This window comes from Heteronotia binoei, chromosome 15 (genome assembly GCF_032191835.1).
Source record: "Heteronotia binoei isolate CCM8104 ecotype False Entrance Well chromosome 15, APGP_CSIRO_Hbin_v1, whole genome shotgun sequence".
NCBI lineage: Eukaryota > Metazoa > Chordata > Lepidosauria > Squamata > Gekkonidae > Heteronotia > Heteronotia binoei.
This window is the reverse complement of record NC_083237.1, coordinates 59,398,272-59,467,980: the sequence shown is the minus strand read 5'-3', so window position 1 is coordinate 59,467,980 and position 69,709 is coordinate 59,398,272. Positions and strand designations below refer to the sequence as shown.

General features: G+C 49.7%; 4 protein-coding genes across 6 annotated transcripts in view; 2 read left to right on the top strand and 2 right to left on the bottom strand.

Annotated features, from left to right (window-relative positions):
* The window catches only part of TCAP (titin-cap), a 4,635-nt gene extending 4,097 nt beyond the window's left edge, over positions 1 to 538 (bottom strand). The window contains exon 1 of the mRNA XM_060255772.1: positions 351 to 538. Coding sequence (XP_060111755.1) covers positions 351 to 499 — 149 coding nt within the window. The 5' untranslated portion in view covers positions 500 to 538. The remainder of the gene's footprint in view (positions 1 to 350) is intronic.
* Positions 539 to 11,283: 10,745 nt separating this feature from the next.
* On the top strand, positions 11,284 to 21,385 carry PNMT (phenylethanolamine N-methyltransferase). The gene is made up of 3 exons (XM_060255257.1): positions 11,284 to 11,490; positions 18,182 to 18,392; positions 20,953 to 21,385. Exons 1-3 carry the CDS (start codon positions 11,331 to 11,333, stop codon positions 21,383 to 21,385), a joined length of 804 nt encoding a protein of 267 aa, XP_060111240.1. The 5' UTR covers positions 11,284 to 11,330.
* Positions 21,386 to 31,922: 10,537 nt separating this feature from the next.
* On the bottom strand, positions 31,923 to 50,695 carry PGAP3 (post-GPI attachment to proteins phospholipase 3). 3 transcript variants are annotated; one of them, XM_060255504.1, is made up of 8 exons: positions 50,474 to 50,695; positions 49,258 to 49,355; positions 48,693 to 48,845; positions 45,531 to 45,593; positions 42,759 to 42,820; positions 42,056 to 42,192; positions 38,225 to 38,429; positions 31,923 to 32,111 (listed from the first exon to the last, which is right to left on the bottom strand). In XM_060255504.1, exons 1-8 carry the CDS (start codon positions 50,661 to 50,663, stop codon positions 32,048 to 32,050), a joined length of 972 nt encoding a protein of 323 aa, XP_060111487.1. In that variant the 5' UTR covers positions 50,664 to 50,695; the 3' UTR covers positions 31,923 to 32,047. The 3 variants fall into 3 exon arrangements, with proteins under 3 accessions (XP_060111487.1, XP_060111489.1, XP_060111490.1); XM_060255506.1 differs by having other exon boundaries at positions 48,693 to 48,815; XM_060255507.1 differs by lacking the exons at positions 31,923 to 32,111; positions 42,759 to 42,820 and having other exon boundaries at positions 38,261 to 38,429.
* A 16,160-nt stretch (positions 50,696 to 66,855) lies between these two features.
* The window catches only part of ERBB2 (erb-b2 receptor tyrosine kinase 2), a 148,845-nt gene continuing 145,991 nt past the window's right edge, over positions 66,856 to 69,709 (top strand). Inside the window, exon 1 of the mRNA XM_060256668.1 lies at positions 66,856 to 66,985. Coding sequence (XP_060112651.1) covers positions 66,904 to 66,985 — 82 coding nt within the window. The 5' untranslated portion in view covers positions 66,856 to 66,903. The remainder of the gene's footprint in view (positions 66,986 to 69,709) is intronic.

Here is a 69,709-nt window from a genome sequence, read left to right as displayed (position 1 = left end):
CAGGAGATCTCCAGGTCCCACATGGAGATCGGCATCCCCAGCAGACCCATAACGGTTTTAATCATTGCATATCTATTTTATTATTGAATGTGTAATGTTAATACTCATTAATTTCATTGTTTGTGGGATTTTATGTTGTGAGCCGCCCTGAGCCCGCTTCGGCGGGGAGGGCGGGATATAAATCAAATCAAATAAACATGCCTTAACTACGACGGCCTGGCTTAACTCGCAGAGTCCCAGCCGTAGCATTGGACCCGTCGCCTCCCAGAAAGCCTGGCCCAGCAGATCAAAGCATGACATCTTTGACCAAGCCTGTGCCAATCCTAGCTTGACCCAAGCCTCAAACTTACCCTTCCTCAGGCCTGGTGCTGAGTGACAGGTCTTTCCATTCCGCCGAAAAGGATTCCTTCCGCGCCGTATCCCTCTCGGATACCTGGCAACCCAATTCGGCCGCGGTCAGGTTTCCAGAGCTGCGGAGAACCACGCTCTTGCTGTGCATCGCGACGATGGGTTCTGCTGGAGCTGGGAAGGCTGCCTCTAGTCTCAGTTCCACCTGGTCTCCTGTCTCTTCTGCGGGCGATTTATATAGTTTTCCAAGCGCCGTCTTTGAAAGGCTTGGTGTCTGCCAGCTATATCAGTCTTGCCGAGTCACTGGTGGAGTATTCTGATATCGGACACCTCTCCTGCATGCATCCCCCTCCCCCCGGCTATGTTTGTTACTGGAAACTAAATCTGTGACGTGACCATATTTTTATCCCCTCTGAGCTTCATCCTTCTTGGAAAGAGCCGGAGGCCGTCCACAGGTAATTTAATGACATCCGTACTGAAGATCAGAAGGATGGTTATCACCCCAAAGGTGTAATCTTTCTTCATAACTAGATGTTAGAACAGCAAAACCTATCTCATGGGACCAGGACTTTTTTTTGTAGCCAATCCACCAAGAGCTTACAAGGCTTTTAGTACAGGGCCTACTGTAAGCTCTTGGAGAATTGGCAACATCAAGGGGTGTGGCCTAATATGCAAAGGAGTCCTTGCTACAAAAAAAAGTTCTGCATAGGACTGAGTTATCGATGCTGGGTTGTTATTGCCAACTCTGGGTGGGGCAATACCTGGAGATTTTTTTTGGGGGGGGAGCCTTAGGAGGACAGGGTTTGGGGGGGACTTAAGTGGGGGATAATGTCATAGAGTCCACTTTCCTAAGTGGTTGTTTTCTCCGTGTAAACTGATCTCTGTCGCCTGGAGATCAGTTGTAATCCAGGAGATCTCCAACTGCCTCCCGTTAGAGCCATTTTGAGCACATTGCCTTTTTGGAAATCCTTGTGGAGACTTCATATGTCCCATTTGAAATGCTGTACAAGAATTTCAACAAGCAGTTTGTACGAATATCATCCCTTGCCTGAAGAAAGGCAGCTTTGAAACAGGTGCGCCTAAGCCAACTACGAATGAGAATTAAGAACTGTAACTTTTTGTGGAAGTTAGAATCAGCCCAAGCCTCATCACAGCATCCCTCTGATCGCACGGTGGGGGCTGGAGCGGGCGATGAGGCTTGGTTCTACCACTTCAGCAGGACCCGGGCTGATTCTAAGTTATTTCAATAGCATGCTGAAGGAGGCTTACCCCCCTCTCACTTCCAGAAGTGAGGGAGGGGGTGAAACTCCTCCTCCTCCAGCCTGCTCTTCAAACGCAGTAGAATCAGCCCGGTTCCTGCCGAAGCAGGTAGGGATGACTCCTCCAAGCCTCCTTGCGAGGGTGGGGGAGGGGGGCGAAACAACAACAACAACAACAACAACAACAATAATAATAATAATAATATAATTTTTTATTTATACCCCGCCCTCCCCGCCAAGGCAGGCTCAGGGCGGCTTACAAGGCACGATATAGACCATGTTATAACAATAAAACAAGATAGTACAATTAATAAAACTGGATTTTTTAAAATTTTTATTTATTTTATTTGCTTTATATCCCGCCCTACCCCACCGAAGCGGGCTCAGGGCGGCTCACAGCATAAAAGTTCTAACAATAAAATTCAGAATTAAAATACAATAGCATTAAAATACAGAAATACAACAGCAATTTACATAATTAAAACATTCATGACAATACATCAATCCAACGGTTTGCTATCTATAGACTTCCTTCAGTATTTCGGTGCCGGTCAGTTATAAGCCAACCGGAAGGGTCTTGCAGGCCCTGCGGAACTGTCCAATATCCCGCAGAGCCCTGACCTCTTCCGGTAACTGGTTCCACCAGCAAGGGGCTGTGATTCAATTAAATACAATACATAGATTAAACATTGAATAAATAATCTAAAAACAGTATAGCTTAATGGTGCTACAGTCCCAGTTTGTACAAGATGGCTTGGTGTTACTACTAGGTTTCATCTTAAAAGGCTAATTGGAAGAGGGCGGTTTTGCAAGCCCTACGGAACTGATTGAGATCCCGTAGGGCCCGCACCTCCTCCGGCAGCTGATTCCACCATTGGCGTGGCGCTGGGGAAGGGAGGGGAGGGGGCGGGCTAGAGTTGCCAATCCCCAGGTGAGGGCAGGATATCCCCTGGATTGGAGGACCTCCCTCGCTTCAGGGCCATCAGAAAGCGGGGAGGAGGGGAGGGAAATGTCTGCTGAGAACTCTATTATTCCCTATGGGGACTTATTCTCATGGGGTAGGGAACATTGGCTCTCCTACAACTCCCATCAGCCCCAGCCATTGGCCATGCTGGCTGGGGCTGATGGGAGTTGTAGGCAAAAAACATCTGGAGAGCCAACGTTCCCTATGAGAATAATGGAGAATTGATCTGCGAGTATCAGGGGCTCTGGAGGGCTGTATTTTGAGTTAGAGACACCAAAATTGAAGCATAGCATCCAGTGCCTCTCTCCAAAATACCTCCCAAGTTTCAAAAAGATTGGATCAGGGGGTCCAATTCTATGAGTCCCAAAAGAAGGTGCCAATATCCTGCATTATTTCCTATGGAAGGAAGGCGTTTAAAAGTGTGTGGTCCCTTTAAAAGCGATGGCCAGAACTCCCTTTGGAGTTCAATTATGCTTGTCACACCCTTGCTCCTGGCTCCACCCCCAAAGTCCCCAGATATTTCTCGAATTGGACTTGTCAAACCTAGGGCGGGCTGTGGTGGCAGCAGGGGCGGCAAAACCGGTCCCTGGTGCCAAAAAAGTTGGGGACCACTGAGCTACACTTTCCCCCAGCAAGCATGGAAGGCTGAGTCAACCTTGAGCCGGCTACCTGAACCAGCTTCCGCCGGGATCAAACTCAGGTTGTGAGCAAAGCTTGGGCCTGAAGCACCGCAGCTGCCACTCCGCAGTACTGTAGTCTGAGCCTTCTGCTCACGAACTATATATATATAGGTGAACAGTAAATTAGTAATTGCTACTGTTAACTTCCATTTCTATGTATCTGAAGAAATGTGTTTGCACACAAAACCTTGTGCCTTTTAATAAACGTTTGTTGGTCTTCAAGGTGCCACTAGGCTCCAGATTTGTTCTACTGCTTCAGACCACCTGGATCAGTCGATCTAAAACGAAACATTTTTTGAATGGTCTATCCAGAAACAGTGCAGGCTTACATCAGGAGATACTTTCTGGGACCCCCCTGAATTTTTTAGCTTAGATGTTACTGGCCAGGGAGCAGGTGTTCTGGATTTTAAGGGGAAAGAATGATTAAAGCCGTACAGTGGAAAACCACCAAGGGAAGGGCAAAGGGCTCCGATGATTTCATGAGTGGGGAAGGGGCTGTACTGAGGGAGGCGGAGGGGGCAGCTGTGCGAAGTGTCTGAGAGGTGAAGTCATTTGGAAGGAGATCCTTCCACCCACTCGTCCCTCCCCCTCACGCATACATAACCCCGCTAGAAGTTTTTCCTCTCAGGGTCAGAGACAGCCTGTCCAAACTTTGGCCTCATGGGGAGAAAATGTCCTGCCTGGACCTGAATCATCTTTGGAGGGGAAGTGGGGACAGGGGGAACCTGAGAGGTCTGTTGGGCGAAAAGCCACAAGGGGAGGGAAGGGAAGGGATGGAACTGTAGGTGCAGAGGGAAGAACCCAGGGTTGCCAATCTCCTGGTAGGAGATGGAGGCCTAGAATTACAATTGACCTCCAGGTGACAGAGATCGGTTCTTCTGGAGAAGATGGCTGCTTTGGAGGGTGGAATGCATGGCATTATACCCTACTAAAGTCCCGTCCCTCCTCAACCCCCCCCCTCGGCTTAGGGTTGCCAAGTCCCTCCACTGCTTCTGGGGGGGTGGGGGAGACTTGTTCACGCATAGTGCTATGAGATCACCCGGAAGTGATGTCATCGTGCTGGGGACATTGCGCTAGGGACACTCTAGGACTCACGATAAAACTCTATGGTACCATAGAAATTTTTAGCGCAAGTCCTAGAGCGTCCCTAGTGTGACGTCTCCAGAGCGATGATGTCACTGCCAGGTAGGCTTCCCAAATCCCCCGCCTGGGCGGGGGACCCCCAATTTGGAGCCTTCTCCCCCCGCTTGCCAAACATCTGGAAAGCGGGGGGGGGGAATGGTGGCCCTTCCCACCTGCCGGAGACCAGAGGAGCCGAGTGCGAGTGGGCCTCTGGCTGAGTTGGCTGCACGCCTGCGGGGTGAGCTGGAGCTGGGCGCTCCTTTTCGGAGCCCTTTTCTTTGGCCGCGCAGCTTCCCCTCCCGCGAGTCCCGCCTCAGCCCAGCTGGCTGGGGGCTCTTCCGCGCCCTGTTGGTGGAGCGCCGGCTGTCCCCGAAGGGAGGGAGGGAAGTGCACATGTCCTGCCCCTTCATTAAAACTACAAGTCCCATGCCGCTTTGTGCTCTCTCTCTGCAGCCGGCGGGAACCCTTCAGCACAAAGCCTGGGGGGTGGGACCTGAAACAGTCACCGCACAGTGATGATCTCGCTCAATTCATTCAAGCGACATAGAAGGAAGAACGTTCCTCCAATCGCTTCCGCTTTAGTCATGCGCACTGACTGCCTGTGCAAAGGTGAACTCCCCCCCTCCTCTTTAGAAGTCTTCCTTAGAACACTGTCATTCCCCCCTGAGTAGTGCCTCCATCGCTGATGATCCTCAAGCCTTCCTATCCCCCATATGACAAATACATCGGACTTGGAGCGAGTCTTGGGGGCGTCGTGTTGGCTTTTGGCGCAAGAGGCACGGGACTTGTAAGAGGTGGCGAGCGTTGGGTCGCTGTGACACCCGAGCGCCCCCCGTCTTCGCCTCTTCCCTTTCGTGCACCCCTCAGGTGCCTCTTATCCGACAGTTCTCCATCTGAAGGTGATGAGGCAGGGGCGGGTGGGCATCGGCAATGGCTGAGACTGTGGCGGACACCAGGCGCCTTATTACTAGGCCGCAGAACCTGAACGAAATGACATTTTAAAAGGTATGCTGTCCCTTTAAATGTGATGACCAGAACTCCCTTGGAGTTCAATTATGCTTGTCACACGCTTGTTCCTGGCTCCGCCCCCAATGTCTCCTGGCTCCACCCCCAAAGTCTCCTGGCTCCACCCCCAAAGCCCCCAGATATTTCTTGAATTGGATTTGGCAACCCTACTTCCAGGTGACATCATTGTGCTGGGGCCAGTGCATGCTGACGGGGCACTTCGGGAGCGGGTATGGAAGCCCTCTTGGGCAGGCCTACCCAGGCTATACCTCCAAATTTCCAGGAGGCTGAAGCTGGTTCCCAGTTTCTTATTTGTGACTTATTCATGAATTCAGCCAAAGAACACTGAGGAGAGTTTAAGAGCTCTGAATGCCAAAATAAGCTTTGGAATACCATAAATCATACATCCCCACATTCAGCTAGGGTTGCCAAGTCCAATTTAAGAAATATCTGGGGACTTTGGGGGTGGAGCCAGGAGACTTTGGGGGTGGGGCCAGGAGACATTAGGGGTGGAGCCAAGATCAAGGCTGTGACAAGCATAATTGAACTCCAAAGGGAGTTCTGGCCATCACATTTAAAGGGACGGAACACCTTTTCAATTCCTTCCTTCCAGAGGAAATAATGAAGGATAGGGGCACCTTCTTTTGGGGCTCATAGAATTGGACCCCCTGGTCCAATCTTTTTGAAACTTTGGGGGTATTTTGGGGAGAGGCACTAGATGGTATACTGAAAATTTGGTGCCTCTATGCCAAAAAACAGCCCCCCCCCGAGCCCCAGATACCCGCTGATTAATTCTCCATGATTTTCTATGGGAATAAATCTCCATAGGGAATAATAGAGTTCCCAGCAGACATTTCCCTCCCCTCCCCCCGCTTTCTGTTGACCCTGAAGCGGGGGGAGGGTCTCCAAACCGGGGGATCCCTTCCCCCCACCTGGGGTTCAGCAGACTCTCTCCTTCGAGAAGTCATATGGTGTTTCCTGGTCCAAAGAGCAGTTCGCGTGCTGGCTGATCTAAAGTGAGGTGCCCCCTGGACAATCACACAGGTGGACACAGGTTGCACCCCATAATTTTTGGACCACCCCAAATGCCACATCCCTAACGCCGAGAGACTGTTCCTGACAAAATGTCCCCTTCTCCCCACCCCAACAACATTTGTATCCGGAGAAGAGAAGATATTGCTTTTTATGGGCACTTGTACATATGCTGTTGAGGTGGGGATAAAGGGTAGTTGCCCACTGCAACTCTGCTTAACTTCTTCCATAATTTCCCCTGCTCACTCCTTGTTTTTATATCTTTTGTAACAGCAGCAGCAACAGAACTGGACTCGTGTTCTCTCTTTGTCGCTTACACATTTCATGGATTTCTTTTTTAAATTCCAGGACTTATTTAATGGGCACAATTACTTGACAGCATCTGAAATATCGTCTGAATGTCTGTAGATTATGGGGCTAGCTGCAACCCAGGCCTTTTTTTGAGCAGGAGCACAGTTCCTGCTGGCTTGGTTTCAGGGGTGTGGCCTAATATGCAAATAAGTTCCTGCTGGGCTTTTTCTACCAAAAACACTGTGTGAAACAATGGTGACATTGGGGTGTGTGGCCTAATACGCAAATGAATTCCTGCTGGGCTTTTCCTACAGAAACACCCTGCGTGAAACAACGGTGAGGTCAGGGGTGTGTGGCCTAATATGCAAATGAATTCCTGCTGGGCTTTTCCTACAGAAACACTCTGCGTGAAACAACGGTGAGGTCAGGGGTGTGTGGCCTAATATGCAAATGAATTCCTGCTGGGCTTTTCCTACAGAAACACCCTGTGTGAAACAATGGTGAGTTCAGGGGGTGTGGCCTAATATGCAAATGAATTCCTGCTGGGCTTTTCCTACAGAAACACCCTGCATGAAACAACGGTGAGGTCAGGGGGTGTGGCCTAATATGCAAATGAGTCCCTGCTGGGCTTTTTTTGTAGAAAAAGCCCTGTGTGAAACAATGACGATATCAGGGGGCGTAGCCTAAAAGGCAAATGAGTCCCTGCTGGGCTTTTTCTGCAAAAAAAAGGCCCCGCTGCAACCAGTTGCCGAATCTGAACAGACCATATTTCCATGAACAAAATGCCTTCCTTTCCGCAATGCTGGAATTGTTCCTGAGAATCCGACTGGTACTCCGTGAGCTGATAACAGTCCAATACCTTCCAGGCCTGCTCTTATCTGAGCACCAGAATGACATTTCCCAGGCCCTGCTGTTGACAGGTTGATGGTGGCTCTGGAACGGCCTCTTGCATATGCGCTTCTTCGTGCTGGGAGTATAACACCATCAGTCCGCCCTCCAAAGGCACTCTCTTTCTCCAGGGGAATTGGTCTCAGTTGCCTGGAGATCAGTTGTAATTCAGTCTCCAGTGCCCACATTCAGGTTGGCAGCTCTAGTAGCATTACCAGGTCGTGCCTAGCAACTAGTGGAAACTTGTGGGGTGGGGGCATGAGATAGGCTTCCCAAATCCCCCGCCTGGGCAGGGGACCCCCGATTTGGAGCCTCCTCCCCCCGCTTGCCAAAAATCTGGAAAGCGGGGGGGAATGGCGGCCCTTCCCACCTGCCGGAGACAAGAGGAGCCGAGTGCTGCCGACCGAGGTCTCGCGCCGCGCCAGTGGGGTGAGCTGGAGCTGGGAGCTCCTTCTCGGAGCCCTTTTCTCACTGGTGGTGGTCGCGCAGCTTCCCCTCCCGCGAGTCCTGCCTCAGCCCGGCTGGCTGGGGGCTCTTCCGCGCCCTGTTGGTGGAGCGCCGGCTGTCCCCAAAGGGAGGGAGGGAAGCACGCATGTCCTGCCCCTTCACTAAAAGTGTTCTTCGTCGGCTGGATGTCACAGAAGACTACAAGTCCCGTGCCGCTTTGTGCGCTAACGAAAAGTTGCGCTCTCTGCGGCCGGCGGTGGCCAGGTTGGAGCGAGTCTTGGGGGCGTCATGTTGGCTTTTGGCGCAAGAGGCACGGGACTTGTAAGAGGTGGCAAGCTTTGGGTCGCTGTGACACCCGAGCACCCCCCGTCTTCGCCTCTCCCTTTCGTGCACCCCTCAGGTGCCTCTTTTCTGACAGTTCTCCAGCCGAAGGTGATGAGGCAGGGGCAGGCAGGCGGGCATTGGCAATGGCTGAGACTTATCACCAAGCCACAGAACCTGAACAAAATGATGTTTAAAAAGGTATGCTGTCCCTTTAAATGTGATGTCACACCCTTGTTCCTGGCTCCGCCCCAATGTCTCCTGGCTCCACCCCCAAAGTCCCCAGATATTTCTTGAATTGGATTTGGCAACCCTAGCATGAGATCAGTTCCCCTGGAGAAAATGGCTGCTTTGAAGGGTGGACTTTATGGCATTGTACCCCACTGCTGTCCCTGTTCTCCACAGGCTCCATCCCCAGCTCTCCAGGAGTTTCCCAACCTGGAGCTGGCAACGCTGTTCAGGGGTCTCTGGTAAAAAGTCTTTCATTGTCTACTCAGACAGGCAGCAATTCTTCAAGGTCTCTGACAGAGGTCTTTCGTTGTCTACTCAGACTAGTAGAGCTCTTTCACCTGGTCCTCTTACCTGGAGATGCCAGGGGCTGAACTTGAGAGCCAGTTTGTTGTAGGGGTTAAACTCTAATCTGGAGAACCATGTCCGATTCCCCACTCCTCCACATGCAGCTTCTGGGTGACCTTGGGTCAGTCACAGTTCTCTGAGAGCTCTCTCAGACCTATCTACCTCATAGGGTGTTTGTAGTGGGGAGAGGAAGGGAAGAAGACTGTAAGCTGCTCTGAGACTCTTTAGGGTAGTGAAGGGCGGGGTATAAAACCAAACCTCCTCCTCTTCTTCTTCTCCTCCTCCTCCTCTTCCTCTCCTCCTTCCTCTTCTTTATGCCACTCCCACTGAGCCTAGGGATGCCAAGTCCCTCTGCTGCTCTGGCGGAGTACTCTTTATACCACAAATCCTAGAGTGTCCATGGAGTGACACTCTAGGATTTGTGGTAAAAACTCTATGGTACCATAGAGTTTTACCACGAATCCTAGAGCATCTGTGGTGCAACGTGTCTGGCACGATGATGTCATTTCTGGGTGACATCATCATGCAGGGCACATCGCACGGCATTGGGGCTGTTTGGGGGCAGGGATCCTCCAGGCTGCCTGCTCTGTGCTGGTGGGTTGGGCTCCCCCAAATTGGGGGATCCCCCCACCCCTGGTGGGAACTTGGCAGTCTTAACTGAGCCACAGCTCCTCCCAAAGCATGAAGCTGCTTTCTCTGAGTCAGGCCACTGACTCAATTCGCTGTTGTCTTCTTCCAACTAACAGCACCATTTTCCAAAGCAGAAAAGCTGTTGGTTCGGCCTAACCTGTTCTGGTTTCATCAGTCAGTGGGCAGTCTCTTTGTATTAGGGTTTCCAAGTCTGATTCAAGAAATATCTGGGGACTTTGGGTGTGGAGCCAGGAGACTTTGGGGGTGGAGCCGGGAGACATTAGGGATGGAGCCAAGATCAAGGCTGTGACAAGCATCATTGAACTCCTAAAGGAGTTCTGGCCATCACATTTAAAGGGACGGCGCACCTTTTCAATTCCTTCCTTCCATAGGAAATAATGGAGGATAAGGGCACCTTCATTTGGGGCTGATAGAATTGGACCCCCTTGTCCAATCCTTTTGAAACTTGGGGGGTATTTTGGGGAGAGGCACTAGATGCTACACTGAAAATTTGGTGCCTCTACTCCAAAAAACAGCCCCCCCCCAGGGCCCCAGATACCCGCAGATCAATTCTCCATGATTTTCTATGGGAATAAATCTCCATAGGGAATAACAGAGTTCCCAACAGACATTTCCCTCCCCTCCCCCCGCTTTCTGATGACCCTGAAGCGAGGGGGAGGGTCTCCAAACCGGAGGATCTCCTGCCCCCACCTGGGGATTGGCAACCCTACTTTGTATGCTTGCAGTCTGTTTGCAGGATTCCAGGGCTGGATTAACAATTAGGCCAAGTAGGCCCTTGTCTATGGGCCCCCATGCCTTTAGGGACCCTGGGCCAGCTACCCCCTCGGTTTCCGCCCTGCTTGCAGCCCTCCCAGTCTGCTTGCCCAGCCAGCAACTGAGCCGCTCTTTGCCCGACTGGCCTGGTTTAGCTGCTGGAGTCATCACCAAGCTTGCCTCTCTCTGCCTCTCCCCCACAGCTTTGTCAAAGGGGCTTTGGAGAAGGTGGCTCCACGCTGCAGCAGGGGGCCATGGGCAGCGGGGTGGGCATTATGACTTTGAGACAATTTGCAAGGGGGCCCCCAAGACTTCGACTGCCTCGGGGCCTCCTCAAGGTTTAATCCGGCCCTCCAGGATTCTACTTTTCAGCCAACTTTAAAGTACATTTTCATGAAAACCATACCAGCCGTTGCGGTGATTCTTGTTCCAGGACTTAATTAATGACCGGTACTGAAATCTGACCTTCTCCATTATCCGTAGGTCATTCACCATTTGCAAACACTGTCTCTCCAATTCTCTGTTCTGGTGCATGTATAAAATTCATGGGCCATCCAGGATTTGCTATCCGGCCTTTTCTCCGAGCCACCGCGCTGTCTGCCGTCCCCTGTCCCCTTTCTCCTTGACACTAATCTTGTTAGGCTGGATGAACAGCCTCAATAAAGTGTCCTTTCAATACAGTTATTAAAACAACTACCCGGTGGGAGATAACTCGATCGGCTCCCACCCCCTGCCCAGCGCTGCCGGAGCGTCCATCCAGCCGCCCAAAAGGTCTTCTCAATTACTCCACGACGGAAGGCAGGAGAGAAATGGCCTCAATTTATATGTCCCCTGCAGGAAAGTCCCCGATGATATCAGCCCAAAGTACTTGGCGCTAATCGCATTGGGTCCATTAGTAGGTTCGGATGTCTTTGCCGAGCGGGGCTATAAAATCCGCTCGGCCGGGTCCTGCGGAGCGAGTTCGCTGGATGCGGGCAAAGCGTTTTCCCAACCATGAGCGCCCCTGGCTTGTCGGCTGTGGCGGAAAGCTACCAGACGTTCAACCCCAGAGCCTACCTGCAGAACAACTACATGCCGCCGCGGGCCAACTTTGCCAGCGAGGACTTTGTGGTGCCCTGGAAGCTCGGTTGCCTGGCGGAGGCCTTTGCCACAGGTAGGGAGAGACCTGGCTTCTTTGGTCAATGCAGGCCAGGAGACCCTGGCTTTTCAGATGTCCTTGGGGAAAAACATATTTGTATTTTCTTGAGGATGCTAGTAGGGATTAGGCTTCCCAATCCCCAGGTCCCAGCGGGGGATCCCCTGGTTTTACAGGCTTCCCCCCTCCCCCAGCCAGCTGGCCGGCGGGGGAAGCTCCACCCCCACAGCCATTATGCACCTCCAGGAACGATTCCCATAGGAAATGATGGGGAATTGATCCGCGGGTGTCAGGGGCTCTGGGGAGGCTGTTTTTTTGAGGTAGAGGTGCCAAATTTTCGGTATAGCATCTACTGCCTCTCCCCAAAATACCTCCCAAGTTTCAAAAGGATTGGACCAGGGGGTCCAATTCTATGAGCCCTAAAAGAAGGTGCCCCTATCCTTCATTATTTTCTATGGAAGGAAGGCATTCTAAAAGGTGTGCTGTCCCTTTAAATGTGATGGCCAGAACTCCCTTTGGAGTTCAATTATGCTTGTCACACCCTTGCTCCTGGCTCCGCCCCCAATGTCTCCTGGCTCCACCCCCAAAGTCCCCAGATATTTCTTGAATTGGACTTGGCAACCCTAGTAGGGATGCCAGTCTCCAGGTGGGACCTGGGGATCCCCTGGAATTCATCTCATCTCCAGTCTACAGAGGTCAGCCCCCCTGGAGTGAGTCGATCCTTTAGAGGGAGGACTTTATGGTGTTGTACTCCACTGTACCCGCGGCACAGTGATAAAGCTGCAGTACTGCAGTTCAAGCTCTCCGCTCACAACCTGCGTTCGATCCTGGCAGAAGCTGGGTTCGGGTAGCCGATTCAGTGTTGACTCAGCCTTCTGTCCTGAGGTCAGTATCTGGGGACTTTGGGGGTGGAGCCAGGAGACTTTGGGGGTGGAGCCAGGAGACATTAGGGGTGGAGCAAAGATCAAGGCTGTGACAAGCACAATTGAACTCCAAAGGGAGTTCTGGCCATCACATTTAAAGGGACGGCACACCTTTCAATGCCTTCCTTCCATAAGAACTCATGAAGGATAGGGGCACCTTCTTTTGAGGCTCATAGAATTGGACCCCCTGGTCCAATCTTTTTGAAACTTGGAGGGTATTTTGGGGAGAGGCACTAGATGCTATACTGAAAATGTGGTGCCTCTACCCCCAAAAACAGCCCCCTCAGAGCCCCAGGTACCCGTGGATCAATTCTCCATGATTTTCTATGGGAATAAATCTCCATAGGGAATAACAGAGTTCCCAGCAGACATTTCCCTCCCCTCCCCCACCTGCTTTCTGATGACCCTGAAGCGGGGGGAGGGCCTCCAAACCAGGGGATCCCCTGCCCCCACCTGGGGATTGGCAACCCTAAGTGAGTGGATCCTTTGGAGGGAGGACTTTATGGTGTTGTACCCCACTGTACCCGCGGCACAGTGATAAAGCTGCAGTACTGCAGTTCAAGCTCTCCGCTCACAACCTGAGTTCGATCCTGGCAGAAGCTGGGTTCGGGTAGCCGATTCAGTGTTGACTCAGCCTTCCGTCCTGAGGTCAGTCAAATGAGTCCCCAGCTAGCTAGGGGGGAAGTGTAGATGACTGGGGAAGGCAATGGCAAACCGCCCCGTGAAAAGCTTGCCATGAAAATGTCATGACGCGACGTCACCCCAGAGTCGGAAACGACTGGTTCTTGCACAGGGGACTACCTTGACCTTTTTTACCCCACTGAGACCTCTGTTGTCCCCAGGCTCCACCCCCAAACTTCCAAGAGTTTCCCAAGCTGGAGCTGGTAAGCTGACCTCCCCATCCTCGATGGGTGGTTGGGGGCAGACAGGACTAGCAATCTTATGTTATAATCAGTCTGAAGTAAACTTCCCAGCAGTTAAGCATGCCGACGAGAAGCACGTTGCAAGAGAGCTCATCTCCTTGGAACGCTGAAAAGCTTCACCGAGTTCAGCTGCTAGACAAAAACTGAGCGTGCAATAGGGTTGCCAGGTCTGACTCAGGAAATATTTGGATACTTGGGGGTGGAGTCAGGAGACTTTTTGGGTGGAGCCAGAAGCAAGAGTGTGACAAGCACAATTGAACTCTGAAGGGAGTTCTGGCCATCACATTTAAAGGGGCCATGCTCCAATTTGGTATAGTGGTTAAATGTGCGGGGTCTTATCTGGGAGACCTGGGTTTGATTCCCCACTCCGCACGCAACTGCTGGAGTGATCTTGAGTCAGTCACAAGTTCTTACGGTGCTGCTCTTCTCAAGAGCAGTTTCTGTCAAAGCTCTCTCAGCCCTGCCTACCTCACAGGGTGTCTGTTGTGGGGAGTGGAGGGGAAGGGAAAGGAGATTGGGAAGACTCCTTTGGGAAGTGATGGGCAGGGTAGAAATCCAATCTCTTCTTCTTCCTCCTCTTCTTCTTCTTCCTCCTCCTCCTCCCTTTAAATGCCTTCCCTCCACTGGAAATAATGAAGGATAGGGGCACCTCCTTTGGGGCCTCATAGAATTGGACCCCCTGGTCCAATCATTTTGAAACTTGGAAGGTATTTTGGGGAGAGAAACTGGATGCTGTGCTGCAGATTTGGTGCCTCTATCTCAAAAAACAGCCCCCTCCTGAGTCTCAGATACCCATTGATCAGTTCTCCATTATACCCTATGCAGGGGATTGGCAACCCTAGCGTGCAAGATTTCTGCTCCTTTTGTGCATTGCTGGCACTTCTGAAGCTGCTGGAGGTGGCAGAGCATGTGAAACCTTCCATAAGAGGCTATGAAAGCTATTTCAGAGCTGTTCACTTTGCAAAAACAAACCAACAGAAACACAACTGCTTTGCAAGAGACCTTCGTTCATTTGCCAGTAAAATAACATTTCTGCCTCTAAGCCCGTGACAATGTCGATCAAAGGCCAAGCCACATAACAGCTCCCCTAAGGTGGAATTGCATTTCTTAATTAACTTCTGATGGGCTCATGTGCTAGTAAGTAACAAGATAAAAGAAGAATCTACAAACATGTTGTGTAATACTTATTATTATTAGGACGGAGCTGGGCTTTTTTTTATGAAAAAGCCCAGCAGGAACTCGTTTGCATATTAGGCCACACCCCTGGCTCCAAGCCAGTCGAAACTGCGTTCCTGTGCGTTCCTGCTAAAGGCGGGGGGGGGGAGACCCAAGCAAACAATCCAAAACTGAGCACAATCTTAAGAACATTTTCCTCGTAGAAAACCCCAGTGAGTGGGCTTGCAGAAATTTCTTTAGGACTGTATTATAAAAAAAATCAGAAACAGAGTGTTTGGGGGAAGGGAGGGGGAAAAGATATTTCAGGCCCCCATCTTAGTCCGCTTGTCTGCATTCTGTACTGAACATACGTAATACTCATTTAACTTTGTGCATCCCCTAAATCTCCAGAATTTATTAATATAAGGAATCTTACCTTGTCCGCTCCACTGCTGGCTTTTGATGGGATCTGTGTGTTCTGTTGGCTGGCCTCCATGCTTCGCTTCTCCTTTGAGAGCCAGTTTGGTGTAGTGGTTAAGTGTGCCGACTCTTATCTGGGAGAACCGGGTTTGATTCCCCACTCCTCCACTTGCACCTGCTAGCATTAGGGTTGCCAAGTGCAATTCAAGAAATATCTGGGGACGTTGGGGGTGGAGCCAGGAGGCTTTGGGGGTGGGGCCAGGAGACATTAGGGGCGGAGCCAGGAGCAAGGCTGTGACAAGCATAATTGAACTCCAAAGGGAGTTCTGGCCATCACATTTAAAGGGACGGCACACCTTTTCAATTCCTTCCTTCCATATGAAATAATGAAGGATAGGGTCACCTTCTTTTGGGGCTCATAGAATTGGACCCCCTGGTCCAATCTTTTTGAAACTTGGGAGATATTTTGGGGAGAGGCACTAGATGCTATACTGAAAATGTGGTGCCTCTACCCCAAACAACAGCCCCCCCCCCAGACCCCCAGATACCCGTGGATCAATTCTCCATGATTTTCTATGGGAATAAATCTCCATAGGGAATAATAGAGTTCCTAGCAGACATTTCCCTCCCCTCCCCCCGCTTTCTGACAACCCTGTAGAGGGGGGAGGGTCTCCAAACCGGGGGATCCCCTGCCCCCACCTGGGGATTGGCAACCCTAGCTAGCATCGCCTTGGGTCAGCCATAGCTCTGGCAGAGGTCGTCCTTGAAAGGGCAGCTGCTGTGAGAGCTCTCTCAGCCCCACCCTCCTCACAGGGTGTCTGTTGTGGGGGAGGAAGGGAAAGGAGATTGTGAGCCGCTCTGAGACTCTTCGGAGTGGAGGGCGGGATATAAATCCAATATCTTCATCTACCTCACAGGGTGTCTGTTGTGGGGGAGGAAGGGAAAGGAGCTTGTGAGCCGCTCTGAGACTCTTCGGAGTGGAGGGCGGGATATAAATCCAATATCTTCATCTACCTCACAGGGTGTCTGTTGAGGGGGAGGAAGGTAAAGGAGATTGTGAGCCGCTCTGAGACTCTTCGGAGTGGAGGGCGGGATATAAATCCAATATCTTCATCTACCTCACAGGGTGTCTGTTGAGGGGGAGGAAGGTAAAGGAGATTGTGAGCCGCTCTGAGACTCTTCGGAGTGGAGGGCGGGATATAAATCCAATATCTTCATCTACCTCACAGGGTGTCTGTTGAGGGGGAGGAAGGTAAAGGAGATTGTGAGCCGCTCTGAGACTCTTCGGAGTGGAGGGCGGGATATAAATCCAATATCTTCATCTACCTCACAGGGTGTCTGTTGTGGGGGAGGAAGGGAAAAGAGCTTGTGAGCCGCTCTGAGACTCTTCGGAGTGGAGGGCGGGATATAAATCCAATATCTTCATCTACCTCACAGGGTGTCTGTTGAGGGGGAGGAAGGTAAAGGAGATTGTGAGCCGCTCTGAGACTCTTCGGAGTGGAGGGCGGGATATAAATCCAATATCTTCATCTACCTCACAGGGTGTCTGTTGTGGGGGAGGAAAGGAAAGGAGATTGTGAGCCGCTCTGAGACTCTTCGGAGTGGAGGGCGGGATATAAATCCAATATCTTCATCTACCTCACAGGGTGTCTGTTGTGGGGGAGGAAGGTAAAGGAGATTGTGAGCCCCTCTGAGACTCTTCGGAGTGGAGGGTGGGATATAAATCCAATATCTTCATCTACCTCACAAGGTGTCTGTTGTGGGGGAGGAAGGGAAAGGAGATTGTGAGCCGCTCTGAGACTCTTCGGAGTGGAGGGCAGGATATAAATCCAATATCTTCATTTACCGCACAGGGTGGCTGTTGTGGGGGAGGAAGGGAAAGGAGATTGTGAGCTGCTCTGAGACTCTTCGGAGTGGAGGGCGGGATATAAATCCAGTATCTTCATCTACCTCACAGGGGGTCTGTTGTGGCCCCCCCCCCCGGGCACTGCGGTCAGCTACACAGCATATCACCCCCCCCCCCGGGCACTGCGGTCAGCTACACAACATCTTCTTATGATCCCTGGGACTAAGGACGCCCGTCAGGCTTCGACGAGGGCCAGGGCCTTTTCGGTCCGGGCCCCTACCTGGTGGAATGAGCTCTCGCTGGAGATCCGGGCCCTTCAGGACCTATCCAAGTTCCTGTAAGACGGAGTTCTTCCACCAGGCTTTTACTTAACCCAGTGGGCATCCTACGAAGCCTTCGCTCCCCCAGCATCCAGCATCCTACCATCTAGGTGCGCAAGCCGTGTTGAAAGCTTCCAGCCTACACAATGTTATATGGTTTGCTGTACTGACTACCACTCTCGAATCTGATCGACATTTTGTGTTGATGTTCTGAAGTGATTCATTTTAATGTTGTTTTCATGTTGTAAGCCGCCCTGAGCCCGCTCGCGGGATAGGGCGGGGTATAAACTGAAAAATTAAATTTAAAAATGAATTAAAAATATTTACAAGAGGATATGTTTTGGAAAAGACTGAATACGTATTAAATACAATTGTATATTTTTTTTCTTCACAGAGTGAGAGTTTTGTTTTACGGTTTCCTTACCTCCGTGGTCCTGTTCTCCGCTGACCCCACCTTAGGGTTGCCAAGTCCCATTCAAGAAATATCTGGGGACTTTGGGGGTGGAGCCAGGAGACTTTGGGAGTGGAGCCAGGAGCAAGGTTGAGACAAGCATAATTGAACTCCAAAGGGAGTTCTGGCCATCACATTGAAAGGGACGGCACACCTTTGAAATGCCTTCCTTCCATAGGAAATCATGAAGGATAGGGGCACCTTCTTTGGGGGCTCATAGAATTGGACCCCCTGGTCCAATCTTTTTGAAACTTAGAGGGTACTTTGGGGAGAGGCACTAGATGCTATACTGAAAATCTGGTGCCTCTACCTCAAAAAACAGATCTCCCAGATACCCGCAGATCAATTCTCCATTATTCTCTATGGGAATAAATCTCCATAGGAAATAATGGGGTTCCCAGCAGACATTTCCCTTCCCTCCCCCCACTTTCTGATGACCCTGAAGCGGGAGGAGGGCCTCCAAACCGGGGGATCCCCTGCCCCCACCTGGGGGTTGGCAACCCTACCCCACCTGGGGATTGGCATCTCTGTTCACAGGCTTGTTGGGTGTGATATTTTTTTTTCCAGAGAGGTGGCCTAAAGTTTCCTACATCGTATAAACGACACGTTTTAAAACAAAGGTGTCATGAGCACATCTGAGTACTTGAACTCTCTCTCTGTCCTGCCCCCAGGGGAAATCTATGGCCGTACTCTGGTTGACATCGGCACGGGCCCCACCATCTACCAGCTCCTCAGCGCCTGCGATTTCTTTGAGGAGATTGTGGCCACAGACTACCTGGAAGTAAACCGGGACGTGATCCGCAGTTGGGTGCGCGGAGAAGAACCCGGGGCCTTTGATTGGTCCCCCTACATCCAGCACGTCTGTAAGATTGAGGGCAAAGGGTAAGAAAGAAAAGGAGGAGCCCAGCCCGGGGACAAGGGCTGGGCGTGTTGCTGAATGCTGGCATAGCTGCCAGTTTGGTGTAGTGGTTAAGTGTGCGGACTCTTATCTGGGAGAACCGGGTTTGATTCCCCACTCCTCCACTTGCACCTGCTAGCATGGCCTTGGGTCAGCCATAGCTCTGGCAGAGGTTGTCCTTGAAAGGGCAGCTGCTGTGAGAGCCCTCTCCAGTCCCACCCACCTCACAGGGTGTCTGTTGTGGGGGGAGAAGATAGAGGAGATTGTGAGCCGCTCTGAGACTCTTTGGAGTGGAGGGCGGGATATAAATCCAATATCTTCATCTACCTCACAGGGTGTCTGTTGTGGGGGGAGAAGATAGAGGAGATTGTGAGCCGCTCTGAGACTCTTCGGAGTGGAGTGCGGGATATAAATCCAATCTCTTCATCTACCTCACAGGGTGTCTGTTGTGGGGGAGGAAGGTAAAGGAGCTTGTGAGCCGCTCTGAGACTCTTCGGAGTGGAGGGCAGGATATAAATCCAATATCTTCATCTACCTCACAGGGTGTCTGTTGTGGGGGAGGAAGGGAAAGGAGATTGTGAGCCGCTCTGAGACTCTTCGGAGTGGAGGGCGGGATATAAATCCAATATCTTCATCTACCTCACAGGGTGTCTGTTGTGGGGGAGGAAGGGAAAGGAGATTGTGAGCTGCTCTGAGACTCTTCAGAGTGGAGGGCGGGATATAAATCCAATATCTTCATCTACCTCACAGGGTGTCTGTTGTGGGGGAGGAAGGGAAAGGAGATTGTGAACCGCTCTGAGACTCTTTGGAGTGGAGGGCGGGATATAAATCCAATATCTTCATCTACCTCACAGGGTGTCTGTTGTGGGGGAGGAAGGGAAAGGAGATTGTGAGCTGCTCTGAGACTCTTTGGAGTGGAGGACGGGATATAAATCCAATTTCTTCATCTACCTCACAGGGTGTCTGTTGTGGGGGAGGAAGGGAAAGGAGATTGTGAGCTGCTCTGAGACTCTTCGGAGTGGAGGGCGGGATATAAATCCAATCTCTTCATCTACCTCACAGGGTGTCTGTTGTGGGGGAGGAAGGTAAAGGAGATTGTGAGCCGCTCTGAGACTCTTCGGAGTGGAGGGCGGGATATAAATCCAATATCTTCATCTACCTCACAGGGTGTCTGTTGTGGGGGAGGAAGGGAAAGGAGATTGTGAGCTGCTCTGAGACTCTTTGGAGTGGAGGACGGGATATAAATCCAATATCATCTTCTTCTTCTTCTTCTGAAAAGATGCCCCTTATTACTAGAGTAGCTGGCCTGCCTAGGATTGGAAGGGGCAGCACAACAAAAAACTACTGTACCAAAAGCAACGTACACTTTCATTAGAATAGAAATATATTGAAATATTTATAAGTGCATAAGCATTCTAGAAATCAATACAACCATTATCAAAATTAAAAAAAAAAATAGAGTCCCATGAAGACGCTGTCAGTTTCGCTGTGTGACTCCAGAAGAATTCGCCATCTTCTACGGGTTTTATTTCTTTTATTTATTTAAGTTATATTTCTATCCCGCCCATTCTCTGCAGACTCAAGGCAGCTAACAACATAAAATACATAATAAACGATAAGCAGTACTAAAACAATCAAACAGATTGCAATGGTGCTACTTCAGGCAGATCATATAATATTTTCCTTTCTCAACGTGTACAGATCCCAGGCAGTTAGTACTAAAGCGTGATCGATCCAGATGTGGTGACAGCCCTCTCCCGTTAGATGTCATATGCCATCCGAAACGGTTCAGTCTTGCAGGCCCTGCGGAACTGGGATAAGTCCCGCAGGGCCCTGATGGCTTCTGGGAGGGTGTTGCAGAGTGTTGGGGCCGCAACCGAGAAGGCTCTTGCTCCGGTGGAGTTAAGCCTAGCCTCTTTTAGCCCAGGGACAGCCAAAAGATTTTGAGAGCTTGATCAAAGTGCTCCCTGGGGAACATGTAATTATTCCCGAGTAAATTTCCAAAGAGGAGTCTATCCACAGATCTTGGCTTCTAAAGGAAAAAATTGGAGGCGGCCAAGGAGAGCCCCAGGCAAGCGAGGCCTGCTTGGACTGGCTGGCTCTCTAGCCAGCCCAAGCAGGCCTCGCTTGCCCAGGGCTCTCCTTTCTTGCATCGGGTTGCTTTTGGCTGGGGGAGCAGCATATGCTAATGAGTTATGCTGGAGGCTGGTTCAGGTAGCCGGCTCGAGGTTGGCTCAGCCTTCCATCCTTCCGAGGTCGGTAAAATGAGTCCCCAGCTCACTGCGGGGAAAGTGTAGATGACTGGGGAAGGCAATGGCAAACCACCTTGTAAAAAGTCTGCCGTGAAAACGTTGTGAAAGCCGTGTCACCCCAGAGTCGGAAACGACTGGTGCTTGCACAGGGGACCTTTCCTTTCCTAGGCTAATGAGCTCAGCCTCCTATTTTTCTACAAAACGACCCCTGCGTGTAGGTTTTCCACTTTGTTACTGAAAAGCCCAGCTCCCACCTCTGTCCCTGCCTTTCTTTTGTTCTTGGTTACCGTAGGGAGCCGTGGAAGGAGAAAGAGCAGAAGCTGAAGAAGAAACTGAAGAAGATCTTCCCCATCGACGTCCACCAACCCAACCCACTGGGCTCTTTGCTCGGCCAACCCGCCGACGCCTTGGTCTCCTCCTTCTGCCTGGAGGCCGTGAGCCCCGACCGACAGAGCTTCGACCGAGCCCTGCAGAACGTCACCACCCTCCTCAAACCTGGCGGCCATTTCCTCATGATAGGGGCCTTGGAGGAGTCCTACTACCTGGCCGGAGAAGCCAAGCTCCGGGTGGTGCCGGTCAAAGAGGCCGACGTCCGAGAAGCCTTCGCCAAGAGCGGCTACCACATCCGCAACTTCCGCTCTTACATCATGCCCCCGAGTCTGAAGATTGGGGTGGATGATGTCCAGGGTATCTTCTTCGTCCATGCGCAGAAATCCTCCACCTGACTCCAGGTTGCCCGCCTCTCGCTCCCCTTGCCACAAAGAAAAAGAGAGAGAAATCGCATTTGATTATATGTCGCTAGGAAGTCTGCTTGTGGAGTGTTCTTGTTTGACCTCCGGTGTTTGTGCTATGGTGACTGGTGCAAAATGGCCTTTGCCAGAGACTTTCGTGAGCTTAGGGTTGCCAATCCCCAGGTAGGGACAGGGGATCCCCTGGTTTGGAGGCCCTCCCCCTACTTCAGGGTCATCAGAAAGCTGGGGGAGGGGGAGGGAAATGTCTGCTGAGCATTCCATTATTCCCTATGGAGATCAATACCTAGCTTGAGAATTTAATGCACTTGCCAGATCTCTTTTATATATATTTGGAATATTTATTAATCTTTAAGGTTTTATCTGTTTTATCTGTTTAATCCTTTACATGTTTAAATATTGTTTAATTTTTATGTCGGATCTATTATTGGAAGCCGCCCTGAGCCACTCGTGGGAAGAGCGGGATATAAATTCTAAATAAATAAATAAAAAAAATAAAATTCCCATAGTGGATAATGGAGAATTGATCTGCAGGTATCTGGAGCTCTGGGAGGCCTGTTTTTTTAGGTAGAGGGACCACATTTTCATAGCATCCAGTGCCTCTCTGCAAAATACGTCCCAAGATCCAAAAAGATTGGACCAGGGGGTCCAATTCTATGAGCCCCCAAAGAAGGACCCCCTATCCTTCATTATTCCCAGTGGAGGGAAGGCATTTAAAAGATGTGTGGTCCTTTTAAATGACGGCCAGAACTTCCTTTGGAGTTCAGTTATGCTTGTCACAAGCTTGCTCCTGGCTCCACCCTCAAAGTCTTCTGGCTCCACCCCCAAAGTCTTCTGGCCCCACCCCCAAAGTCCCCAGATATTTCTTGAATTGGACTTGGCAACCCTAAGTGAGCTGATCTATTAGGTCACACACCCCTGATCTAGCCAATCCTTCGGGAGCTTACAGTAGGCCCTGTCCTAAGAGCCCTGTAAGCTCTTGGAGGATTGGCCGCATCAGGGAGGTGTGGCCTAATATGCAAAGGAAGTACCTGCTGCAAAAAAAAAAAAGCCTTATTGACTCAGCACTCTTGTTCGGTATAACATAATGTCATATTACTGAGCTAGTCAGACTCACTATAAAGCAGTTTCATGCCTATTCAAGCTCTGATCAACTCCAACTGTCCCCCTTAAGACCAACAAAATTTTATTCTGGGTATAAGCTTTCCTGGCGAGCCCCGCGGCACAGTGGTAAAGCTGCAGTACTGCAGTCTGAGCTCTCTGCTCATGAGCTGAGTTCGATCCCAGCAGAAGCTGGGTTCAGGTAGCCGGCTCAAGGTTGACTCAGCCTTTCATCCTTCCATAGCCAGTTTGCTGGGGGGAAAGTATAGATGACCGGGGAAGGCAATGACCCCATAAAAAGTCTGCCGTGAAAACGTTTTGATGCGACGTAACCCCAGAGTCGGAAACGATTGGTGCTTGCACAGGGGACTGCCTTTCCCTTTTATAAGCTTTCATGCTCTCTCTCAGACCTCTGTGAGATGTATAAATCGATGGTGCGGTCTCATTGGAGTACTGTGTGCAGTTCTGGTCGCCGCACCTCAAAAAGGATATTATAGCATTGGAGAAAGTCCAGAAAAGGGCAACTAGAATGATTAAAAAGCTGGAACACTTTCCCTATGAAGAACGGTTGAAACGCTTGGGGCTCTTTAGCTTGGAGAAACGTCGACTGCGGGGTGACACGATAGAGGTTTACAAGATAATGCATGGGATGGAGAAAGTAGGGAAAGAGGTACTTTTCTCCCTTTCTCACAATACAAGAACTCGTGGGCATTCGATGAAATTGCTGAGCGGACAGGTTAAAACGGATAAAAGGAGGTACTTCTTCACCCAAAGGGTGATTAACATGTGGAATTCACTGCCACAGGAGGTGGTGGCGGCCACAAGCATAGCCACCTTCAAGAGGGGGTTAGATAAAAATATGGAGCAGAGGTCCATCAGTGGCTATTAGCCACAGTGTGTGTATGTGTGTGTATATATATATATATATATATATATATATATATATATATATATATATATATATATATATAAAAAAATTTTTTGGCCACTGTGTGACACAGAGGGTTGGACTGGATGGGCCATTGGCCTGATCCAACATGGCTGTTCTTATGTGACACAGAGTGTTGGACGATGGGCCATTGGCCTGATCCAGCATGGCTTCTCTGATGTTCTTATGTGACTCAGAGTGTTGGACTGGAGGGGCCACTGGCCTGATCCAACATGGCTTCTCTTATGTTCTTATGTGACACAGAGTGTTGGACTGGATGGGCCACTGGCCTGATCCAACAGGGCTTCTCTTATGTTCTTATGTGACTCAGAGTGTTGGACTGGAGGGGCCACTGGCTTGATCCAACATGGCTTCTCTTGTGTTCTTCTGTGACACAGAATGTTGGACTGGAGGGGCCATTGGCCTGATCCAACAGGGCTTCTCTTATGTTCTTATGCAAATGAACCTCTTATGTTTATTTTTACATTACTCATTTTGAATGCCAAGTCCCTAAAGCTAAAAGTTTGTTGTTATTTTTCTATATATTGAATAGGTGCTGTGGGGAGGGCATCAGGCTTCTAGTTCACCTGTGTGTGTGTGTGTGTGTTAAGGGCTGTCGCTTTCGACTTATGTTGACATTATGAATTAGTATCCTCCAAAACATCCTCTCATAGAATCCTAGAATCATAGAGTTGGGACCTCCAGGGTCATCAGTACAATGCAGGAAACCCACCAATACCTCCCCCTAAATTCACAGGATCTTCATTGCTGTCAGATGGCCATCTAGCCTCTCTTTAAAAACCTCCAAGGAAGAAGAGCCCACCACCTCCGGAGGAAGCCTGTTCCACTGAGGAACCGCTCTAACGGTCAGGAAGTTCTTCTTAATGTTGAGCAGGAAACTCTTTTGATTTAATTTCAACCCACTGGTTCTGGTCCTACCTTCTGGGGCCACAGAAAACAATTCCACACCGTCCTCTAGATGACAGCCCTTCAAGGACTTGATGGTGATCCCATCACCTCTCAGCCTCCTCTGCAGGCTAAACATCCCCAGCTCCTTCAACCTTTTCTCAGAGGACTTGGTCTCCAGACCCCTCACCATCTTCGCCGCCCTCCTGACCCATTCCAGCTTGTCTTTATCCTTCTTAAAATGTGGTGCCCAAGACAGAACACAATACTCCAAGTGAGGACCTACCAGAGTCAAGCGATACCATCACTTCGTGTTCTGGATGCTAGACTTCTGTTGATACAGCCCAAAACTGCATTTGCCTTTTTAGTCACTGCATCACACTGCTGGCTCATGTTCAGCGTATGGTCCACTAAGACCCCTAGATCCTTTTCACACATACTACTCCTAAGACAAGTCTCCCCCATCCTAAAGCCATGCATTGGATTTTTCCTACCTAAATGCAGAACTTTACATTTATCCCTGTTCAAATTCATTTTAACATTCTCATTCACAGCCTCGCTCAAGTCTTGCAGACTTGAGGACCCTCGTGGCTTCCTTGACCGAGTTGATTCATCCGTCGAGCCTTCCTCTCGTCCAGCTGCCTTCCGCTTTTCCTAGCGTGACTGTCTTCTCCAGTGATGTCTTCTCATCATGCGACCCACCAGTCTCCACAAAATGCTCTCTCAAATTAGGGCACACGCTAATTGACAGAGCATCTTACGGAGACCGGCTGGTCCCTACGTATAACATTTAAATATTGCAAACTGTATTCTACAGAAGTTCAGTGGCATATCCCGTATCGACAAAAGATTGAAACAGGCATGGCAGAAGTCGACGAAGCTCTTTCGGGGAATTCCAGCTTCGACGACGTGTGAAACTTGAAGGCCTTTGCATCTACTGGAATCCGTATCAGGTCCATTTGGATTCTGGATACTGACGCTTCATGCTTTTTCATCAAGGGACTTGTTCTCTCGATGTACTGTTATTTGCTGCAATATTAGTAATTTTGTCACCGTAACCTTGAGGTTGTGTTTTGCTTCGCCCGCCTGGGGATTTGGCAGCCCGAGGTCCCGTTCCAAGAGGAGAAGCAAGCAGTCAATCTATGTCATGGGGTGTGTCCCGTCTACTCAAAGGGCAGAGGCGGGACACTGAGGCCTGGCATGTCTCCCTATTCTCCAGTTGATGTATTTCACTCAATCTACCCTCTCATAAAGAGGAGGCAAGATGGAGGGGTGAGGGCTGGATTAGCCAGCTGTTAAAGCACCCCTAATCCAGTTGCCAGCGATTCACCTCGGGAAGACCGGCTTCATGAACGCGGCTTCAACGGGGCGCAGCCGTGCCCTCTGCAACCCACGCTGCCAAAACACGGCTGCTGGGAATGAGAACAGCTTTCCCCAGCTGGCAGACAGCAAATGGATCCCCCAGGTTAAACAAGGCATTCAGGGGCATATGTTGCTATTGCTATGCTCCTTCCCACGTGCTGTGTTCAAATCCTGATCTGAGCCTCAAATTGGTGGCAGCCAGATTAAGAACATAAGAGAAGCCATGTTGGATCAGGCCAATGGCCCGCCCAGTCCAACGCTCTGTGTCGCACAGTGGCCAAAAAACCAGGCGCCATCAGGAGGTCCATCAGTGGGGCCAGGACACTAGAAGCCCTCCCACTGTTGCTCCCCCCCCCCAGCACCAAGAATACAGAGCATCACTTGCCCCAGACAGAGAGTTCCAACAATAGGCTGTGGCGAATAGCCACTGATGGACCTCTGCTCCAGATGTTTATCCAATCCCCTCTTGAAGCTGTTTATGCTGGCAGCCGCCGCCACCTCCTGTGGCAGTGAATTCCACGTGTTAATCACTCTTTGGGTAAAGAAGTACTTCCTTTTATCTGTTCTAACCCAACTGGTCAGCAATTTAATTGAATGTCCACAAGTTCTCAAATTGTGAGAAAGGGAGAAAAGGACTTCTTTCTCTTCCTTCTCTATACCATGCATAATCTCGTAAACCTCTGTCACCCCTCAGTCGACGTTTCTCCAGGCTAAAGAACCCCAAGCGTTTTAACCTTTCCTCATAGGGAAAGTGTTCCAACCCTTTAATCATTCTAGTTGCCCTTTTCCCAATGCTATAATATCCTTTTTGAGGTGAGGCGATCAGAACTGTACACAGTACTCCAAATGAGGCCACGCCATCCATTTATACAGGGGCATTATGATGCTGGCTGATTGGTGGGTATGGACAGCAGCTGTTCCTCCAGAACTACACGTCCTGTTTTTGTTCTGGTTTTGAGCCACAGCGCAGTGGAAAAGCTTTGTAGTGTACCTCAGCCTCAGGTAGCCCCTCTTTTCCCACGCCCGAGAGAAAAGCAGAGGAAGGTGCTATCCCAGCGTCCGCCTTTTCAAGAAGATGAAGATATTGGATTTATATCCCGCCCTCCACTCCGAAGAGTCTCAGAGCGGCTCCAATCTCCTTTCCCTTCCTCCCCCACAACAGACACCCTGTGAGGTGGGTGGGGCTGGAGAGGGCTCTCACAGCAGCTGCCCTTTCAAGGACAACCTCTGCCAGGGCTATGGCTCACCCAAGGCCATTCCAGCAGGTGCAAGTGGAGGAGTGGGGAATCAAACCCGGTTCTTCCAGATAAGAGTCCGCACACAACCACTACACCAAACTGGCTCTCCTCTTCAGAGCCTAAGAGTAACGTTTGGGTCACATCTGAATTCCGAACATGGATTAAGTTTTCTAATGAGTTTTTAGCTTATTTTACAGTCCCGAGCAGAGCCGCAATTGACTTTGATGGGCTTATAGCAGAGGGTTGCCAGCCTCCAGGTGGGGCCTGGAGAGCTCCCGTTATTACAACTGATCTCCAGGTGAGGAGAGTTCAGTTCCCCTGGAGAAAATGGCTGCTTTGGAGAATGGACGCTATAGGAATATACCCCAATGACGACCTGCCCTTCCCGGGCTCCACCGCCCAAATCTCTGCATATTTCCCAACTCAGAGCTGAGCCCTTGAAGATGACGACATTGGATTTATATCCAGTGTTCCGAATCTCAGAGCAGTCACAATCTCCTTTCCCTTCCTTCCCCGCAAAAGACACCTTGTGAGGTAGGTGGGGGCTGAGAGAGCTCTGACAGAAGCTGCCCTTTCAAGGACAGCTCTGCAAGAGCTATGGCTGACCCATGGCCATTCCAGCAGCTGCAAGTGGAGGAGTGGGGAATCAAACCCGGTTCTCCCAGATAAGAGTCCGTGCACTTAACCACTACACCAAACTGGCTCTCTATTTAGTTCTGCACTGCTAGCCACTGTCAAGTGGTTTTGCAGACACAAGGACTGGAGTGTGAATGCAGAAAGTGCCCGGGGTTTGCTGATTTTAAAGGGAGGAGTGGGGAATCAAACCCGGTTCTCCCAGATAAGAGTCCACACACTTAACCACTACACCACACTGGCTCTCTTCAGTCCCCCATGCTAAATTCCAGTGAGTTTCAGTGCATGGATAGGAGACACCCCCCACCCTCCCAGAACCCTAGGCCAAGCTGCCTTTGGATCCCTGAAGTAAGAGGAGACCTCAAATGCAATCAAGAAACAAAAGGCATTCTATAATCAAGCACGACCGATCGAAATAAACGATGGAAAACATACAGATGAATGCAACCTCGCTTAATTCAATAAATCGTCTTCCTTTGCAAAACAAATTTCTTAGAATCACGGGGGGGGGGGGGAGAGTAGGATGTGCCTGGGCCAATTCACCACTGCCACTTGGCTGATGAGAGCTTGGGGGCACTGCCAGCTCTCCTAAATTACGACAGAGAGAACTTGACAAAGCTCCCCGGTCCTTCAGGCAGGGACGCGCCAGGCTTCGAGGACAAGTCCTAACAGGTCACCTTCAGCCGCCATCCGTTTTCCGAGCGCCTCGCCAAAAAGGGCTGGCGATGGCTTGTGGAATGTACAGTCCTCTTGACAGCGGGGGTCGGGGACGGGGTGGGAGGGAGGGGGGCTTTTTGACAGTAGCAGCCGGGATTACGGCTAATCCAACGGGCACCTCTAGCCAGAAAACGGATACCGTACCAAAGCAGGAATGCGCCTCCAGCTGTCCCTGGTGACTGAGCAGAGCCCACCCTGGAAACTGGCTTGCCACCCTGACTTTATTGTCCCAAATGCACAGAGAGAGAGAGAAAACATCTCAAAAGAAAAAGAAAAATCACAACTGCATCAACTGGACTCTGGCAGCCCCTGCATAGATCTGCTTCTTTTGCCTTCGAGGATTTGGCTTCTGCTAGTCGCAGAGGATTTTAGGGGTCACGAAGGCACCCCCTTTTATTGGCCAGCGGACATCTTTCCTGGCTTCCTTTCTGGTGGCTGAGATTCTACTCCCGCTAGGGCCACACTTTTCCCCTCCCTGTCCGTAGTTTCTGAAGGGTTAGAATTTGAGGAATCGGAACTAGAGGGTGCTGAATTCTGGGATGCATTCGGAGTGGGTCCTGAGGCCCCCCCGTGAGGAGGAATTGGCACTTCCCGGACGTAGTGTTTAGATTGTAGGGGTTCAGGGTCCAACGGGTCATGGTATTGCCTACAGGGGGACTTTCTCAGGGTCTGGACTGGGCCACCAATGCCTCGCACCCATCACATCCGTCCCGCTTTAAGCCTGATCGGTTCTTTTCTGTCCTGCCAGCAAGGTGTGATTTCCCCCAGCTTGCTCCTGATTTGTGGCACACGGGGGGGGGGGGGGGGTGTCACCCTTATGGGAGTTAATCAGGACAGGGGTAGGAAGAAGTGAGCTGGTACGTGAAGGATCCTACCACGCCTACGGACAGAAGGGTTTCCCCCCTTTTCTTGGCAAAGTTCCTGCGCGTTCGACAACTGTCCAGCATTGTGCCAGTTTCATCACACACACAGAGGTAGGGGGAACTACCCTCCCCCCCCCCGCAGAATTTCTGCCAGAATTTGGCAGCGTCATGGTGAAAAGTGACTTCTGACCTCTCTTGCCCCTATATACATATAGAGCTATATCCAGGGCTCACTTTGCAGCAGGCCACACACCCATGATGTAGCCATTCCTCCAAGAGCTTACAGAGCTCTTAGCGCAGGGCCTCCTGTAAGCTCCAGGATTGGCTACATCAGGGGGTGTGGCCTAATATGCAAAGGAGAAGGACTTTTTTTGTAGCAAGAGCTCCTTTGCATATTAGGCCACACACCCCTGATGTAGCCAATCCTCCTGGAGCTTACAGGAGCTCTTAGTACAGGGTCTACTGTAATCTCTTGGAGGACTGGCTACATCAGGAGGGTGTGGCCTAATATGCAAAGGAGCAGGGCTTTTTTGTAGCAGGAGCTCCTTTGCGTATTAAGCCACACACCCGATGTAGCTAATCCTCCAAGAGCTTACAGAAGGTCCTGTGCTAAGAGCCCTGTAAGCTCTTGGAGGATTGGCTACATCAGAGGGGCGTGGCCTAATATGCAAAGGAGCTCCTGCTACAAAGCGAGCCCTCTTCCAGTAAACCTGAACTCTAAGGACAGGCTTTCAAACTTCCTCCGAACCAGGGAATCCTTTCTCTCTCCTAGCTGCCTGCAAAGGAACCTCATCATGTTCCAGAGGACTCTGCAGCGCCATTCTGGAGTGTGTAACGGTTCTTGCGGGACGCCAGTCATGCCTGCTGAGCGTCAGCACTGACCCACATCGCCACTGAACGAGAACCACACGCTATATGCCCCTGTGACTGTGCGCTGGAGAAGAAAATGGGGTCGTGGTGAGCAAATTCTGGTCTTGCTGACTGAGGAACACCTCAGAAACTCTGACCTCGGGGTCAACAGAAAGCTATTTGCAGTAAAAATACAGCATAAAACCATAGAAGTGTGACACTGGAGTGGCGGGGGGGGGGGGGAGAACCAGGGAGTGTGCAAATTAACCATGACTTGGCAGGCACTGCCACCCAGTGGCTGGCTACAGCTCTGCACTCTCACATCAGCCTTCCCTACGGCCTTGTCCGTTTTTTCCTCTCCTTCGGTCCTCTTTTTTGTCTTCCGTAACGTCTGAACCTTTGGCACTCTTTGCTCAAAAGGCACTTGAGGCCCATTCTACTATCTCCAGTCATTCCGGCTCCAGTGTCCCATATTCATCTTGGTGGGTTTTGTGTATTCTTTCGGAGATCGGTTTCAAGGGTGGAGAAACTTGCAAACGAGCATGGCCTCCGACGTAGAAGTCTGCATCTCCTTTCCCCGGCTGGGTGTACAAAAGTTTCTTGCCTGAACTACCTAGGCACCTACCACTTGCAGTCCTAGATCCTTTTCAGTTATTTCAAAAGACAGAAGCCGGGTAGGGTGGGAGGACTCCAAATCAGAACTCTTCGGATTTCACAGAGGACTTGAGCAGTCCCTCTCAGATTTCACACAGGACATCCTTCGTTGTATTTCCCAGAGGCTTTGACCAGCGCTTGGCTACAATAGCTAGAGATGGAACCTGAGGTAAAAGACTTCCTTTTGCCCGAGGCTGGAAACCAAGAACAGGGGACGGCTCTCTCCCCGCCGCGGCCTGCTTGTGAACTTCTTGGGGGTAGCTGTAGGCACGGCAACTGGACGAGATGGAACTTTGGTCGGGAGCGGTGAGGCGATCTGTACCCCCAAAAGCTTCAGTCCGGCCAGCGGCATTTCTATCGCTACTTTAAAATCGAGAGTTAGACGGCTCGAAAGAAACGACACGTATCCTCGATCTGCTCTCCGAATCGGCCTTGCGTTCCCGCTTGAACATCCTCCCGAAACAAGGCCTCTCCGCAGCTTGGCGCGAACGATCGCCGAGATGAAAACTCTTTTTCGTTTTTCAAATGCTCACGGTGTCTTCTCCTGGGCCTAACTGGACCCACGGCTGAGGAGCTGGAACATCTGCTTATCAATACCGCGTCTCAGCTCCGGAATGAGCTGAGCGTGTGCGGAGCGCCCTCTGGGAGTACTTGCAGCGAGAGTGCTCAGAGATAAAACCCGGAGAGGGGGGCGGTGGCACAAGGTTCACATGAGTTGTGTGAGCGGGCGTGCCCGATGGTTTGTGGTCGGGGGATACCTCGTCCAGAAAGAACTGAACTCCGCCTCCTCCTTTTGACAAAGCAACCCTGGCACCTCGGAATCCCGCCCTCACGCCTTTTCCCAAGGGAGGAGGCGGAATTCCTGGCATGGGAGCTCCCGATGAAACGGCACAGGGGGATCTCTCAAGAAAGCGACCGAGCTCTTCCTCTTCTGAACGTTCCGGCCCACCACCATCGTCCACAACACGTCTGAAGCTCCTTTAGCTCAGCCTTTCGGACCCGCGGCTGCGGAGCCGCTTGCAGGACTTAAGCTAAACCAAACGGAAAAAGGGATCGAGGCGAGCGAGTCACTCCCGGTTCTCTCAAGAAAGACGCAGGCGACACTTCCGGAAGGCAGAAGGAAGAACCCCTCGAGTCAGGTTGCTGGGGAGGAGAAATGTGTATCCGGATACGTCCGGGGGACAGGCAAACTAGTGTTATCACATCACGGCAAACCAAAATCCAGATTATGGGTGCTTCGAGGGCTTAAGGGTGGGAAAAGAGGAAGGCCTGACGGTCGCCGCTTCTCCAAAGAAAGCAGGCCACGGTCCTCGGATGCCGGAAACGGTCGGCGGGCATCCTCCAAAGAGGCTGGCGCTCTTCGCCGATCTGCATTTCGTCAAAGGCTTTAGTCTATTTTGAGAATGTACGAGTTGGCCTTCAAGAGATAGAGGCTGTCATCCACGAGGAAACTGGGAGGAAGAGAAGGAGGAGGAGGGGTCAGGTTCAACGGCACTGGAGGGACTAGCTGGGTTTGTTAAAAGGCCTTGAATAAATTTCGCCCACCGGCCTCATTGGCCTGCAGAACCCAGATCTGACCCCGAGGACTGGGTGGGGAGTCTGCCCTCCCATTCCATGCCACCCACCATGTCCCAAGACTTAAAAAAAAAAGAAGTAGTCCCCTATGCAACCACTGGTCGTTTCTGACTCTGGGGTGACGTCGCATCACGTTTTCATGGCAGACTTTTTTTTTTTTTACAGGCTGCTTTGCCATTGCCTTCCCCAGTCATCTACCCTTTCCCCCCCAGCAAACTGGGGACTCATTTTACCAACATGGGAAGGATGGAAGGCTGAGTCAACCTGGAGCCGGCTACCTGAACCCAGCTTCCCCTGGGATCGAACTCAGGTCATGAGCAGAGAACTCGGACTGCAGAACTGCAGCTTTACCACTCTGCGCCACAGGGCTCCTCCCAAGATTTTATATGTGCCCCAAAACAGAAAGCAAGCAAGGTGTGCTGAAATGTAGCTGGCCAGAAATGGTGGCCTGGATCCCGGGACCCTCCCTCCAACTTGAATGGCTCTTCTGCGGGAGAAGAAAGCCTCCTTTGGCTGCAAGAAGGCTTCAGACTCGGCTCAAGAAAGCGGCAGGACCCATTCCAGCAGCGGCACGAACTCCCCAGCTTCCAAGTCAACTCCCCCACCCAAAGATTGCACATCTCTTGTGAAATGTGCAACTCTTTAACATGGGATGGCTACAGACCAGATTTTCCAACACATTCAGCCTTGGAGACAAAGTATGCTCTACCCAAGGGGTCCCCGACGTGGTGACTGTGGGTGGCCATGGCAACTGCCATCAACTTTTCAGGTGCCCAAGTGTTTTTTAATAGTGGGCAGGGCCAGGAAGGGCTTTTGCCCAGCAAAGCTTCTGATTGGCCACTGGAAACTTGATGGGTTGGGCAAATATTTAAAACCATTGCTTTGGCAGCAGCTGCCACAGGGAACTTCGCGGCATGACTGAAGGGAAGCTGTGGCAGCCATTTTGTGTCTGGTGCCGCCTCAGCCATTTTTGAGGCCGGGCCCACCGTGTTGTGTCAGAATTCCAGATGTGACCCTGGGCTCAAAACAGCTGGAGACCTTTGCTTTACCTATTATAGACAGCAACGACCGCCAGCATCTCAAATAGCCCCTCCTTCCCTGCCTTTAACGGCAGCAAAAGGGGCAGAGAGTGGTAGGGGAAGACTTTCCCCCTGATCATTTCTACACATCCAGATGCTGCTGAAGTTAAAAGGAGGGAAAGTCAGGCTGGTTTTCTTCCAGTCGAGGAGAGAGAAAGGTCACAGGCAGGAATGTGTCTCTCAGAACTCTGCGCCACATCCTGCTATGCATTCTGGGATTGCGAAACCGTACTATGGAAGTGCAGAGAAAGGTTATGGGCATGTAACACTAGACCTCAGTAAACTCAACTTTCTTTTCCCCCAAGAAAGTTTCCAGCCCTCCAGACCACAAAAAGCAAACATCTGAATTGCGTGAACATCTGGGGATGTCAGAAGCGATGGCTCACAGAAGCTTGAACTGAAACAAAGGTTAAGTCCTTAAGGTGAAATTGCACTTTCATTTCTGGAGAGAAAGATAAGCTCCGGTTGACTGTATTGCAGCAAGCAATATTCAGAGATCTGTCTCTCTTGTATATTTTTTATCCCACCCTTCCTCCAATGAGTTGTGGGGGGGGGGGGGAGACATGTGGTTCTCCTTAAGACCTGGTGAGAGTAGGTTAGTCTGACAGAGAGAGGACTGGTCAACGCTACCAGGTAAAGAAAGTAGTCCTTTTCTCCCTTTCTCACAATACAAGAATTTGTGGGCACTCAATGAAATTGCTGAGCAGTCGGGTTAGAACGGATAAAAGGAAGTGCTTCTTCACCCGAAGGGTGATTAACACATGGAATTCACTGCCGCAGGAGGTGGCGGCGGCTACAAGCATAGCCAGCTTCAAGAGGGGATTGGATAAGCATATGGAGCAGAGGTCCATCCGTGGCTATTAGCCACAGCTTATTGTTGGGACTCTCTGTCTGGGGCAAGTAATGCTCTGTATTCTTCGTGCTTGGGAGGGGCAACAGCGGGAGGACTTCTAGTGTCCTAGCCCCACTGGTGGACCTCCTGATGGCACCTGGTTTTGTTTTTTGGCCACTGTGTGACACAGAGTGTTGGACTGGATGGGCCATTGGCCTGATCCAACATGGCTTCTCTTATGTTCTTATGTGATACAGAGTGTTGGACTGGATGGGCCATTGGCCTGATCCAACAGGGCTTCTCTTATGTTCTTATGTGACACAGAGTGTTGGACTGGATGGGCCATTGGCCTGATCCAACAGGGCTTCTCTTATGTTCTTATGTGACACAGAGTGTTGGACTGGATGGGCCATTGGCCTGATCCAACAGGGCTTCTCTTATGTTCTTATGTGACACAGAGTGTTGGACTGGATGGGCCATTGGCCTAATCCAACAGGGCTTCTCTTATGTTCTTCTGTGACACAAAGTGTTGGACTGGATGGGCCACTGGCCTGATCCAACATGGCTTCACTTATGTTCTTATGGCCTGATCCAACAGGGCTTCTCTTATGTTCTTACGTGACATAGAATGTTGGACTACATGGGCCATTGGCCTGATCCAACAGGGCTTCTCTTATGTTCTTATGTGACACAGAGTGTTGGACTGGAGGGGCCATTGGCCTGATCCAACATGGCTTCTCTTATGTTCTTATGTGACACAGAGTGTTAGACTGGATGGGCCATTGGCCTGATCCAACATGGCTTCTCTTATGTTCTTATGTGACACAGAGTGTTGGACTGGATAGGCCATTGGCCTGATCCAACATGGCTTCTCTTATGTTCTTCTGTGACACAGAGTGTTGGACTGGAGGGGCCATTGGCCTGATCCAACATGGCTTCTCTTATGTTCTTATGTGACACAGAGTGTTAGACTGGATGGGCCATTGGCCTGATCCAACATGGCTTCTCTTATGTTCTTATGTGACACAGAGTGTTGGACTGGAGGGGCCATTGGCCTGATCCAACATGGCTTCTCTTATGTTCTTACCAGCTGAGATTCATGGCACAGTGGGCATTTGAACACTCATCTCTGAGATCTACTCCTGGGATCTTCAACCTTGCTGAGGTGTTGGCCCTTCTGCAATTCTGAGCAAGGGCAGGAGGCAGCATGGCTGCCGTGTGTGTGTGGTGGGGGGGAATCACAAAACATGGGGAACTTTCAAGGCAAGCGTCCTTCTGTGAAAGCAGCAGCCACCTGGAAATGTAGAATTTGCTGCTGGAGAATATTGTGACAGCCACAGCAATAGAATCATAGAGTTGGAAGGGACCTCCATGTTCATCTAGTCCAACCCCCTGCAGGAAAATGCCGGAAACTCACAAATTTAAAAAAAGGGTAAAGGTAGTCCCCTGTGCAAGCACCAGTTGTTTCTGACTCTGGGGTGAGGTCGCATCACAATGTTTTCGCAGTAGGCTTTTTAAATGGGATGGTTTGCAACTGCCTTCCCCAGTCACCTACACTTTCCCCTCAGCAAGCTGGGTACTCATTTTACCAATCTTGGAAGGATGGAAGGCTGAGTCAAACTTGAGCTGGCTACCCGAACCTAGCTTCCGCCAGGATCAAACTAAGGTCGTGAGCAGAGTTTGTACTGCAATACTGCAGCTTTACCACTCTGCGCCACGGGGCTGGTAACTCGCAAATACCTCCCCCTAAATTCACAGGATCCTCATTGCTGTCAGGTGACCATCTAGCCTCTGTTTAAAAACCTCCAAGGAAGGAGAGCCCACCACCTCCTCAGGAAGCCTGTTCCACTGAGGAATCGGTCTAACGGTCAGGAAGTTCTTCCTAATGTTGGGCCGAAAACGCCTTTAATTTCAACCCGTTGGTTCTGGTCCTGCCTTCTGGGGCCACAGAAAACAATTCCACCCCATCCTCTATAGGACAGCCCTTCAAGCACTTGAAGATGGTGATCAGATCACCTCGCAGCTGCCAATAAACTGCTTTCAAACAGGATTAGACAGACTCAAGGAGGATAAATCTATCAGTGGCTACTAGGCTTGGTGACTGAGGGGAACCTCCACATTCAGAGGCAATAAGCCTCTGAATCCTGGAGCCAGGAAGCAGCATCAGGGAAAGGCCTCAGCCTCTGTGTCCTGTTGTTGGCCCTCCAGAGGACCTGGCTGGACCCTGTGTGAGAGAGGATGCTGGACTAGATGGACCCTCACTGGTCTGACCCAGCAGGGCTCTTCTGATGTTCTTATGAAGGCCTCAGCCTCTCTGCCCTGTTGTTGGCCCTCCAGAAGACCTGGTTGGCCCCTGTGTGAGAGAGGATGCTGGACTAGATGGACCATCACTGGTCTGATCCAGCAGAGCTCTTCTGATGTTCTTAACCTCCACGTTCACAGCCACTAAGTCTCTGAATCCCAGAGTCAGGACAGGAGGCAACATCAGGGGAAGACTCAGCCTCTATACCTTTTGTCGGCCCTCCAGAGGACCTGGTTGGCCTCTGTGTGAGACAGGATGCTGGATAAGATGGACCGCTGGTCTGATCCACTGGGGCTTTTCTGATGTTCTTATCAGGGATGGTCTTGGCCTCTGTGCCCCGTTGTCAGGTGTCCAGAAGAACTAGTTGGTCACAGCATGACACAGGAGGCTGGACTAGATGGACTACTGGTTTGATCTAGCAGGGCTCTTCTTATGGTATTTCCCAATGGATGGTCCTAGGGTCTGCTGAATTGCCTCCTTATCTGCAGAGGAAAGCCAAAACTGGCTCTTTGCTTTGGGGAAGAAGGAAGTGGCTACCAGGAAACATCCTCATGGATCTGGACCCCACAGTGCAACTCAGGGTTCCCCAACCAGTTTAAGCCTGCGGGCGCATCTGGAATTCTGACACAGGGCGGTGGGCGCAGTCGCAAAACAGCTGCCGCGGGTGGCAGAGCCAGCCACGAGATGTCAGAGAGCGAGGCTACCCGACGGCTCTATTCATTACTCTTCGACGCCTCGGACAGGAGGCCTGCTTAACGGGAGGCCTTCTCAAGCGAGCATCTTGATTAAAGGCTATTTTCTTGCTTCGACGAAGCTTATTTTCATTTGTGCAGTGGAGATCGTTGTGCTGCGATGGCAGCCGCTGCCAAAGCAATGGGCTTTTTGGGGGGGGGGGGGGAAATCTGCAAAGTCAAACAGTTCTCCAATGGCCAAAACAGAAGCCCTGCAAGGCAAAATCCCCGCTCACTTTCTAAAAACACTTGGCAAACACCAGGAAAGTTTCCGGGGAGGGTAGTTCTTTCCGTGGTTAATCTCTGTGCAAAGCAGGCATGTGGAGAGCCAGCATGGTGCCCACAGTCACTGTAACTGGGGATCCCCAGGGCTTTTTTGTAGCAGGAACTCCTTTGCGGATCAGGCCGCACCCCTCAGATGTAGCCAATCCCCCTGGAGCTAACGGTAGGCCCTGTGCGAAGAGCCCTGTAAGGAATTCTAGCAGGACCTCCTTTGCCTATTAGGCCACACCCCCTGATGTAGCCAATCCTACTGGAGCTTCCAGTAGGCCCTGTACGAAGAGCCCTGTAAGGAATTCTAGCAGGACCTCCTTTGCATATTAGGCCACACCCCCCTGATGTAGCCAATCCTCCTGGAGCTTCCAGTAGGCCCTGTGAGAAGAGCCCTGTAAGGAATTCTAGCAGGACCTCCTTTGCCTATTAGGCCGCACCCCTCAGATGTAGCCAATCCCCCTGGAGCTAACGGTAGGCCCTGTACGAAGAGCCTGTAAGCTCCAAGAGGATTGGCTACATAAGGGATGTGTGGCCTAATATGCAAAGGAGTTCCTGCTACAAAAAACCCCCTGGATCTGTGTTCTAACTGCTAAACTCTGCTGGCTCTCCACCAGGGAAAAGAACTATCCCCCCTGGACTCTGCTGTTTTCAAAAGTCACTCGTGCTATCAGGGCCGTCCTCGCTCGGCGTGGGGTGTCATTTCGGAGGGCAGATGGCAGGAAGGAGCTACCGAGGACGGAACGGCCGGAAGGGCGGGCTTGTTGCGCCTAACCTGTAGAAGAGGACGTTGACGGGGATGGTGCTGATGTGCCAGATGGCGTGGGCGTCGAAGACCCAAAACAAGGGCGGGAAGTCCAGCAGCTCCAGCAGGGCCAAAGCTTGGAGGAGGAGGACCACGGCCACACACTTCCAGACGTACGGCAGGCGCTGCTGGTTCCTCATGCACCAGCCCAGCCACCAGACGAGGTTGAGGAGGCCTGGAGCGGCGGAATGAGGAGACAAAAAAAAGAAGAAAACCATCACCTTTCCTATCACAGTTGGCACAAGGAGAGGGGGCGGAGCACAGGAAGTGGGGCAGGGCCTATATCATCATGCATGTGGTAATGCAGTGGTCGGCACAGTGGATGTAGTACAGGGGTCCCAATACCCAGGCCATGGACCAGTACCGGCCCATGGCCTGTTAGCAACCGGGCCGTGAGTTGTGTAATTCATTATATATTGCAATATAGCAATAATAAAAAGAAAAAGACGGCAATATTGGATTTATATCCTGCCCTCCACTTCAAATCTCACAGTGCCTCAAAATCTCCTTTACTTTTCTCCCCCACAACAGACACCCTGTGAGGTGGGTGGGGCTGGGAGAGCTCTCCCAGAAGCTTTCAAGGACAGCTCTGCGAGAGCCATGGCTGAGCTGAGGCCATTCCAGCAGCTGCAAGTGGAGGAGTGGGGAATCGAACCCGGTTCTCCCAGATAAGAGAGCTCTGGCTGACCCAAGGCCATTCCAGCAGCTGCAAGTGGAGGAGTGGGGAATCGAACCCGGTTCTCCCAGATAAGAGAGCTCTGGCTGACCCAAGGCCATTCCAGCAGCTGCAAGTGGAGAAGTGGGGACTCAAACCCGGTTCTCCCAGATAAGAGAGCTCTGGCTGACCCAAGGCCATTCCAGCAGCTGCAAGTGGAGGAGTGGGGAATCCAACCCGGTTCTCCACTGACTTAACCACCACACCAAACTAACGGAAATAAAGTGCACAATTGTATCATCCTGAAACCACTGCCTGCCCGCCCCGCCCCCCTTTCCGGGTCCTTGGAAAAATCGTCTTCCACAAAACCAGTCCTTGGTGCCAAAAAGGTTGGGGACCACTGTGCTACAGGATTCCTTTAGTTGGAGGTGCCGGGGATTGAATCCGCATGCAAAGCAGATGCTCCACCACTGAGCCACGGTCTTGCCGGCTCAAACCAGCGCTCTTTGCAAGTGAACCACCACTGCTGCAAAAAACCTCCATCTTATGCGCCCGGCAACTTAGCCACTCTGCAGCTTGGTCACTTGCACAACTGCATTAGGATGTGTGCTCCTTTATGGGACTGGGGTAAAGCCCAGCCCAGCCCAGAGAGGGATTCACTGCACAGCTGTTCAGTCCTGTAATCTAGTTTCGGCAGTCCATTTTTTCGCTCCGTGTATTTGACCGTTCTATTGTACACGGTGCGTTATCTAATTTTGTAATCCGGCTTTACCGCACTGTTTGCTGAATGGATTATACCGTTCTTAGGTCATTGTTGTCAACTGTGTAATCTCCTTTGGGTGCCAGCAAGAAACACAAAACAAACAAATAAAATAAAAGTTCATGGTAACTCACACCAACGGCAACCAGTGTTGGAAGTTTGTCCCATTGTGGAAATAACTGCTATGGCGGCAAAGTCATTCCCAGTGGCTGGCCAGGATCTATGTTAACCAGAGGTGGAATTCTAGCAGGAGTTCCTTTGCATATTAGACCACCTCCCCCTGATGCAGCCAATCCTCCAAGAGTTTACAAAAAAAGAGCCTTGTAAGCTCTTGAAGGATTGGCTACATCAGGGGTGTGTGGTCTAATATGCAAAGGAGCTCCTGTTAGAATTCCACCCCTGATGTTAAGTATATGTTTACATGCAATCTGTTAATGTATGTGGTCACAGGAATAATGTTTGAACTGTAAGACATCCCTGTGAATACAAATGCAATTTTACTAAGAAGTATTTTATATTAAGGGTTCAAACATGCGGCCTATCGGGCCCCCGAGCAACTGGCTGTCATCTGCTTCCTTCTCCCTCACTCTTGCTTCCTTCTGCGTCACAGCTTGCGTTTGCCAGGCTTGCTCAATCGCACAGGAGCTACAGAGCAAAACCTCTATTGGCTGAGGCTCCTCCCTTGGGGAGGAAGGGGGAGAAGGCAAAGCTTTTGAGCTACTGAATTGCACAGCAGAGTCACTGAGCCAAGCCTCTCTTCCTTCCCCCTCCTTAATGTTTTAAGTTTTTTTTAAAAAAAAACACATTTAATTGTGTTTGTCTGTGTCTTTTATAAAATGTATATCTCTGCTACCTAATCTTAAATAGGTACACACATGGTCTGGCTTGACATTGCCCGCCCCAGCCTGACATGGCCCCTCCCAACAAGGTCTCGTTTATATCAGATCCATTCCTTATAACAAATCAGTTCAACACCCCTACTTTATATGGCAATGGAAACTACACATATATAACTAAAAAATGTTGCATTCTGATGCACGGTTGTAATATTTGTAATTTGTTTAAAGCTTTCCTGTTATAATGTTAGCTTTTTAACTGACAGTGATAATTCTACACATAGGTTTTCTTTTTTCGTTTCTCTCTTAAGCCTTTCTGGGGAAGCTAGTCTGCTCTGGACTGGAATTTTCTCCCTTTTGTTTGAAGAAGAAGAAGACTGCCGATTTATACCCTGACCTTTTCTCTGAAGCAGAGACTCAGAGCGGCTTACGATCTCCCATATCTTCTCCCCTCACAACAGACACCCTGTGAGGTGGGGGCAGATTTATACCCTGCCCTTTTCTCTGAATCAGAGACTCAGAGCGGCTTACAATCTCCCATATCTTCTCCCCTCACAACAGACACCCTGTGAGGTGGGGTGAGATTTATACCCCGCCCTCCTCTCTGAATCAGAGACTCAGAGCGGCTTACGATCTCCCATACCTTCTCCCCTCACAACAGACACCCTGTGAGGTGGGGGCAGATTTATACCCTGCCCTTCTCTCTGAATCAGAGACTCAGAGCGGCTTACAATCTCCTATATCTTCTCCCCTCACAGCAGACACCCTGTGAGGTGGGGGCAGATTTATACCCCGCCCTTCTCTCTGAATCAGAGACTCAGAGCGGCTTACAATCTCCCATATCTTCTCCCCTCACAACAGACACCCTGTGAGGTGGGGTGAGATTTATACCCTGCCCTTTTCTCTAAATCAGAGACTCAGAGCGGCTCACAATCTCCCATATCTTCTCCCCCCACAATAGACCCCCTGTGAAGCGGGGGCAGATTTATACCCTGCCCTTCTCTCTGAATCAGAGACTCAGAGCGGCTTACAATCTCCTATATCTTCTCCCCTCACAACAGACACCCTGTGAAGTGGGGGCAGATTTATACCCTGCCCTTCTCTCTGAATCAGAGACTCAGAGCGGCTTACAATCTCCTATATCTTCTCCCCTCACAACAGACACCCTGTGAGGTGGGGGCAGATTTATACCCCGCCCTTCTCTCTGAATCACTCAGAGCGGCTCACAATCTCCTTTATCTTCTCCCCCCACAACAGACACCCTGTGAGGTGGGGGCAGATTTATACCCTGCCCTTTTCTCTGAATCAGAGACTCAGAGCGCCTCACAATCTCCCATATCTTCTCCCCTCACAACAGACACCCTGTGAGGTGGGTGAGGCTGAGAGGGCTCTCACAGCAGTTGCCCATTCAAGGACAACTCCTGCGAGAGCTATGGCTGACCCAAGGCCATTCCAGCAGCTGTAAGTGGTTCTCCCAGATAAGAGTCCACGCACTTAACCCCTACACATATATTGACAAAACATATGTTCACACGATAGGCAGGCCTCACCGACGGCCACGTTGGCAGCCATGTTATAGCTGTAATCAAAGCGCACGAGCGTCAGGTAGGAGATGTGGCAGGCCAAGAAGAGGAGCAGGAAACCCCCAAAGGCGGTGGCAAAAGCCGGACGTTTCAACCCCAGGGTCCTGGAACAAAAAAACACAGAGTGTTTAAGAAAGAACTGTGGGCTGTGGAACTCTGCAAGGATCAGTCTTGTCCTGGCTCCCCTCTGCGCTGTGAAGGCCAGTCCCATGACCTTATAAGGATTTGGCCTAGATGAGGCGCTCGCTCGCTTCTACCCTCAGGCATTTCCGCACTGAAGTGAAGAGCTAAGTCTGACCCTCAACGTTTCTGGAGGAAGCGGTGCTTCAGGAGAACGTAAGAGACGTCACCCTTGTACCTGCAAGGAGCTCCCGTTTTCAAAACAGTGGCCTCCATAACAGAAAGAAACTTGGCTTGGAACAACTGCCTTAACGCTCTGTGGAAGCACCTTACACGGCAGCCATTTTGTGGCTGGCCAAACCAAGCTCTCAAGGTGGCCATTTTGTGGAGACTCTCCTGAACTGTTCTCCGAATTCTGAAAGTGCCCACAGTTTCAACAAGGCTGGGGACTCCTTGGCTTAGGCCGCCATTTGCATCCTTCCATCCCTTTGATTAATGCCAAGCCAAGGATATTGGGTGGGGTGGGGTGGGGTGGGGTGGAGAAACTCACCGGACGCAACATAAATATACAGAGTGAAGAATGACGGCTGACGCGCAGAAATAGTCCATTTTCTGTGGGAAAAGAAATCCAGCTGGAGAACTGAACCGGTCCTCACTTCATACTAGATAACTGGGTTCAGAGGTTTAGTGCCTCTGAGTGTGGAGGCTCCTTTTAGTCACCACGGCTACTAGTAACCACTAGATAGACCTACCTTCCATGAATCTGTCTAATCCTCTTTAATAGCTGTCTAGGCCTGTGGAGGGCAGAGCTTGAGAAAAGGATCTTCATTTCTCAGCCGTCCCCCGTTATGCCTGGAACTGCCTCCCAGAACGCCCACGTGGTACCATCTTTCTCTCTTACTGCAAATCGTTCCTATGCTGTCCTGTGCGGCCTCTGGAACGTCATCTCCACTTCTCTCATTCTGCTGAAATAAACCTAAATATCCATAACCAGGCCTTGAATTCAGCAGGAGCTCACAGGAGCACAGCTCCTGAACCTTTCTGACGGTCCCCCGCTCCTCCTTCCCACCATGTCCGTTGAATAGTACGTGCAGCTGCGTAACAATCCCTGGATGAGCTCCACCGCCTATTTTTCTACAAAACGACCCCCCCATCCGTAACTGAACTGAGTGCACATCGTTTCCCCTTTCACCCTTGCTTCTTTCTACCCTCCCCAACAAGGCCTTTTTTTTGGTAGCAGCAGCTCATTTGCATATTAGGCCACACCCCCTGATGTAGCCAATCCTCCGAGAGCTTACAGGGCTCTTCGTACAGGGTCCAGAGATAGAATTCTAGCAGGGGTTCCTTTGCATATTAGGCCACGCCCCCTGATGTAGCCAATCCTCCAAGAGCTTACAAGGCTCTTAGTACAGGGTCCAGAGATAGAATTCTAGCAGGGGTTCCTTTGCATATTAGGCCACACACCCCTGATGGAGCCAATCCTCCGAGAGCTTACAGGGCTCTTAGTACAGGGTCCAGAGATAGAATTCTAGCAGGGGTTCCTTTGCATATTAGGCCACACACCCCTGATGGAGCCAATCCTCCGAGAGCTTACAGGGCTCTTAGTACAGGGTCCAGAGATAGAATTCTAGCAGGGGTTCCTTTGCATATTAGGCCACACACCCCTGATGGAGCCAATCTTCCAAGAGCTTACAGGGCTCTTAGTACAGGGTCCAGAGACAGAATTCTAGCAGGGGTTCCTTTGCATATTAGGCCACACACCCCTGATGGAGCCAATCCTCCAAGAGCTTACAGGGCTCTTAGTACAGGGTCCAGAGACAGAATTCTAGCAGGGGTTCCTTTGCATATTAGGCCACACACCCCTGATGGAGCCAATCCTCCGAGAGCTTACAGGGCTCTTAGTACAGGGTCCAGAGAGAGAATTCTAGCAGGGGTTCCTTTGCATATTAGGCCACACCCCCTGATGGAGCCAATCCCCCAAGAGCTTACAGGGCTCTTAGTACAGGGTCCAGAGATAGAATTCTAGCAGGGTTTCCTTTGCATATTAGGCCACACACCCCTGATGTAGCCAATCCTCCAAGAGCTTACAGGGCTCTTAGGACACAGTCTATTGTAAGCTCCAGGAGGACTGGCTACATCAGGGCGGTGTGGCCTAATATGCAAAGGAGTTCCTGCTACAAATAAAGCCCTGCTCCCCCATGTCAAATGTAAACTCTCAGGGTTGTAGTGGTTGCTCTTACTCTATAAAGTGGCAGGCACTCAAATAATTTGTTGGAAAACCGGCTGTTGAGCTTGAAGGACAGACGACCCAATTCAGGCTATTTCGGAAGCAACTCTCGCTGCATTTCTTACTTTCTTCCTAAAGTACTGGGGAGGGGGAGATTTATTTGTTTATTAACGGAACTGGGGAGAGGTCTTTCGTCAACCTAAAAAATCCCACTAAGAACATAACAAAAGCGGAGCCCTGCTGGATCACACCAGTGGTCTATCTAGCCCAGCATCCTGTCTCACTCAGCGGCCAGCCAGTTCCTCTGGAGGCCAAGGCCTTCCCTGGTAAAAATATAAGAACAGCCCTGCTGGATCGGATCAGGGGTCCATCTAGTCCAGCATCTTGTCTCACACAGCGGCCAACCAGTTCCCCTGAAGGTCCAACAACAGAGCAGAGAGGCCGAGGCCTTCATAAGAACAAAAGAAGAGCCCTGCTGGATCAGACCAGTGGTCCATCTAGTCCAGCATCTTGTCTCACACAGCGGCCAGCCAGTTCCCCTGGAGGGCCAACAACAGAGCAGAGAGGCCGAGGCCTTCATAAGAACAAAAGAAGAGCCCTGCTGGATCAGACCAGTGGTCCATCTAGTCCAGCATCTTGTCTCACACAGCGGCCAGCCAGTTCCCCTGGAGGGCCAACAACAGAGCAGAGAGGCCGAGGCCTTCATAAGAACAAAAGAAGAGCCCTGCTGGGTCAGACCAGTGGTCCATCTAGCCCAGCATCCTGTCTGACACAGCGGCCAACCAGTTCCCCTGAAGGTCCAACGATGGGCACAGAGGCCAAGGCCTTCTCCATGTGCGGCCTCCTGGCATTTTGGATCCGAGGTTTAGCGCCTCGGAATGCGAAGGTTCCTTTTAGTCACCATGGCTAGAAACCGCTGATAGACCTCTCCTCTGTGGCTCTGTCTAATCCCATTTGAAAGCTGCCTATGCCTGTCGCCATCGCTCCGTCTTCCACATCGCTGGCTGTGTAAAGAAGCATTTCTCAAACCTCCCAGAGCTCCTGAGGTTATGCAAACGTTTTCACAATACAAGGTCACGATACAAGGCCGCTCACCTCGGTTAGATTTGTGTCCCGAGTGTGAAAAACCGTAGACCAGAACCAGGCATTCAAAGAAACCTGGAGACAGAGGGAGGGACAAAAAAAAAAAAAACTCCTGAACTTACAGGCTGAGTTGTGAGTCGGCCTTTTATCACTTTCGGCTGATAAGACAGCTGGTCCCCTACTTCGAATGCAACGACTTAGCAACAGTGATCCACGCTACAGTCACCTCAAGATTCGGTGGGGAGGGTGGGATATAAATAGTTTTTTTATTATTATTACCGTATTATAAGATTGGATTACTGCAACACCCTCTGCATGGGGCTGCCCTTGTCTCAAACCCGGAAGCTTCAACTAGTGCAGAATGCGGCAGCCAGGCTGCTATTGGGTCTTCCCTTATGGGAGCACATTCAGCCTGGGCTGAAAGCACTGCACTGGTTGCCTGTTGCATACCGGGTTCGTTTCAAGGTGCTGGTTCTCACCTTTAAGGCTCTACACGGCCAGGGACCTGTATATCTTAGGTATTTCCCCACATGTTCCCCGGAGAGCACTTCAGTCTGGATCGCAAAATCTGCTTTCAATCCCCGACCGTAAAGAGGCCAGGCAACTACAGCCAGGGCCTTCTCTGTAGTGGCCCCACGCTGGTGGAATGAGTTGTCAGAAGAAGTTAGGGCCCTGCAAGAGCTCATACAGTTCCGTGGGGCCTGTAAGATGGCACTCTTCCACCAGGCGTTTGCAAACTAGATTGTGGGCCGCTACAGTTCTCAGGAAACATCTGGACCACCTCTTGCAAGCTGTCCTGCAGCAGTAGCAGAAAGGACCATCTAAGATCTGCCTACAGAGAACATAAAACTGAATTTAAGATCATCGCATCAATAATGTTAACTTTTCTATATTTTTAAACTGTTTTGTGGTTTTATGTCCATTATATGTTTTATACTCACGCGTGCGCAGGACCATGTAGGCTGCCTTGACCCCCCCCCCCCTTCGGCAGGGAGGGCAGGATATAAATGGAATTAATTAAATAAATAAATATTTGCAGCCTGAGATCAGAAATCTGAAACTGGGCTCTCGACACATGAATGCTACAAAAGTCTATGCAAACAAGCTGCTCAGGTAGGTGCCTGCCGGTTGTATGAAAGCTTAGAAAACCACAAACCTAACAGAGTTCTTGATCCAGAATCAAAGAGCTGCAGAAAACCTCAGAAAAGGAGAAGTGTTTTCATGAACCCTCTTCTTCTTTTTTTTTTGTAATAACAATTTTTATTGTGATCAAACACTTAAACAATAAAAAGGAATAATTTAGCAATGCATATAAAGTAGGTATTATCTCATACCAGATTGTTAATCAATTTATCATACGACCATCGGACTACATCAACTAAAAATTATTTTGTCTCGTTGCTTATACAAGTTGTTACATTAAATTAGCTAATACAAATAATATTTTTTATTATATTAGAAATCTCACCTTGAGCCATTCAATATTCTAAAATAGGAAACCAAACGATTTCAAAGGTATTAACCTGAAGAGGATTCTGCATTGATTTTATGTTGGATGTTATTTTACTCATTAAATAAAGATTCCATAATTTTTTATGCCATAGGCTTAATGTTGGTTGTCGTTCACTTTTCCAAAGGAGAGCAATACTTGATTTTGCTGCATATAGCAACATAGTTATCATTTCGTAGGTAGACCTAGACTGTATATAATGAGCTCATACATTCAAAAGCGAAATTTCTGGCTCTAATTCCAATGAGCATCCAGTAATTTCTTTTATTTTTTGAAGAATTCTTCAAAAAAACCCCTTCTTTTACGCTCACCTTGGGTTGGAGGCAGGGGTCCTTAACCTTTTCAAGTCTGCAAGGTACGTCTATGGAATTCTGACACGGAGCGGTGAACGGAGCCACAAAATGGCTGCCATAGCACAGTGCAGAACAGAGCCACAAAATGGCTGCCGCGGCACAGTGCAGATCGTTGCGTTGATGTGGCAGCTGCTACCAAAGCAATGTTTTTTTAAAAAAAAAATCTATATAGCCAATGCAATCTCCCACAGCCAATTGGAAGCCTTGCTGGGCAAAAGCCCTACTTAACCCCACCTACTTCCTGAAAACACTGGACAAGCACCAGAAAAGGTATGAGCAGGTGCCAAGATGTTCACTAAATCGAGGTCTCCTGGGTCGGAGACTGCAGCGGAGAGGCCCTTCCAAGCTTCTTCTTGGATCCCATCTTTTATTCTTCAGGGCTTTTTTTGCAGCAGGATATTTTGCATATTAGACCACATGCCCCTGATGCAGCCAATCCTCCAACAGCTTACAAGAGGCCTTCAATAAGAGCCCTGTAAGCTCCAGAAGGACTGGCTACATCAGGAGCGTGTGGCCTAATATGCAAAGGAGTTCCTGCTACAAAAACAAACAAAGAAACGGAAAAAAACCCAAACCCCTGATTCTTCCTGATCTAGAAATGCTGCCCCATAATCTATCTGACAGGCTGCTCAGTGTGGCTTGCAAAAGCCAAACTCGAGCAATGAGAACAAAAGCAATCCTGAAAACTGTTCTAACTGTGAACCTAAAAACCGACACTTAAAATAAAATCAGCCCAGCACAAAAAATGAGGGATGCTGTCTAACTGCTGACCCCCTGTGTTTCCTGAAACAGCGTGAAGACCAGGGCAGGTTTAGTTGGAACCGAGCAGAGAAAAGTCTGGGCTTTAGCACTAGATTCTGAGGAAGAGAGATGATGTGGCTGATCAGATTTCCATGCAAAATAACTTCCCTGCATGTGGAAAACTGGATATCAAGGGAAAGAACTGTGGAACAGCTCAGTGCTTGAAAGGCTACATTTCTCCAGGAAGATACTAGAACTGATACAGTCAAGATACTGGCTGTACAGTTTCAAAGAGAAACAGGCTGTGCTGTTTCCGCCAGCTCTGCTAAGGTTCTCTTTCCCTCCCACCAAGCCCATGCGTAGCGGAGATCCCACTTCATGTTTACAAATCCCACATCTGCCTTCCTGAAGGGTATCAAAGCCTTTAATATTCCACATTTGGTCTTGGAAAGTAATCTCATTGAAATACGCTTGACCAATTTTCAAGAAACCGCACTCTGGATTGGACGGCTAAACCCAAGGGATAAAAGCGTGCAGGCAAAAAAACCCACCCAATAAAATATCACCTACCCAAGCAAAGGCGATGCAGGTGTGGTACATGGGAGAAGAAGGCGGAACAGCAGCTTTGTATCGGTTCAGCATGACTAGATTGGCAAGTCCGTTAAGGAGTGACGCAAAGGCAGAGGCGGGCTCCTGAAAGAACAGGAAACGAGAGAAGGGCCACTAAGGGAGGAAAAACAGAACAAGAAGGGGGAGGAAAAAAAAATCATCAACCCCAAAAGCAAACATATTAGCATGTTTTCCAAAAATGATTTCAGGGATTAACGCTAGGGCACTCTAAGTGGTATGCTGCCAAGATCTGATTCTTGCCAAAACGTTTGCAAATATGTATGCAGCTGGTAATCACGATATGATTTTGAGCAGGAACACAGTTTTTTTGAGCAGGAACACAGTTCCGGCTGGCTAGGCATCAGGGGGTGTGGCCTAAGGTGCAAATGAGTTCCTGCTGGGCTTTTTCTACCAGAAAAGCCCTGGGAAGGTGTTTACTGAAGGAGACAGGTATCAGCAAACCATCCCCCCCCCAAGCCCCCTCCCCCCATGCTGCCTTACTGCTTGACTCATGGATAGTGCTCACCTTTCCGTGAAACTGAGGCACTCTGTATCCTTCCTGGACGTAAAGGCCCACGGTAAACCACATGCATTCATATTTACAATCATCTCTGCAAGTCCATCCTAAAACATTCATTGAGAGAGAAAAGAGGGAGTCATCGGGATAATGCCTAAAACGTTTGGAAAAATCTGAAGCATCTGAAGAAAACCCAGAAATCTTTAGGAAAAATTCAAAATGTGTGCAATGTTTACTAAAGTAAGGGACTAAAATTATTCTGCTGTTTAAACAACACAGGATGCATTGTTTATATTGTAGTTAGCCTACACAATTGTACCATTTGACATGTTTATGAAATTTTAAAAAGCCTTCGTTTTCTATAACAAACATTGCAAACTGCAGCACCTTAATCTATAATGGTTTTAACTGATTTTTTAACTTAATTTATGAATTGTAATTGAACTATATTTTAACTGTGTTTTATTGTAGTAACTGTACTTTATTGTAATCATGGTATATACCATGTCCTGTGAGCCGCCCTGAGCCTGCCTTGGTGGGGGAGGACGGGATATAAAATAAAATTTATTATTTATTATTATATTATTTAACCCAATACTAGAGAGACAGGTGGAGGTGGGGGGACAAACTGCTGCACCCAATACTATACACATACCTTCATTTTTGCCATCTAAGTGGTGGGAAGGGAAGGAGTTGAAAATAGAAAACACAATTTTTGTAGCGATCAAAAAATGGAGTATTGTTTAAACAGCAATGGTCTCTCAGCTACAGCAGATTAGAACCATACATTATTTTGCTCTAGGGCCATTTTTCCTGAGCTGAGGCCAAAATGTGTGAGCTAGAGGCTAAAAAATTGTGCGCTAAATCACACTAACTCAGCTTAGAAGGAAAATTGGCTATTGGTATCGAAGTTTGTGAGCTACTGCATACATTAGTTTGCTCTAGGGCCATTTTTCCTGAGCTGAGGCCAAAATGTGTGAGCTAGAGGCTAAAAAATGGTGAGCTAACACACTGCTGTCTACTTTTGCAAGCCCACTCTGCGCATGCTCAGACGCTCTCCCCTCGGCCGCACGTCAAAGGCAGCGCCTGCAAGGAGCCATAGAGAGGCAGCGACAGGAAAACGGGGCGGGGCGCTGCCCCTCATGGGCGTGGCTATGCAAAAGACGGCGTCTTCGGTGGACCCCCGTAGGGGGCGTGGCCCTCCCTCGGCCGAGCCCTTCAGTACCTGTGAGGCTCATGTAGAGCGGCTGCTGGGAGCGGAAGTGCCGCAGCCCGGCCCCTGAGCAGTTGCGCTTCTCGCAGTGGGCCAAGCAGTCTCGGTAGACGGGCTCCCGGTCTCCCCGCGACCCTTTTACCGGGGCCGGGCCTGCCCCCGCCGCCCCCAGGAGAAGCAGCAGCGCCGTCCGAGCCGCCATCCCGCCTCCCGGGAGGCTAGAAGCGCCGCTTCCGGTCCCGCGCCGGAAATAGTCCGTGCTCGTAATAGTTCCCCCACGTCATGTAGTGGCAGCGACACTGCAACAAAAGGTTCCGTTTTGGGCCGCAGGGCAAAGGATTGTGGGGAGGGTAGTTTCTTGTTCAGACGGGCTCTTGTGGGGAAACTTTTGAGTAGAAAGAAAGGAGAGTTTAGCACGGAATACCCGCAGGCGCCTTCAGAGTTGCCATGGCTATATATTTTGTGCTGGCATGAGCCCCAGAATAGGCAGGCAGTAAGTAGCTCAGTGGGTGCAGCTTTGTCCGTCGGGGGGAACTAGGGTTGCCAAGTCCGATTCAAGAAATATCTGGGGACTTTGGGGGTGGAGCCAGGAGACTTTAGGGGGTGGAGCCAAGATCAAGGCTGTGACAAGCATAATTGAACTCCAAAGAGAGTTCTGGCCATCACATTTAAAGGGACGGCACACCTTTTCAATGCCTGCCTTCCTTCCATAGGAAATAATGAAGGATAGGGGCACCTTCTTTTGGGGCTCATAGAATTGGACCCCCTGGTCCAATCTTTTTGAAACTTGGGGGGTATTTTGGGGAGAGGCACTAGATGCTATACTGAAAATTTGGTGCATCTACCCCAAAAAACAGCCTCCCCAGAGCCCCAGATACCCATAGATCAATTCTCCATGATTTTCTATGGGAATAAATCTCTATAGGGAATAACAGAGTTCCCAACAGACATTTCCCTCCCCTCCCCCTGCTTTCTGACGACCCTGAAGCAGGGGGAGGGCCTCCAAACTGGGGGATCCCCTGCCCCCACCTGGGGATTGGCAACCCTAGGGGGAGCTGCTGTGATGAAGAAACCTCAGTTGGGGTTGCCAATTCCCGGGGGGGGGGGCAGGGGATCTCCCGGTTTGGAGGCCCTCCCTCCGCTTCAGGGGCATCAGAAAGCGAGGTAGGGGGAGGGAAATGTCTGCTGGGCACTCCATTATTCCCTATGGAGACCGATTCCCATAGGGTATAATGGAGAATTGATCGTGGCTTTCTGGGACTCTAGGAGGGTTGTTTTTTGAGCTAGAGGCACCAAATATGCAGCACAGCATCCAGTGCCTCTCTCCGAATTGCCCACCAAGTTTCAAAAAGATTGGGCCAGGGGGTCCAATTCTATGAGCCCCAGAATAAGATGCCCCCATCCTTCATTATTTCCAATGGAGGGGAGGCATGTAAAAGGTCTGCAGTTCCTTAAAAATGTGCTGACCAGAATCCCTTTGGAGTTCAATTATTCTTGTCACACCCTTGCTCCTGGCTCTGCCTCCAAAGTCCCAGATATTTCTTGAATTGGACCTGGCAAGCCTAACCTCAGGGTATGCATTTCTGCCTCTCAGCCCTGCATGCTGTAGAAATAGAGCAAAAGGAAGCTGTTTTATCCTCTGTACATTCCTAGGGAGTGCACCTACTGTCCACAGTGCAGCTAGTGTGTGTGTGTGGAGTCTCCTCGCATCTGAGCAAATTCTACTTTACGCCTGCAGCTGCAGGAAGCAAAGAATTGGGGGAAAGGGGAATTGCTTTTTTTACTTTGGGGAAAGAACTCAGGTGGTCTATAAGATGGCTTTAGGTTTCATGGATGTAGCTTTTCCCCTGGATCTCTAGGGGAAACTGAGAGCAGCCTTGAAGAATAGCTACCAGTCAGCAGCAGCAGTGGAAGGTGAAACTGGCAGGCAGAGGATCTTTCAGTAGACAGCGGCAGTGCCACTCCAGTTAAACCTGGTTAGTATGCCGCAGAAGGCAGCCATGGGAAGCCACTTCTGACCATCTCGAAAGCCCTATGATGAGACAATCTGGAACAAAGAAGGATACACAGAACAACTAGGGTTGCCAGGTCTGGGTTGGAAAATACCTGGAGACTTTGGGAGTGGAAGAACATAAGAGGAGCCATGTTGGATCAGGCCAATGGCCCCTCCAGTCCAACACTCTGTGTCACATAAGAACATAAGAGAAGCCATGTTGGATCAGGCCAATGGCCCCTCCAGTCCAACACTCTGTGTCACAGAAGAACATAAGAGAAGCTATGTTGGATCAGGCCAATGGCCCAGCCAGTCCAACACTCTCTGTGTCACATAAGAACATAAGAGAAGCCATGTTGGATCAGGCCCATGGCCCCTCCAGTTCAACACTCTGTGTCACATAAGAACATAAGAGAAGCCATGTTGGATCAGGCCAATGGCCCATCCAGTCCAACACTCTGTGTCATATAAGAGCATAAGAGAAGCCATGTTGGATCAGGCCAATGGCCCATCCAGTCCAACACTGTGTCACACAGTGGCCAAAAAAACCCAGTTGCCATCAGGAGGTCCATCAATGGGGCCAGGACACTAGAAGCCCTCCCACTTCCCCACCCCACCCCACCACAAGCACCAAGAATACAGAGCATCACTTGCCCCAGACAGAGAGTCCCAACAATACACTGGCTAACAGCCACTGATGGACCTCTGCTCCAGATGTTTATCCAGTCGCCTCTTGAAGCTGTCTATGCATGTAGTTGCCACCACCTCCAGTGGCACTGAATTCCATGTGTTAATCACCCTTTGGGTGAAGAAGGACTTCCTTTTTTCAGTTCTAACTCGACCGCTCAGCAATTTCATTGAGTGTCCACGAGTTCTAGTATTGTGAGAAAGGGAGAAAAGTCCTTCTTTCTCTACCTTCTCTGTCCCATGCATAATCTTGTAAACCCCTATCATGTCACCCCTCAGTTGACGTTTCTCCAAGCTAAAGAGCCCCAAGCAGGAGAGGGTGGGGTTTGGGGAGGAGAGGGGAGGGGAAGGGCCTCAGCATGGTACAATGCTATAGAATCCACCCTTCAAAGCAGATTATTTTGGGGGGGAGAGATTGCTTTTTTGGGGGAAGGATAAGAGGGTCAGATAGGGTTGCCACCCTGCAAGGATCTCCCACTTTTACAATTGATCTCCAGCTGGCAGAGATCAGCTCCTCTGGAGAAAATGGCCATTTTGAAAGGTGGGCTGTAGGGCATTGTCTCATGCTGAGGCCCCTCTAAATCCTGCCATCTCTCAGGTCTGCCCCCAAAGTCTCCAGGTATTTTCCAATACAGACCTGGTAACCCTAGGGTCAGAGTTGTATTCTGTGTAGATACAGTATGGAATTATATACTGGCATTGCCGTGCTTTGTTTACTTTTTGTGCTTTTCCTTCTTATCTTACTGTTCTATTGTCTCAAAGGTCCTGAACAGATTGAGCTCCAACCCGCTGACACGCAATCAACACAGCTAAACATTTAGCAATCGCTACGGTAGTTTTCTGATCCTCACATACAAGGAAGAACAACTTTAAAAAAAGAAAAGAGAGATGGTAAATTCACAGAACCTATTAAGAGGGAGGACAAATATCTTTTGGTCAAATTGGACCAGATTTCACACTCCAGTAAAATAGGCTCTACGGACTCGAGCTGAACAGATCCGCAATTACAAACTCTGCGCCAAGCCAGACCGTGGCTTGGAGAATGCATTCTGAGTTAAAGTTGCTTTCTTTCTACCTCTCCTCCCTCCTCCCCATCTATTTTCCTCCCTCTCGCCCACGTTTGTGTCCCGCAGCTCTCAAACATCTGACGTTCATTTCTTGCGGCTCTCAAACGTCTGACGTTTATTCTATATGGTTCTTATGTTAAGCAAGTCTGACCATCCCTGTGCTGTAGCATTCTACCCCACTTAAGTCCCCATCCTCCATCCCCAAATCTCCAAGAGTTTCCCAACCTGGAGCTGACAACCCTACTTTCCTAAGAATTCCTGTTTTCCACTTTCTTTTGCTGGCAGAGCTGCCAGGAGGGGTGAGAAGGGGAGCAACTGGGGCAAGCTGAGCCCAGCTTCTTGGAAGGAAGGAGGCCCACTTGGCACCAGCTCCTGGGTGTACTCTTGGCCCTGGCCCTGCCGCATTGTTCTCCAGAAATTCTTGGCATTTTCTGGAAAGTTTTCGTTTAAAAAGAAGCAGAAAAGGGCGCGAATCGAAGATGACGTCAATGCTCCTGATCCCCAAACAAAAGTCTTTTCATGTGACCAAAATAAGACGACACAGCAGGCAAGCTTTTGGGTTCTCCAGATCTCTTCGTGAGGCTGGATTCTGAAAAACAAGGGGATGGAAGAAAAGGATCTGTTCAGACCATGGTCTTAAGCAGGAGGCTGAAGTTGGTTCCTTATTCCCAGTTCCTTATTCATGCCATATTTGTGACTTATTCGCGAACTCAACCTAAAACACAAGAGTCTGAAAGCTCTGGACCCCCATATATCATACATCTCCATATTCAGGAGGAGGCTGAAGCTGGTTCCTTAGTCATTCCTTATTTGTGACTTATTCATGAAGTCAACCAAAAACACCGAGGAGAGTTTGAAAACTCTGAACCCCCTAATAATAATAATAATAATAATAATAATAATAATAATAATAATAAATTATTTATATCCCGCCCTCCCCGCCGAAGCAGGCTCAGGGCGGCTAACAACATCCATAAATATACAGTACAATAAATATACAGGCTTTAAAATTAACCTTATTTAAAAGCAATTCAATTCACAGTTAACTTAATCTGACAGTAACAGCGATGTTCCTGGCGCTATTTCTGTCAGTTTACATGATAACGAGGGTCCCGAAGCAAAATCCTGTTGGCGGGTCCCTTTGTTTAACCATCATAAGTCAGCGGTCCGTAAAAGCCAGCTTAAAAAGGGTGGTTTTGCAGGCCCTGCGGAACTGGTCAAGGCTCTGCAGGGCCCGCACCTCCTCCTCCGGGAGCTGGTTCCGTAGGCATGGGGCCACGATGGAAAAGGCCCGTGCACGAGTGTTCTGCAGTTTAACCTCTTTTGGTCCAGGGATGGTCAGCTTGTTCTTCCCTGCTGACCTCAGCGCTCTCTGGGGCTCATACGGGTCTGGACCCCCATATATCATACACCTCCACGTTCAGGGGACTCTGCTCTTTGACAGGACACGTGTTGCTTCATGGTCCAAAGAGCACTTCTTGGGCCAGCTGCTCCAGAGCAAGGTGCCCCCAGGACACTCAAAGAGGCAGACGCTGGAGCCAGGCTGTACCCCAAAGCGATGTTTGGACCATCCCAAGTGACGCATGAATAAGGAACTGTGAATAAGGAACCAATTTCAGCCTCCTATATTCAAGGGACTCTCTCCTTTTAGGGGACATGTGCTGGTTCCCCTAGAAGGAGAGTCCCCCGAACACGGGGGTGTATGATACACCGAGGTCCGGACCTTCTTTTGGGGGTTCAGAGCTTTCAGACTCTTTCAGTGGTTTGGGTTGAATTCATGAATAAAGTCATCAATAAGAACGAATAAGGAACTGTGAATAAGGAACCAATTTCAGCCTTCTATATTCAGGGGACTCTCTCCTTTTAGGGGACATGTGCTGGTTCCCCTAGAAGGAGAGTCCCCTGAACATGCGGATGTATGATACACCAAGGTCCGTACCTTCTTTTGGGGGTTCAGAGCTTTCAGACTCTTTCAGTGGTTTGGGTTGAATTCATGAATAAAGTCATCGATAAGAACGAATAAGGAACTGAGAATAAGGAACCGGCAGCCGCCTCTTTAAAAAAAATTAATCCCGTTTCATACAACGGTTCTGGAGACCTTGCAACCCTGAACACTGAAGTGTGTGCGCACTCGAAATAGGGTTGCAAAGTCCAATTCAAGAAATATCTGGGGACTTTGGGAGTGGAGCCAGGATACATTGGGGCGGAGCCAGGAACAAGGATGTGACAAGCATAATTGAACTCCAAGGGAGTTCTGGCCATCACATTTAAAGGGACAGCACACCTTTTAAAATGCCTTCCTTCCATAGGAAATAATGAAGGATAGGGGCACCTTCTTTTGAGGCTCATAGAATTGGACCCCCTGGTCCAATCCTTTTGAAACTTGGGAGGTATTTTGGGGAGAGGCACTAGATGCTATACTGAAAATTTGGTGCCTCTACCTCAAAAAATAGCCCCCCCAGAGCCTCTGATACCCATGGATCAATTCCCCATGGGAATCGTTCATGGAGGTGCATAATGGCTGTGGGGGCGGGGCTTCCCCCGCCGGCCAGCTGGCTGGGGGAGGGGGGAAGCCTGTAAAACCAGGGGATTCCCCGCTGGGACCTGGGGATTGGGAAGCCTAACTCGAAAGCTCGCGCCCGGAATAAAACTTTGTTGTTCTTAAAGGTGCCATTGGACTCAGGTTTTGCTTTATTTGACCGACACGGCTCCCCACCTTAATCTAACGCTTGATTTTGTTATGGACCAATGTGGCTACCGATGGTTTTGTTTTTCAATCTCGACTTGTCATTGCAGGAATAGGGCCTGTCTCCGAGCGTGCTGCATTTGTGTGGAATGCAATTGATGCCCGTTTGAGCGATGGTCTAAACGTTGTGAAAGCAACGTCACCCCCAGAGTCGGAAACGACTGGTGCTTGCACAGGGGACCTTTTCTTTTTTTCCTTTCCTTAACGCAAGGGCCCCGTGGCGGAGAGTGGTAAAGCTGCAGTACTGCAGTCAGAGCCCTCTGCTCATGACCTGAATTTGATTCCAGCGGAAGCTGGGTTTAGGTAGCTGGCTCCAGGTTGACTCAGCCTTCCATCCTTCTGTGGTCAGTAAAATGAGTCCCCAGCTTGCTGGGGAGAAAGTGTAAAAGACTGGGGAAGGCAATGGCAAACCACCCCGTAAAAAGTCTGCCGTGAAAACGTTGTGAAAGCAACGTCACCCCAGAGTCGGAAACGACTGGTGCTTGCACAGGGGACTACCTTTTCCTTTTAAAGCAAGGGTGGCCAAACAGGCTCTTTCAAACATATTGTCTGGCTCTTAAAGCCCCCACCACCCCACTGGCTGGCTTGGAAAAGGCATTTGTCTCTTTGAATCACTTCTTCAAGCCAAGCCAGGTGGCAGTTTGGAAAATATATTTAAAATTAAAGTTGCTTTCTTTCCACCTCTCACTCCTTCCCCTTATCTATTTTCCTTCCTTGCTTCCAACTGAAGAGCCGGTTTGGTGTAGTGGCTAAGTGTGCGGCTCTGGGAGAACCGGGTTTGATTCCCCGCTCCTGCACTTGCAGCTGCTGGAATGGCCTTGGGTCAACCATAGCTCTTGCAGGAGTTGTCCTTGAAAGGGCAGCTGCTGGGAGAGCCCTCTCAGCCCCACGAACCTCACAGGGTGTTTGTTGTGGGAGAAGAAGATAAAGGAGATTGTAAGTTGCTCTGAGCCTCTGTTTCAGAGAGAAGGGCGGGGTATAAATCTGCAGACGCAGTCGTCTTCTTCTTTCTCCTCCTCCTCCTTCCCTCCCTCTCTCCCTCCCTTCCTTCCTGTCTTGTAGCTCTCACACATCTGAGGTTCATGTCTTGTTGTGGCTCTCAAACATCTGACATTTATTCTAAGCAAGCTTGGCACCCCTGAGTGAAAGCATTGGCATGCATACAGTCCAGAACAGGTTAAATGACAGAAGCTGGCTGTCAAATGAGAGGAGGGGAAGGAGGGGAGCCGGTTGTTGGCAAAGCCTGCTGCACCCCAGCTGCAAGGGAGCCAAGACTCATCACGGTAGGGTTGCCAATCCCCAGGTGGGGGCAGGGGATCCCCCAGTTTGTAGGCCCTCCCCCCACTTTAGGGTCATCAGAAAGTGGGGGGGAGGGAAAGGTCTGCTGGGCACTCCATTGTTCCCTATGGAAATCGATTCCCACAGGGTATAATGGAGAATTGATCCCTGGGTATCTGGGGTTCGGGGGGGGGCTGTTTTTTTAGGTAGAGGCACCAAATTTGTAGCATAGCATTTGATGCCTCTCCTCAAACCAGCCTCCAAGTTTCAAAATGATTTGATCAGGGGGTCCAATTCTATGAGCCCCAAAAGAAGGTGCCCCTATCCTTCATTATTTCCAATGGAGGGAAGGCATTTAAAAGGCGTGCGGTCCCTTTAAATGTGATGGCCAGAACTCCCTTTGGAGTTCAATCGTGCTTGTCACGACCTTGCTCCTGGCTCCGCCCCCAATGTCCCCTGGCTCCACCTCCAAAGTCCCCAGATAGTTCTTGAATTGGACTTGGCAACCCTACATCACAGTAAGGTCAAAATCCGTCTTTCTGCCCGGCAGGCAGGAACAGAGATAAAAATAGATTCAGGTGGGGGTCACCGCTTTGGGCTGAAGCAGCAGAACCCAGCGGCAGCTCCTTTAAACCGACAAACTTACATTCCGGGTCTTCCATTGCGTGTGTGCATGCACACTTCATGTAGCAGATACTGGCAGTTTGCTTTTCTTTGCTGCTTGTGGGGACCGGGGCTGAATGTCGGGATTGGTGTCGCTTTCTCTCGCCTATGAAAGGCCAGGGGGTGGAAAGAGGGCCTTGGCAGAGTGGGTTGTTGGCTTGAAGAGACTGAACCCTGGGGAGGAAATTCTTGGAGGAAGGACGGCTAGAGAATGGGCCCTTTCAAGGCAGCCATCGAGCCCTGCAGGCGGCCAGAAAGGGGTGGGGGCAGGAGGGGGAAGTCTCGCTGTTTTTAACTTGTTCCTTTCTCTCCTTCTGTGCCTTTTTTTTTTTTAAATGCCCTGAAGCTGTTCGCAAAAGGGGAGCTTCCTGGTCAGGGTCATTTCTTACCTGGAAGAGACAAACCTTGAGTCGAGTGTTTCTTCTAAGCTGAGTTAGCGTGAGCTAGCTCACAGTTTTTTAAACCCCCCCCCCAGCTCACATATTTTTGTCTTAGCTCAGGAAAAATGGCCCCAGAGCAAGCTAATTGATGCAGGAGCTCACCACTTTATTGCCAGCAGCTCACGAAGCAGAATTTTTTGCTCACGAGATTCCACAGCTTCGAGGGAGTATGCCTTTAGTCTGATAGCACCTTTAAGTGCCCTGTGGTGCATCGAAATAGAGGGGCACCAAAGAAGAGGTACAAGGACTCCTTGAAGAAATCCCTTGGCACCTGTCACATCAACCATCACCAGTGGTCTGACCTAGCCTCAGATCGCAAAGCATGGAGGCACACCATCCACCAGGCTGTCTCTTCCTTTGAGAACGCACGCATAGCTGGTCTTGAGGACAAAAGGAGATTGAGGAAGAATCGCACTGCTACAGGACCAACCCCAAATCAGACTTTTCCCTGCAGCCGCTGTGGCCGGACCTGCCTGTCCCGCATTGGTCTTGTCAGCCACCAGCGAGCCTGCAGCAGACGTGGACTATTGCACCCTTCTTAAATCTTCGTTCGCGAAGCCAAGCCGAGAGAGAGGGTGCAGAGTGGTAAAGCTGCAGTACTGCAGTCCAAGCTCTGCTCACGACGTGAGTTCGATCCTGGCGGAAGCTGGGTTCAGGTAGCTGGCTCAAGGTTGACTCAGCCTTCCATCCTTCCGAGGTTGGTAAAATAAGGACCCAGCTTGCTGAGGGGAAAGTGTAGATGACGGGAAGGCAATGGCAAACCACCCCGTAAAAAGTCTGCCGTGAAAACGTCATGTTGTGACGTCACCCCCATGGATTGGTAACAACTCGGTGCTTGCACGGGACTGCCTTTAATTTTTTTTAATAGCACCTTTAAGACCAACAGAGTTTCATTCAGGATCCTTTTTGATAAAGTGTGCATGCACGCGAAAGCTCACATCCTATTGGTCCAATAATTTTAATTTTATTGGACCGTACTGGTGTTATTGGACTCTAACTTTGTCACATTGCTTAGGACCAACATGGCCACCCACCTGGATCTGTCTGAAAGAGACAAAAACACCCACTCTTGTAGCTTCGTTCATAGATATTGGGAACAATGTTCCCTCTAAGCTGCAGAGTCTTATGAGCAAAAATTCTACTTTGTGAGCTACTGGCATGAAAGTGGTGAGCTATGGTGCTCTGGGGTCATCCTTCCTGAGCTAAGGCAAAAATGTGTGAGCTGGAGGCTAAAGAACTGTGAGCTAGCTCACACGGAGGGAACATTGATTGGGAATCTTGATGCTTACAAGGACCTGTCCATGCGGGTAGGAAGCTGGGGGGGGGGGGGGGCGCAAGAAGCTGTGGGGGGGGGGCAGAAGAGAATTCTTGTAAATGGGAATCACATAAGAGAATTCCTGCATGCGACTTCTCCTTGTCCCAGGAGCAAAAGGGCTCGCCCCACTCCTAAACTTGTTCCTGCGGCTAGGCTGTCAAGACAAAGAGAGGGCACCTTCAGAGGCTGCTGGCTACTAAAGCATTAACAGTTGGACGGTGAAGTATTTATTAAACTTGCATTACAAGGCTGGGAACAGAAGAATATAAGCAGGGCGTAGAAGCTGAGTCCTTCCCCCTGATAAGAAAACAAGAAGAGTCCTACTGGATCAGACCAGGGGTCCATCTAGTCCAGCATCCTGTCTCACACAGTGGCCAACCTGGTCCTCTGGATGGCCAACAACAGAGCACAGAAGCCAAGGCCTTCTCCTGATAAAAGCATAAGGAGAAACCTACTGGATCAGACCAGGGGTCCATCTAATCCAGCATCCTGCCTCACATAGTGGCCAACCAGTTCCTCTGGAAAGCCAACAGCAGAGCATAGAAGCTGAGTCCTTCCCCCTGATAGGAAAATAAGAAGAGTCCTACTGGATCAGACCAGGGGTCCATCTAGTCCAGCATCCTGTCTCACACAGTGGCCAACCTGGTCCTCTGGATGGCCAACAACAGAGCACAGAAGCCAAGGCCCTCCCCTGATAAGAGCATAAGGAGAGCCCTGCAGGATCAGACCAGGGGTCCATCTAGCCCAGCCTCCTGTCTCACACAGGGACCAACCAGTTCCCCTGGAGGGCCAACCACAGGGCATAGCGGCTGAGGCCTTCCTGATGTTGCCTCCTGGCTCCGGGATTCTGAAATTTAGTGCCTCTGAACATGGTGCTTCTTTTTAGTCACATGGTTAGTTGCCATTGATAGACTCACCCTCCATGAATCTATCTAATCCCTTCTGAAAGTTCTTCATTCCCGCGGCCGTCACGACATTCTTTGGCCACAAATTAGACATTTTAATCACTCTCCGTACAAAGAAGTGCTTCCTTCCTTCCCCTGTCTCTCTGTTGTGCAGAGAAAAGCTAGCCTTGAAGACTGACACAGGCTGCAAAGCCTGAGCGCCATTTGGCTTCCTTCCTTCTCCCGTCTCTGTGTTGTACAGAGAAAAACTAGCTTTGAAGACTGACACAGGCTGCAAAGTCTGAGCTCTGGTTGGCTTCCTTCCATTCCCCATCTCTGTGTTGTGCAGAGAAAAGCTGGACTGCCTCTCCTTCCTTCTCCCCCCTCCCGGTGTTTGAGAGAAAAACTGGAGTTCACTGGCACTTTAGACCCAGGAAGTGTTCTTCAAGGTATGAGCTTTCATGTGCCTTGCAGTATGCTCTTTTGGGGAGATTTCCCTGGGAGGCCTGGGTGGCAAAGTAGGGGTGTGTGTTTTTTTCAGCTGGGAGGGCATTCCAGCAGCTATTTTTTTTTTTTCACCAAACGACCCCTGGGCAGAATTGTTGCTGGCTGGGTTCATCTGATGGTGAGTAAGGCTTTTTCCCTCCTCTTTCTTTCTTTCTTTCTTTCTTTCTTTCTTTCTTTCTTTCTTTCTTTCTTTCTTTCTTTCTTTCTTTCTTTCTTTCTTTCTTTCTTTCTTTCTTTCTTTCTTTCTTTCTTTCTTTCTCTGCAAGTGGTGCTCTGTCTGTATTCTTGGTGCTGGGGAGCAACTGTGGGAGGGCTTCTAGTTGCTCCCTGGCCCCACTGGTGGACATTTTGGTGCTTCTTTGGCATTATGTGAGAGAATTTTGGACTGGATGGTCCATTGGCCTGATCCAACATGGTTTCTCTTATGTTCTTACGTTCTTTCATTCCATGTCCTTCTTTTCCTTTCCTTCCATTTTAGTCTTTCCCTTTCTTTCCTTTTTACTGGATGAAATTTCTCTGTTCATCATACTGCTGTTGCAGACATAGGAGCTCTGCCAATGAAAAGTTGGCAGCCCCAGTTGTAGCCAGCTGGCCTTTCTATGAGATTTCTGTGTGAGTGAGTGAGAGTGAGAGGTGTGGGGCAGAAAGAGATTATTGGAGATTACTGCTGTATATCTCAACAGCACTGGAAGTGATGGTACTATGAACTTGGCACGATTTTACTGGTCCTGCTTTTAACAGCTGTCTGACACCAAAATTAAACTCCTCCTGTAGATATTAAAAAGGATGAAAGAAGTTCATTGGCTAAATATCTGCAGAACAGGTTGCTTTTAAAGGCATGGGAAACACAGCCAGTAAAAAGCTGCAACTCCTTCATAAATATCGTTTTTGGGATAACTACAGAAAAGCTTCATATAACTTGAACTTAATTCATTAGTTGCAGTACAATTCTCTGCTACCATTCACAGCAATTTCCCAGTGTTTCAGCCAAGGAAAAGTATAAAAAATAGCTGTCAAAAGATTTTCTTGAAACCGGAGCCGGAGCAAAGGCTAATGTGGAATCAGCCACACTCTGAACTGAATAGCCCAAGCTAGCCCGATTTCATCAGATCTCAGAAGCTTAGCAGGATCAGCCTCGGGTAGGGTTTAGAAGAGCCACCTCCAAAGGAATTCCAGGGTTCTGACCATCTCTGAAATGTCTCTTGCCTTAAAAAAAAAGTCTAGCTTGCCACCTGGTGGTGCATAACGCTGAAAGAGCTAGAACTTCTGGCTGCCAGACAATCTTAGGATCTCCTGGCTATACTACACACAATGTCTTCTTAGAATCCTAGAATCATAGAGTTGGAAGGGATCTCCAGGGTCATCTAGCCCAACCCTCTGCACAATGCAGGAAACTCACAAATATCTCCCCTAAATTCACAGGATCTTCATTGCCGTTTGGCCATCTAGCCTCTGTTTCAAAACCTCCAAGGAAGGAGAGCCCACCACCTCCCAAGGAAGCCTGTTCCACCAAGGAACCGCTCGAACGGTCAGGAACTATTTCGTAATGTTGAGCCCGAAACTCCTTTGATTTAATTTCAACCCATTGATTCTGGTCCTACCTTCTGGGACCACAGAAAACAATTCCACACCATCCTCTATATGACAGCCCTTCGAGTACTTGAAGATAGTGATCCTATCACCTCTCAGCTGCCTCCTCTCCAGGCTAAACATCCCCAGCTGCTTCAACCTTTCCTCATAGGACTTGGTCTCCAGACCCCTCACCATCTTCGTCACCCTCCTCTGGACCCGTTCCAGCTTGTCTACATCCTTCTTAAAATGGGATGCCCAAAACGTCTCCTCTTCCTCCTCCTAATCCTAGTCTGACCACTTGACCACACTGGCTGAAATGATGTGTATGAAGTGCAGGGCTTTTTTAAAGCAGGCACGCACAGGAATGCAGTTCTGACTGGCTTGGCATCAGGGGGTGTGGCCTAATATGCAAATGAGTTCCTGCTGGGCTTTTTCTACAAAAGAATCCCTGAGTAAGTGCATTGGACACTGTCGTGCATGCTCTAAATTGCAAGAAGGAATTTTGACGGACAACATTATTTTATGGAGTTGAACACTGGAAATAACTACAAGTTCTGGGCCCAACCTTGACTTGAATACAATAGGCATTTTAATTCACCTTCCCTGCTTCAACCTGATCAATTTAAGTTTGATTCCCAGTTGATTAGGGATTTTTCCCCCTTGCTGACATTTTTGAAATTGACTGTTAGGGACCAATTCTAGTTCATGATGAATTTTAAAGTTAATCTAGCCTGTCAGGGGAGGGCGGGATACAAATGTAATCAAATAAAATTTTAATTCACGATGCATGATGATTTGGAGATTATTTAGGGTCATTCTGGTGTATTCTTATTTACTGTTTATTTATATACTTTTAAATTCATACCCTCCCTTACTCCCCAATGGGAACCCAAAGCACCTTATATAATTCTTCTCCCCTCCCCCTCCATTCGATCTTCACAACAACCCTGTGAGGTAGGTGAAGCGGAAAGCGGGTGACTTAGGGGTGCCTGTTCTCCCAGAACCAAGTCAGACACTCTAACCACTGTACTGGCTCCGTGAACAGGAAATGAGAGAAAACTGTTAAAAGATGTACTTTCTTTCTCAAATGAGCAGCAGCTATTGTGTTCAAAATTTTAATTTGTCAGCTCCCTGTCTTTCCAAATGGCATCTATATTGTGATTTTGGCTCCGTGCGTTCACATTAATCACATAATTAAGAATCATCATCTGCCTTTGAACTGGCGATTGGCTCGACAAACATTTCTTTGTTGGCCGGTCCAGCTTTTCAAAACCAATCTTTCTTTCCCCTAATCTACGATTTTTAAATACTTCCCCTCTTTTTATCCAGTGAACAGCTTTTATTGTTTGCCTAGTAATTTTTTTTTAAAGTTAACATATGCAATTGTTTGCACAGTACATTTTTAAACAGTAATGTATACAATTATTTGTCTAACAATTTTTTTCAAAGTTATTCTTTTAAAAGTTAATTAAATTATTTGCCCAGTTATTTTAAAAAAGTGTATACAATTATTTGCCCAGTATATTTTTTTAAAAGTTAATGTGTACGATTATTTTGAGGATGATGGTGTACAATTATTTGCTTGTCTTTAGTCAATTAGCCGTTCTTGTAACTGAAATGAGACTGATTTTTTTTTTTTAAAAAAGCATAATATTTGGCCTTCCTGATCTCTATCCAAAGCTAACATATACAGCTGTTTGCAGAGTACATTTTTACATGTTAATGTATACAATTCTTTGTCTAATAATTTTTAAAGTGAATTAAATTATTTGCCCAGTAGTAAAAAAGTGTACACAATTATTTGCCCAGGATATGTCTTTAAAACTGAATGTGTGTAATTATTTTGACAATGACGGCGCACAATTATTTGCTTGTCTTTAGTCGATTAGCCGTTCCTGTAACTGAAATGAGACTGATTTTTTTTTTAAAGTATAAAATTATTTGGCCTTCCTGATCTCTCTCCAAAGCTAACATATACAGTTGTTTGCAGAGTACATTTTTACATGGTAACGTATACAATTCTTTGTCTAATAATTTTTAAAGTTATTTTTAAAGTTAAATTATTCGCCCAGTAGTAAAAAAGCGTATACAATTATTTGCCCAGGGTATGTCTTTAAAACTGAATGTGTGCAATTATTTTGACGATGACGGCGTACAATTATTTGCTTGTCTTTAGTCGATTAGCCGTTCCTGTAACTGAAATGAGACTGATTTTTTTTTAAAAAAGCATAAAATTATTTGGCCTTCCTGATCTCTATCCAAAGCTAACATATACAGTTGTTTGCAAAGTACATTTTTACATGTTAATGTATACAATTCTTTGTCTAATAATTTTTAAAGTTAATTAAATTATTCGCCCAGTAGTAAAGTGTATACAATTATTTGCCCAGGATATGTCTTTAAAACTCAACGTGTGCAATTATTTTGACGATGATGGTGTACAATTATTTGCTTGTCTTTAGTCGATTAGCCGTTCCTGTAACTGAAATGAGACTGATTTTTTTTTAAAAGTATAAAATTATTTGGCCTTCCTGATCTCTCTCCAAAGCTAACATATAGCTGTTTGCAGAGTACATTTTTACATGTTAATGTATGCAATTCTTTGTCTAATAACTTTTAAAGTTAATTAAATTATTCGCCCAGTAGTAAATAAAAAGTGTATACAATTATTTGCCCGGGATATGTCTTTAAAACTGAACGTGTGCAATTATTTTGACCGTGACGGCGTGCAATTGGCTTGTCTTCAGTCGACTTGCTTGAGAGTCAGTCCCTGTAACTGAAACGGGACTGATTTTTTTTATTATTATTTTTTAAAAGTTATAAAATTCTTTGGCCTTCCTGGTCTCCACGCAAAGCCCCCCAGCTTCCAGCTGTGCAATCTCCAACTCAGATCGCCGGACGCAAGAAGGCGCGCCTTGCAGCAGCGCCGAGGACGCACGAGGCAACACACTTTGGAGCGGAGCAAAGAAAGTTCCCTCCCGCTTTCCCACGAAGGAGGGCTCGGCCGCTCCGCCGCAGAACTGGTTTGCCACTCCCCAGAGAGCTGGCTGGCCTCCTCGGGGGCGCGCCGCGCGTTCCCGACAGCCGGTGCGCGACTGGAGCGGAGGAGGTGGTGCCCTGTTTTTACGCACTCGGTGGAAAAAGGCTGGGAAAAAGTTGGCTGGTGGAGCCCTTTGCGCAAGCGGCCCGGGCGCGCGGAGAAAAGGCTGCCGGCGAGAAGTCGTCGCCCGCTTTCTCCTTCCTCTCCCCGGGAGGCGAGCCCATGAGCCGGGCTCGGCGATGAAAACACCATGGGGCCCTTTGCCAGCCCCAACTGGTTCCGCTTGGGGCTCCTCTTGGGTGCGCTCCGGCCGGGCGCTTGCACCACGGAAGGTAAGAAGGAGGAGGCTTGGAGAGAGAGAGAGAGGATCTGGGGCCGGCCGTGGGGGGGGAAGAGGGGACGGAGCGAGACAGCCGGCCCGGGGGATCCTTTGGCTGCAGTTTGGGAAAGCAGGAAAGAAAGGGGCGGGGGCGGGGCGGGGAGCGTGGAGGAGAATGGCAAAGAGAGAAACTTTGATTCGACTTGTTGCTGCGCGGGGATTGCTTTTGCAAATCGAGCCCGCGCGTGAATCCCGCGGCTTCGACTCAAAGCGGGGCTGGGTTGCGGGTAGGGTTGCCAAGTCCGACTCGAGAAATGTTGGGGGGTGGAGCCGGGAGACTTTGGGGGCGGAGCCGGGAGCAAGGGTGTGACGAGCGCCGTGGAACTCCGAAGGGGAGTTCTGGCCATGGCGTTGAAAGGGACCTTTTAAATGCCTTCCCTCCATTGGAAATAAAGAAGGATGGGGGCACCTTCTAGGGCTCATAGAATTGGACCCCCTGGTCCCACCGTTTGGAAACAGGGGGAGGTGTGTGTGTGTGTGTGTTTTTTTGAGAAGAGGGACCAGATGCTCTGCTGAAAATTTGGTGCGCCTGCCTCAAAAAACAGCCGCTCCACAGAGCCCCACGGATCAATTTTCTATTATACCCTATAGGGAAGGGGTGGCCCACGGTAGCTCTCCAGATGCTTTTTGCCTACAACTCCCATCAGCCCCAGCCATTGGCCATGTTGGCTGGGGCTGATGGGAGTTGTAGGGGAAAAAACATCTGGAGAGCTACCTTTGGCCACCCCTGCCCTATAGGAATCGGTCTCCATAGGGAATAATGGAGTGCCCAGCAGACATTTGCCTCCCCCCCTCCTGCTTTGCAATGACCCTGAAGCGGAGGGGGGCTCCAACCCGGGGGATCCCCTGCCCCCACCTGGGGATTGGCAACCCTAATTGTGGGGGGGCAGTGGTCAAACCCAGCTCTTTAGACAGCCTCCGCCAAGCCTCCGTGGGCTCTTTCTTGCCGGGAGAGAATCACTGTCGAGATAACTCGGCTGTGAAGATCAGCCAGTTCCCCTTCATTTTCGCGCCGGGTTCAGAGTTCCGCACGGAGTGGGTGGGCTGCTTGCTTCGGATTCATGACCCACCCCCTGGTGTGTGGGGGAGAAGAGAAAAGTAGAAATCTAGAGCTGGAAGGAACCCAAGGATCATCTAGTTCAACCCCCCCCCCCACACACACACAATGCAGGAAATTCACAACCGCCTTCCTGCCCACTCCCCCAGTGACCCCGCTATGTTAAGAAGGAAGCAAAAAAACCTCCAGGATCCCTAGACTGATCTAGCCTGAAGGAAAATTCCTTCCTTCTTATGTACTAGCGCCACGGTGACTAAGGGGAACGTCCACATTCCGAGGTACTAATCCTCTGAATCCCAAAGCCAGGAGGCAACATCAGGGGCGGGGGGAAGCTTCGGCCTCTCGGCCCGTGTTTGTTGCTGGCCCTCCAGAGACACGATGCTGGACTAGATCTGATCCAGCAGGGCTCTCCTTATGTTCTTATTAGGGGAAGGCCTCAGCCTCTGTGCCCTGTTGTTGGCCCTCCAGAGGAACTGGTTGGCCCCTGGGTGAGACAGGATGCTGGACTACATGGACTCCTGGTCTGATCCAGCAGGGCTCTTCTTATGTTCTTCGCGGGGAAGGCCTCAGCCTCTCTGCCTTGTTGCTGGCCCTCCAGAGGATCTGGTTGGCCCCTGTGTGAGACAGAATGCTGGACTAAATGGACCGCTGGTCTGATCCGGCAAGGCTCTTCTTATCAGTCCTCTCTGCCTTGGCCTCTCTAGCCTGTTGTTGGCCCTCCAGAAGAACTGGTTGGCCCCTGGGTGGGACAGGATCAGGACAACATGGACTCCCAGGCTGATCCAGCAGGGATCTCCTTATCAGGGGAAGATATTAGCCTCTCTGCTTTGTTGTTGGCCATCCAGGGGAACTGGTTGTTTTGTTTGTTCATGGCCCTGTAGCAGCGATTGGGCATTGCCCTATAAGAAAGGTCTACAGAGGGCACCTTCCTGCCCACCCCCCCTCACGATCTTCCGAAATTCTTGGATCAGCATTGCTGTCAGATGGCCACCTAGCCTCTGCTGAAAGACCTCCGAAGAAGGAGAGCCCAGTCCACCGCCCTGTTTGTGGCTCTCTTCTGGAATCAGACTGGCTCCGGAGCGTTGGGTGACGCCGCCCTTGCAGAACGTGTTCAGGACTGGATTGGGAGGCTGGAGCCAGATAAATAGTGGCTGCTCTGGAGTCAGAGGAATGACTCGGGGTTAAAATGAAGCAAGCGTGGATGGATTGCACGGCTGGGGTAGAAGGTGCTGCGTTTGATGCGCAGCCCAGGAGTTTCCTGATTTTGACCTGTCATCTTTAAGAAGCTGTTCATGCAGGGGTTCTTAAGAGGGGCCCTATGACCCCACCCTGGGATGGAAATCTACAAAGGAGGCAATTTAGAACTCAGGGTGTAAATAGGCTATTCTAGATTTTAGATACTCCCCCCCCCCATCTCCCCACTTTACAGTGGACTCTGACAGCTGAGAAAGGAGAGCTGTTTAATCAGCTCAACCCACCTGGAGGATAAATTCCCAAGTCTTCCGTTTGGTGTAGTGGTTAAGTGTGCAGACTCTTATCTGGGAGAACCGGGTTTGATTCCCCACTCCTCCACTTGCACCTGCTGGCAAGGCCTTGGGTCAGCCATAGCTCTGGCAGAGG

Bases quoted from the DNA above. Each gene is read 5' to 3' on its own strand.
- PNMT (XM_060255257.1), top strand. From the start codon at position 11,331: ATGAGCGCCCCTGGCTTGTCGGCTGTGGCGGAAAGCTACCAGACGTTC. The intron at 11,491-18,181 runs GTAGGGAGAGAC...TCCTGCCCCCAG, and splicing joins GGCGGAGGCCTTTGCCACAG to GGGAAATCTATGGCCGTACT. The intron at 18,393-20,952 runs GTAAGAAAGAAA...TGGTTACCGTAG, and splicing joins TGTAAGATTGAGGGCAAAGG to GGAGCCGTGGAAGGAGAAAG.
- PGAP3 (XM_060255504.1), bottom strand. From the start codon at position 50,663: ATGGCGGCTCGGACGGCGCTGCTGCTTCTCCTGGGGGCGGCGGGGGCA. The intron at 42,821-45,530 runs GTGAGCGGCCTT...CTTTTCCCACAG, and splicing joins GGGACACAAATCTAACCGAG to AAAATGGACTATTTCTGCGC. The intron at 32,112-38,224 runs GTTAGGCGCAAC...TCTTCCTCCCAG, and splicing joins GTCAACGTCCTCTTCTACAG to TTTCCTCGTGGATGACAGCC.